The sequence below is a fragment of the Centropristis striata genome, chromosome 7 (assembly GCF_030273125.1).
Source record: "Centropristis striata isolate RG_2023a ecotype Rhode Island chromosome 7, C.striata_1.0, whole genome shotgun sequence".
NCBI lineage: Eukaryota > Metazoa > Chordata > Actinopteri > Perciformes > Serranidae > Centropristis > Centropristis striata.
The window spans coordinates 3,830,385-3,902,473 of NC_081523.1; the positions used below are offsets into that span (position 1 = coordinate 3,830,385).

At 35.9% G+C, this 72,089-nt stretch overlaps 1 protein-coding gene across 1 annotated transcript; it reads right to left on the bottom strand.

The window, feature by feature from the left end:
• Window positions 1-31,513: 31,513 nt before the first annotated feature.
• On the bottom strand, window positions 31,514-36,882 carry LOC131975301 (uncharacterized). The gene is made up of 9 exons (XM_059337932.1): window positions 36,681-36,882; window positions 35,810-35,956; window positions 35,184-35,383; window positions 34,965-35,101; window positions 34,510-34,603; window positions 33,883-34,227; window positions 33,562-33,748; window positions 33,261-33,382; window positions 31,514-32,678 (listed from the first exon to the last, which is right to left on the bottom strand). The coding sequence occupies exons 1-9, from the start codon at window positions 36,787-36,789 to the stop codon at window positions 32,349-32,351; spliced, it is 1,671 nt and encodes a 556-aa protein (XP_059193915.1). The 5' UTR covers window positions 36,790-36,882; the 3' UTR covers window positions 31,514-32,348.
• Between the last annotated feature and the right edge of the window lie 35,207 nt (window positions 36,883-72,089).

The window sequence follows — 72,089 nt, forward strand, 5'->3', positions numbered from 1 at the left end:
TTATAGAGTAGAATAAAATGTATATACTTGAGTTAAGTATTATTTCAGAAGTCATCCTTTTTACATCAGGATTTTCAGCCTGGCCTTCTAAAAATTACCTTCCAATTTCCTGCGGGAAACGTATTTTCTTCTAACTTTACAATCATCAATCAAACTTTTCAAATTAAATTCCGTGGATGTCCATTCATAGAGGAGGTTGGCATGGATTGGTGGGTCAAACAAACAGCAAAACTTTCCCAGAGACAGTGTTGACTTATCTACATAACAAACATACTGATTTAAGTCCAAACCATGATCTTTTTCTAAACCTAACCAAGTAATTTCGGTGCCTAAACGTAACCAAACTGCTGTAGATAACCCATGTTACTTTAAACTGGGACACAAAGCTTTTTAAGATGTATGTTTTTTTAGCAGTGACCTAAGTTTTATAAAGGGTTAAGTATAAATAGCAAGAAAGTCCTTGTTGGATGGATAGAAATACAGGACTTTAAAGCCAGGAGGCAGCTGCTTGTTGACTTGTGCGACTAAAAGACAACTTGTTTTGTTAACTTGTAAGTTAAGAAGTAATTTTAGCCCAAACCATGATCTTTTACTAAACCTAACCAATTAGTTTTGGTGCTTAAACTTGACCAAACTGTGTATTTCACAACTTTAACCACATTTAAACTGTAGTTTTGTTTCAAATCACAACTTTAACCATGTGTTTTAAAACTGTGAATCTGTAAGAAACATATTTGAAATTGCAGTTTACTTGCATGGGAACTGAGTTGGGTGTTTAGTTATTGAACTGGCTGTTTTAAAGCGCTGTATACCTGAAATATTTCACTCTTTATGGAAAAGACTTGAGCAAAGCACCTGATAAAGAAAAGCCTTTGGGCTGTTTCTGACCCAACCTCACACAGACCGTCTACCATCTCTCCGCTGCATTAAACAGTCGCCACAGTGCAGAATATTAACACTGAAACAGGATCTGTAGTTTCCTGTCCCGCACGGCGTTTAACAGGAGGTTTGATGTGGATTTACGCTGCAGAACTCATTATCAAGAACCAATGAGGCTTAAAATATTCTCACCTGTAAGGAAGAAAAGGTCCTACAGGTCTTTGTGACAACTTTGACTCTGAGTCATTTTCCTGCAGCACAAATAGTGTGTGTGTGTGTGTTCTTATATTTCCTACATAGTGAGGACCAGCACACGTTTTTAACCAACTGAGTGAGGACATTTTGCAAAGTGAGGACATTTCGGCCGGTCCTCACTTCTTTAAAGGCTTTTGTGAGATTTCACACTTTAATTTAGGGTTAAAGGTTACAGTTAGGTTCATGTTAGGGTTACCACGGTTACCTTAGGGTAAGGGGCTAGGGAACAAGGTTATTATAGTTCAAGAAAAGGAAACGAAATAACGACAACTAGAATTGAAAAAACATTTTCGTTAACTGAAATAAAATGATAACTAACTGAAACTGTGTTTTGTGGTGACAAAACAAACTAAAATTATAGTGAAAATGTCCTTCGTTTTCGTCTTTGTCAACTTTTTTCTTACGTAATGAGGATGGATGAGACAAAGGAAATAAAGGCAAAATTTACTGTGATCTCTTTTAATCTCCCACCCAACAAATACCCCATTACAAAAAAATATAACTACTAAAAACTAATACTAGCACACTCACTCTAAAAACTTATTAAAACTAACTGAATTTGAAAACAAATCACAATTTCACAACGAAATTAAAACTAAAACTAATGAAAAAGAAAATTAAAATTCACTGTTCCAATGAGGGCCCTCACAAGGATAGAAGTACAAGAATGTGTGTGTGTGTGTGTGTGTGTGTGTGTGTGTTCTTGTACTTCCTACATAGTGAGGACCAGAACGCGTTTTTAACCAACAGAGTGAGGACATTTTTGCAAAGTGAGGACATTTTGGCCAGTCCTCTCAAAAATGAGAGTTAAAAAAAAAATAATTAACTTAAACTGTATTGTATTGTAAAAACTAACTAAAACTAACTAAAATTATAGCGTTTCATCTTTGTCAACTTTTTGAAGATGCATAAGACAAAGGAAATAAAGGCAAAATTTACTGAGACCTCTTTTAATCTCCCACCCAACAAATAACCCATTACAAAAAACTAACACTAATAAAAACTCAACTAAAACTAAAGCATTTCAAAAAAATAAACACTAAACTTAAACTAGCAAACCCACTCTAAAAACTCATTAAAACAAAATTTCAATGAAAAATCCAAAACATAGGGAACTCACTATTACAATGAGGGCCCTCACATAGATAGAAGTACAAGTGTGTGTGTGTGTGTGTGTGTGTGTGTGTGTGTGTGTGTGTGTGTGTGTGTGTGTGACCCCTGTGAGAATAGACGACAGATGTCCGGAGATGAAAAGGAAAGAAGCGAACAAGGGAAAAGGAAATGACATAAAAACATTATTTGTGCACAAATACGCCAAGTAGAGGCCAGGGTAAGCTTTAAGTTTATGTCGACTGTCTGAAATAGTTTGAGTAAACTGCTCCACCTGTAGGAAATTTATCAAGAGAGTCTTTGGAGGACGGCAGGAGGTCTTTTAACATGTGCTACTCAGCTGCTCGCCTTAAAGAGGAAAACCTGCACACGTTACAATAATGGAAGGCAAGATTTACGCTCCCGCTCCGACAAAAAAGGAAAAGAAAAAACCCTCCGAGCCACATTTCCTACGGGGTGATTATTGCTCCAATTCAGGGGATGATGTAACAGTATATATCTGTGATACTAATGACTCTTGTGGGTTGCATGTGGAACAACTTCCCAAAGTCCTAAACCTCTCAGGTAGCAGAAACCTGCTGCTCTGCTTTGCTTGTCCTCCATCATAAGTAATATAAAGAACAAAACCTCGGCAGGAAAAATATCCACTTCCTCTGGGCCTGAGAGGGAAGTGTCGACAGCTGAAGTCCTCATGTGAACACACGCTTTCAATGCTTTTTAAAAAAAAAAAGAAAGAAAGAAAGAAAGCACCCTGTAGGCCCTCCGAAGGTAAAATATGTAGGTTTAAAAAAAAAGTGCTATTAGGTGACCGTGTGTTGATATGCTTAATAACTCATCGTCTTTTCTATTGCTTTAGAAAGGTTCTGAGTAAAAAGGAAAGCTTCGAAATGTGAAGCAGCGGAAGTTTAAAAAGATGTACAAAAGGGCAGTTTTCAGTGTATAACATGGGTGTCAAACTCGTGGCCCGCGGGCCGATTGTGGCCCTTGTGACGATATTTTGTGGCCCCCACCTTGATATGAAAGTTTAATGTGAGTTTTATATGAATGGCACTTTAACGTGTTGTAAAGAAGGTTCCTTTAATTACTTTTTTCGGTAATTTTGTGTCTTTTTTTCATAATTTTGTGTCTTTTTTTAGTAATTGTGTGTCTTTTTTTTTTTAACGATTTTGTGTTATGGTCATTTTGTGTCTTTTTTAGGTCATTTTGTGTCTTTTTTAGTCATTTTGTGTCTTTTTTCAGTAATTTTGTGTCTTTTTTGGTCATTTTGTGTCTTTTTTGGTCATTTTGTGTCTTTTTTTTAGTAATTTTGTGTCTTTATGGTCATTTTGTGTCTTTTTTGGGTCATTTTGTGTATTTTTTTGTGTCGTTTTGTGTCTTTTTTGGTCGTTTTGGTCATTTTGTGTCTTTTTTTGTCATTTTGTGTCCTTTTTTGGTCATTTCGTGTCTTTTTTAGTAATTTTGTGTCTTTTTTAAGTAATTTTGTGTCTTTTTTGGGTCATTTTGTGTCTTTTTTGGGTCATTTTGTGTCTTTTTGTGTCTTTTTTTGGTCGTTTTGGTCATTTTGTGTCTTTTTTTGTCATTTTGTGTCTTTTTTGGTCATTTTGTGTCTTTTTTTGTGTCTTTTTTTGGTCATTTTGTGTCTTTTTAAAATAATTCATTTTTTTTCTGTCATTTTCTTCCTTTTTTTATTATTTTGTCTTTTTTTAGTCATTTTGTGTCTTTTTTAAAGTAATTTATTTTTTTTTCTGTCATTTTGTGTCTTTTTTGGGTCATTTTGACACTGCCTCGAGCGGCCCCCAGGTAATTTGAGTTTGAGACCCCTGGTCTATAATGTTGCAGTTATTGATTGTTTTCATAATCAAGTGTTCTGGTGCTTTTTCCCCCTGATGATTAATCAGTGAATCAGATTCGAATGACCCCATAGGTTGTGGAGATGTGCAAAGAAAAAGGCAAATTAGTGTTTCTGTAAGCAGAGAGTGTCTAGTTTTTGTATTTTAAAATAAGAAATATCATAAACATAAATACCATATACGCCCAATGTAACATTTATGTTAAATGTTATGCATTTATGCCTTGTTGCAGCACCTCAGTCGACCACTGGGTGTTCACATTATGTGAATGCGTCCTGACAGTCAGCTGCTGTTGCATTGTACTGATGATTACCGTGCACTTATCTGCTATAAGAGGTCCATAATAAAACAAGGCTCCGAGGCAGCGTATTAGAAAGATTTTTACTGCTCGAATTACTCGAGTTCCTCAAGTTTTTCATTTCAGCCTTGACCGATTTCTTATCTTTGTCCGAATGCACCTGTTCCATTTATTGAAATGTTCCATGTTTCCATGCTACATGAGACTGGAAATGTTTAATATAATTGAGCAACGTGGCTCCGTTGGAGCAGTTTGAGGTTGAGAAGCTCTGATTTCCAAGCGTTACCTTATTACTGCTGCAGAGCCACAGGTGAGCTGGTGTCGGCTCCGCCGCCGCGTCCTGCTGCCGCCGCCGCACACTCACAACAGCTGCAGCTTTCATATCCCAACACTTGATATGAAAATGGAAATAATCTGATCTTGACCGCCGCCATCAGCAAAATCCCCTTCAGTGCAGTAAAGACTCGCAACCACAGCGATTTATCTGGATTAGGAATGAGCCGTAATGGTTTTATTATTATTAGTCTACAGTAGCTCATGTTGTGTTATGTTCTGGAAAAAAAAAAAAATCATAAATTATGCTTTGTCCTTGGGGACTTTATTGGTTGCTTTGCGGAAAAAATTAGTGGCAACCAAAGAAGTACTTAGATCAGGGGTCTCAAACTCAAATTACCTGGGGGCCGCTGGAGGCAGTATCAGAATGACACAAAATTACAAAAAAAAACCCAAAATGACAGAAAAAACTAAATTACTTAAAACAGACACAAAATGACCAAAAAAATACACAAAATGACAGAAAAAACTAAATTACTCAAAAAAGAAACAAAATTACCAAAAAAGACACAAAAATACAAAAAAAAGACACAAAATTACTAAAACAAAGACACTAAATTAAAAGTGAAAGTGAAATGCATCTCGATTGTTAATACAGATGCTCAGTGTGTAAACAGATTTGCTCTCTTGTAGCTGCTTGAGGTGGAGATAGTTTTATAATAATATTAATAATCTTTATTTGTAGAGCACTTTTCAAAACACCTGTTACAAAATGCTTTACAAAGACAAAAATACAAGATCCAGTTTAAGATTTTCACTCTTACCTACAGAGCAATGCACGATCTGGCACCGGCATATGTAACTGAACTACTTCACCCATATCCCTCTGCTCGCTCCCTGCGATCAAACACCTTAAATTTACTGTCTTTACCATGCATCCGCCTTAAGACTCGGGGTGATCGAGCCTTTGAATCAATAGCTCCCAAACTGTGGAACGCTCTACCTGCCCCCTTACGGTCCGCAGTATCTGTCAGATTAAGACATATCTGTTTAGACAGGCGTCTAGTTGACTATATGTACCTGGTCAACTAGACGTCCAGGCTTTAATTATGTTTTCTTGGTGTATTGTGTTTTTTATTATGTTTTTTTATACCCTTGTAAAGCACTTTTGGTGGTTTTCTTTTCCTGTGAAAAGCGCTTTATAAATAAAATGTACTTACTTACTTACCAAATATAATAATAACTAGGCCTGCAAGCAGGACTGAACGGGACCGAGCAGAGTGGAGCCGTCGGGGGAGGCGCCATCGGACGCGGCGCTGTGGGCTCAGTCCAGACCAAATTGCATGTCTCCTACTACTGTGCTCGGGGTAGGTGTAAAACATGTTACTTCCTGTTGCCAGCAGGGGGCGCTATGACTGTGTGTCAATACTGACATGTGGGTGTGTTCAGGACTGGACCCTAATCACGTGTGTGAAATTTGGGACAGATTGGACAATGTATGGTCAAGTTATACAGTTTTGTGTGTTATGGCGAGACGCCATATTTTGCCGCCATGCCACGCCCACATAGTGTGACCGTCGGTAAAGATTTATACAACTTTTGATCCCAAAGGCCTTGTGATGCTACTGACCAAGTTTGAAGTCAATTGGGTAAAATCTGTAGGAGGAGTTTGTTAAAGTATGCAACCTGGAAATGGACAAAAACAGTAGGAAACCCCATTTTCGATCCAAGATGGCCGACTTCCTGTAAATTTTTGGGTATGGGTTCTTGAGACTTTTTGGTGCGTCTTGCCATGATACATGTATGTACCAAATTTCGTGTCTCTATGACATTCCTGTGCGAGGGGCTGAATTTTCTTGACTTTCAAGGGGGCACTGTTGAGTCATTTTACCACGCCCATTCCCAGGACCACTAGAATATGTAAATTTCAGCAGAGATTTATGTATATTCCAAAAATGGTGAGTTTTTGAATATGATAAAGGCCCCAAAAAGGCGATTTTAATTCCGGAATAATAATAAACGGACCAATTACAATAGGGTCCTCGCACCGTTAGTACTCGGTCCCTAAAAATAATGTTAGAAAATGACCTCATTCTGTACAATTAAAAGACAGTTCAAGGGAAGTTGAAATTCAGGTAAAATCAGGAAAGGCTCTCCGATAAAAGTGTGTTTTAAGAAGAGATTTAAAAGAGATCACTGACTAACCCGACCTGATTTCCTCAGGCAGGTTGTTCCAGCCTCGGGGTCCTGACTGTAAACGCTCTGTCTCCCTTAGTTTTCAGCCCCTGGAACAGCCAGGAGACCTCTAGAGCAGTAGTTCTCAACCTTTTTGAGTCGCGACCCCCAATTTAACATGCATGTTGTCCGCGACCCCCGCTCACTGAACGGAATCTCACACGCACAGTTCAGATCACCCAAAAAAGAAACAAAATCACCAAAAAAAGGAAACAAAATGACCAAAAAAGACACAAAATGACCAAAAAAAGACACAAAATGACCCAAAAAAGAAACAAAATGACCAAAAAGACAGAAAATGACTAAAAAAAAGACAGAAAATGACCAAAAAAGGAAACAAAATGACCAAAAAAGACACAAATTGACCAAAAAATGATTAAAAAAAAGACACAAAATGACTAAAAAAGACAGAAATTGACAACAAAATGATCAAAAAAAGACACAAAAAAGACACAAAAGGACCAAATAACACACAAATTACAAAAAAAAATACATTAAGTGACCAAAAAGACTAAAACACATTAACACAGTGGAGACAGAGCTGACTTCCAAAATGATTTGGCGACCCCCAGAAATCATCTCGCGACCCCAATTGGGGTCCCGACCCCAAGGTTGAGAATAGCTGCTCTAGAGGATCTCAGAGTACAGACTGGTGTGTGAGGTGTTAAGAGGTCAGAGATGTAGCAGGGAGTGAGGCATTAAAAGTAATCAGTCAAATCTTAAAATCAATTCAAAAACATATTGGGAGCCAGTTTAAAGACGCTAAAACAGGAGTGATGTGATGTGTTTCCTTCTTCCACCTGCGTCTCAAAGCGACTGTAGTGTTTCCGTGTTGCGGACCGACAGGACCTGGAGCCACCTGAGCCGTGTGGCCGCTCTGTCCACAAGGATTGATGGGAAAGCCAGACAGCATGTGCAGTGTTTTACTGGGAGCTGCTCTTCTGTTTTCTCACTGGGAAAAAAAACCCCTCACATCCATGAAACACACGTTTTTGAGCTGCCCGGCCGAACAGGAAAGGGGGCTATATAGGCTATAGCATGACATGTGTAAGCAGATCTAGCTGCATTTGAAGTTTTAAAAGCTTCTGCCTGAAAGATTTAGTATGAAGAGAGGGGGGGACTGTATACGACACCCTTGCAGGACCCCTTATAAATTGGAATCAATTTTTCAAAGGAAATCATAAAAAGCTCTTTTCCTTTTCCCCCTCTTGCCTTTGCCATGCTGATGGCTCCATTTAAAGTGGGCCTATCCACATTCTTTCACCATTACTGCTAAGTATCCGCAGCGAGCTTCACCTTCGCTGACAGAGCTGAGGTTAGAGTCGGACTTTAATGGCCCAATTTGAGCCATTTCTGACATTACATCAGGAGATGTTGTGGTATTGTTTGGGGGGAAAAAAGAATAATACTGGGCCGGGGAGAACGACAAAGCCAGTCACTTCCTACAAATTGACCCGGCCGATGATGAGAAAAGCAAAGTAACGGCTCCTAAAAGCTCCCATATGTTTAAAGAGGATGGTTTCTAGTCTCGTCACGCTTCACTGGGAAGGCTTGTAACAAAAAAAGGGGCGAGGGATGGCGGACTCTCTCTCTCTCTTTCTCTCTCTCTCTCTCTCTCTCTCTTTCTCTCTCTGGAGGTTTTCGGTGACGCAAGTGGCTCCCGTTCGCTCTTCATCCCCGGTCATCACCGCTTTCATCAAGATCCACAAAGTTCGTCCAATAACGGCCCTAATAACGTTTATCGCTTCGGTTTATTGTTCCTTGTTGAGAAAATGTCCCAGGCTGCGTAAAACTCTCAGATGAAAGGGAGGTTTTGGAGCAGGGACGACCCCTTTAATGTGCTGAAGTTTCACTGGGTTCCTTCTTCAACGTGTAAAACACTCGTCCGTGGACGCTACATGCTACAGTTGTGACGTTCCCAACAACTGCTCAGGACAAACGTCCTCAAGAGGAGCAGCTGTACTGGATGAATGATGCACGAAAACAAACGTACAACGTTTGATAGTTTTTTTTACTTCTTTTGATTGGGAGAGGTGGACTCAAAAGTACTCAAATCCTACTTATCCTACTACAAATAAAAGTCCTCAATTCAAAATGTTTCTGAATAGATCAGGTCATTGAGTGCGTTGGCATATTGATGATGATTTTTATTATACCGCTGGCATAAAACTGGAAGGAAACGAACATCTGAGGGTGAAGAACAGGGTTCATTTACACAAAGACGTCAATGAGAGAATGTGAGAGATGCGATTTGGGAACTTCTATTGGCATGGACTCCAAAATCGTCAGACAAATTCAAAGAATGGCAAAAAAATTGGTTGTTTCTGACCAGATTACAAACCAGCTTCACTGCTCTACCCAGGTGCCGCCCCTCGCCAAATCCAAATGAGAAATTATTTCCAGTAAGAGAGAAGGCACTTTCATATTCTTCCATTATTAGTGAAAAACTGCACATGACTCCTAAAACAGGTCTGTACCACTTGTTAATTGTCTTTGTGTCTAAGAGAAAATCCAAAGTACGAGAAAATTGGTGAATGACTTCTTCTACATCAATCATACAAGAACAACAATATAGAACAAATCAAGAACAAATCTATCTGTACGAGTGGTTCTGGCTTTAGGTTCCAGTGTTCGGACCTGATCCTCCAGACATTATCCAGAGTTTATATGAGAAAACAGCTCTTTTGACATTTGATTTGGGTTTTTATCAGTAGCTGTTGTGGTCATTTGTATGTTGAATCAGTTCAGAAGTCGAGGTGTCTGACTTTCTGGCTTATTAGCTTCATTAACCCTCTGGAGTCCATCTATTTATTGAAAATACACATGTTTTATTCACAGTAATAACTTTATTTATATATGATATGTAGACAAGCTGAGAAAGCCAGTTAAAGTTCAATCATAGGAGCTTTCACAGTGTGACATTTATGTTTCTAGACCATTCTTAATGGTCTAAAATTAAAAAAAAATGGTACATTTCCATAGACACCTGTGTCTTTTGTTTGTATTTTGGGTTCCTGGCAGCTTTATACTTTGTTAATTAAAATAAAATGAAAAATCTGACTGATAGCCAAGTTTGTGTGGAGAAAAAGGAGCCATGCATGTGATGTAAGGACAGACTGAAAGATGCTAAACAGAGACAGAAATTAATGCAGAGGAAGTTGACAAATTTGAACCAAAATCTCCTGGACTTCAGAGGTTTAATTGGCAATTTTACTCATTACATAAAGTTTCTCCTTATTCCTTCTCAAGTAGGAGACTGAGGGTTGCAATTGTTATAATCATGCATCTTTTTTCTACTGTATTCAGAGCAGAAAGTGGCAGGCTGGTTTTGTTTTTATTTGTTTTCAAATTGCTGTTTGTCGGCTTAAGTCTCTGCAGCACGTCGTCTTTTTGACGTCTCAACATTTTCCCCAAAAAAGTCTTCTAACGATGTGCGACTTCTGCTGGCTTAACCCTCTATTTATTGAAAATACACGTGTTTTATTTACAGTAATGCTTTATTTATATATGATATGTAGACAAGCTGAGAAAGCCAGTTAAAGTTCAATCATAGGAGCTTTCACAGTGTGACATTTATGTTTCTAGACCATTTTTAAAATGTGAATTTTCTTTCTACAATGAAAACTATTACTATTTTTAATTAATAATTAATAATTAATAATTTACATGCAAATAGACTGGTTTGTAGTTGTATTATTTATTATTTTTTCTGCTGTTTTTGTGTGTATAAATGGTAGATTTATTTTGTATGTAGATTTGTTTGTATTTTGGGTTCCTGGCAGCTTTATACTTTGTGGCAGGCTGGTTTTTGTTTTTATTTGATTTCAAATTGCTGTTTGTCGGCTTGAGTCTCTGCAGCACGTCGTCTTTTTGACGTCTCAACATTTTCCCCCAAAAAAGTCTTCTAACGATGTGCGACTTCTGCTGTTTTAAGCACTCAGAAGAAAGTTAATCTTCGCCGCGCCGCTCCTCGTTTCCCTCCCGCCCTGGTTCCCACAGGGACGCACCAGTTAAATGAGGCAGACGATGAGCTTCACCTCCCTGTAAAGAGTGTTAGTGAGATGACTCGAGGGTGGTCTCTGGAGGGCCCGAGTCCTTGTAAAGACGAGGACCTCCCCATCTGTACGCCGCCCTCTCCGGCTCTGGAGGGGCCCGGATCTCTTTCAGCTTGATGACCCGCCCAGCTGGAGCTCCCAAACACTCGTTGTGTGAACATTAACTTCCATGGAAAGTCCAGAGAGAGAAGGATGTGTTCTCATTAAATCACGGCCTATCCTCAGATTCACTCAGGTGCTTTTAGATACAGAGAAACATTATCAGTCACACTGTAAAAAATGTTTGTAGAAATTACAGTAAAACACTGTCAAATTATATCAGAAATAGGGCGTGAAATTAAAAATGTAATATCACCATAGTAGACACTTTTAATTACCGTAAATCAAAGAATAGCACAAAACTTTTACTTTTTTCTGTCATAAACACAGTTTTGCTGTAAAAAATATCAGATTTTTCATTTAAAATGAATGGAGAAATACCATAACGTCACAAGGATATAACTACCCTAAAAATAATAGCAGACCAAAGGACCTAACAAAGGACCTAAAATGACCAAAAGAGTCACAAAACAACCAAAAAAGAGACATAAAACGACCAAAAGAGACACAAACCCATCAAAAAAGACACAAAATGACCAAAAGAGACACAAAACTATCTAAAAAGACACAAAATGACCAAAAGAGAGACAAAATCATCTAAAAAGACACAAAATGACCAAAAGAGACATGAAATTATCAAAAAAAGACACAAAATGACCAAAAAAATACGTAAAATTATCAAATGAGACACAAAATTACCAAAAAGAGACACAATAGGGATAAAATGGCAAGTGATTTTTCAGTCTAAATGACAGATTTTGCTGATATTTACATTTAAATTTACTGCTGCCGGTATTTTAACGTAAATTAAACAGATTTTTTTTTCTCTCATAAACTGGGAGAAACACACAGTTTTGCTGTAAAAATATAACATTTTTAAAGTAAAATGAATGGAGGAATACCATGATGTGTGAATGAATGACACAATTACCCCTAAAAATAACGGGAATATTCAGTCTAAATGACAGATTTTGCTGATATTTACATTTAAATTTACAGTACAAAACCCACTCACTGTATTTTTTACGGTAAAGTTCTGGCAACCACAGCTGCCGGTATTTTACCGTAAATTAAACAGAATATTTTTTACAGTGCAGTTTGAGTCTTGTTTGTGTCCACCTGATGAATTTAAGTCCAATATTCACTAGATGTGGGGGGAAAAAAATCGCAATACAGCAAAGTAGGGTTGTCAAAAGTATCGATACTCAAAAAAGTATCTATACTAAAACGTTGTATCCGGATACATTACTCATTTTCAAAAGTATCGAGAATCTGTATTTGCATTACCTCTTTTATTATAAATATTTAACCTGTGGTTCTGTTCATTTTTACATGTTGCATTTTTCTTGTTAATAAAAATATTTCTGTTAAATTTTGGGGTCTTTGTTTTTATCCTTGTGGTATCGAAAATGGTATCGAGTATCGAATATTTTCCTGAGTATCGGTATCGAGTTGAAAATTTTTGTATCGTGACAACCCTACAGCATAGTTAGCGATTTTTTGCATGGCAATATTATATCGGTTCATGTCTGCCAAGTATCGATAATAATCGTTCAGTGTTTTTCAGAGGCTTTCAGAGGCACTTTTAGGGATATGGGGATAATAAGATATAGGATAATGGAGATACTGGTATCATATGAAACTAGAAGATGTAAGGAATCTATAGGTATCATGTGCATTAGGATATTGTGTTGGGAAGTTGTCGAAATAAGGCTGCAAAGTTTGAATTTTTTTGAATGAAACATAAAAAAAAGCCTGATTAGTGAAGCTTAAAGTTTTTGAAAGTCTGATAAAACGCTGCAGTTGTTGTCGTCCATACATGTCTGATATCAGTTCAGTTTGACTGGATACTTTGTTGGTCAGTCTGTGGTTTTGACTCTCACTGTGGAGAAATAAAAAGACTGAAGTGAGATGAATACACTGAGAATTTGGACACTAAATGCAGTTAAATCACAATATAATGTATTGCAATACTCACCATATCGCAAAGTGCTTAAAATTGCAATAATATTGTATCGTGACCAAAGTATCGGGAAAAAATCGTATTGTGGGGCCTCTGCTGATTCCCATTTCTAATATTCGCTCTGGACTTTGTTATGGACTTTATAACTTTATATCACTGGTAGACTAACATTGGCGTAAAGTGACCCACTTTGTAGAGTAATGATTGACATTACAATCTACCAATCCTCATCCAATCATCCAAAAGGAGCCACCAGTCACGTCAAAGGTCTGGAGAAGGTGTTTGCTATTTCTCGTTTCCATGGTTTCATTCACCGCTATGTAGAGATTATAAAATCCACACAAAGTAAAGCATATAAAGATCATCACTCATATACAACAACTTACTTACTACTAATAAGCAATAATTCTGAGATTATTAAGGGAAAACTCTTAGTGAATGGCTTACTGGTTGTATAATAAGGTGACTCAAAATGACTCAAAATGAGAAGACAGAATACCCACAAAAAAAACCCCCACAGAAGACACAAAATGACCAAAAAAGACACAACAACAGACATAAAATTACCAAAAAAGACACAAAAAGACCAAAAAAGACATAAAATGACCAAAAAAGACACAAAATAACTAAAAAAAAAAAGACAACAGAAACAAAATGACCAAAAAAGACACAAAAAAGACACAAATGACCAAAAAAGACACAAATGACCAAAAAAGACACAAAATGACAAAAACAGACACAAAATGACAAAAAAAAAGACACAAAATGAGGAGACAGAATAACCAAAAAAAAAACCCCACAGAAGATAATCAATAAGCAATAATTCTGAAGTTATTGAGGAAAAACTCTTAGTTAATGTCTTACTGGTTGTATAATAAGGCCATGCAGAATAAGGCATTAATAACTACTTAATAATGACTCATTAAGAGCCAAAATTAAAAGCCAATATGTTACTTATTTACATGCTAATAAGCAACTAATTCATGTTGAATGTGTGTTCCCTAATATAAAGTGTTACCATAACTTAATTTGCATTGATGGACCCCTGGCACTCATTTTGCCCCCCATGTTTGAAAAAAAAAAACTAAACAAAATTCAGCCCTCAGTACCCTCTTTATGCCCATAATGTGGATCAAATGGGATGCAGAGCTCTCTCGGGGGCTTTTCCAGTAATGAAACCCTGACAAAGTGCCCTCTGGGGTGCCCTTCCAGTGAAGGAAACCAGATGAAATGAAGAAAACGTGATGCAGTGCCATGCAGACTGCACTACATGCGAGAAGGCTTTCTGCACATTGGTGCCCCGCTGTGTGCAGCTGGTTCCCTTTTGTTTAGTTGCCCCTGCCCCGCAGATAGCCTGAGTACGCCACTGAGTGTTTGTACACCACGTTTCATGCACAGCTGCAGCCCGAACTACTTACCAAAAGCTTAAACTGTAAGAAGAAAATAGCAAGTTCAATCATAGGAGCTTTCACAGTGTGCCATTTATATAAAGTTTCTCCCTCTTCCTTCTCAAGTAGGAGACTGAGGGTTGCATTTGTTTTAATCATGCATCTTTTTTCTACTGTATTCAGAGCAGAAAATTGCAGGCTGGTTTTGTTTTTATTTGATTTCAAATTGCTGTTTGTCGGATTGAGTCTCTGCAGTACGTCGTCTTTTTGACTTCTCAACATTTTCCAAAAAAAGTCTTATAACAATGTGCGACTTCTGCTGGCTTAACCCTCTATCTATTGAAAATACACATGTTTTATTTACAGTAATGCTTTATTTATATATGAATATATATGTAGACAAGCTGAGAAAGCCAGTTAAAGTTCAATCATAGGAGCTTTCACAGTGAGACATTTATGTTTCTAGACCATTTTTAAAATGTGAATTTTCTTTCTACAATGAAAACTATTACTGTTTTTAATTTACATGCAAATAGACTGTTTTGACACAAAATGACAAAAAAAGACACAAAATTACCAAAAAAAGACACAAAATTATTTTTAAAAAGACACAAAATGACCCCAAAAAGACACACAATCACCAAAAGACACAAAATTACTAAAAAAAGACACAAAATTACCAAAAAAAGACACAAAATTATTTTTAAAAAGACACAAAATGACCCAAAAAAGACACAAAATTACTAAAAAAGACACAAAATTATTTAAAAAAGACACAAAATTACTAAAAAAGACACAAAATTACAGTAAGTATTTACAGTAATAACTTTATTTATATCTGATATGTAGACAAGCTGAGAAAGCCAGTTAAAGTTCAATCATAGGAGCTGTCACAGTGTGACATTTATGTTTGTAGACCATTTTTAAAATGTGAATTTTCTTTCTACAATTAAAACTATTTCTATTTTTAATTAACATGCAAAATAGACTGTTTTATAGTTTTATTATTTATATTTTTTCTGCTGTTTTTGTGTATAAATGGTAAAAAAAAAAAAAAAGGTACATTTCCAAAGACACCTGTGTCTTTTGTTTGTATTTTGGGTTCCTGGCAGCTTTATACTGTGTGTTTGTACGCCACGTTTCATGCACAGCTGCAGCCCGAACTACTTAACAAAAGCTCAAACAATAAGAAGAAAATGCAATAATTCAAAAAACGGTTTGATCACCATTCAGGAAAACATTAACAACCGACTTAAAATAGCATATTTAAAGGAAAGTTACATCACAATGAAATCTAAATAGTTGTTTCCTTGCAGCTGTGATATAAAATCCACCGCTCTCCTTCTGAAGAATATCTGCTCCTTCCTCTCAGACTCGCATACTTTCCAGTGGGACTCCCCGAGGTGCCCAGCATGGTTCCACAGATCTGACCAGTATGAGCTAATGGTAACCAGACCTCCGTCTCTCTCTCTCTCTCTCTCTCTCTCTTTCTCTCTGTGTCACATCTGTCAGATCTGCTCATCCTTCAGTCTTTCCGTCTCAATTCGACCATCCATCTTTCTTCACCTCTCCACTACATTCACGGCTCTTAAAAGACGTAGATGTACTTCTTCTTTGTCTCCTACTCTGAGCCGTTTCTGGAGTTCACACGTCACCTGTCGCTCAAACGTTCGGCCGGTTTAAGTTATAAACAGCGGTGAAGATGATGGTAAATCTTGGCTGTGCTGTGAGATTTGTTTTGATTTGATTTTGATTGATATTTTGCAACCACGCTTGAATCAATTGGGACATAAAATGCCAAAAAGGAAAAGAGATCAAAGTGCATTTGCAAAACTCACTATGAAAAGCATTAAATTAACTTCTTTAGATGCATCTAAAGGTTTGTACAATTACACATAGAGAAACATAGGAAACACAGTTAAAAGTTGCATTTAAATGATTTCTTTAGTAGAATTTGATGTGATTTTTTTTATTTGATTCAAGTTTATTTCGAATATGAAAACAAAATAATAAAAAAAGAGTAAGACAAAACATTTAACATGAGATATAGAATACATATTCAAAAAGGAGTGAGAAGAAGTAAAACTTATAAACTCCCACCCCCTCTCGTTAAATATGACTAGTTAAGATCCTTGTCTAAACATGTCTTGTATTCCAAAAACATAAATATAATTTACCTATACACAGTAATTATACATACATACATACACATGTCCACATATGCATACATACATACATACGAAATCAAATCAAATCAAATCAAATAGTCTTTATTGTCATTATATAGTTCACTATACAACGAAATTGAAAGTGCCACTGCATATGGTGCATAGTTATGACAATCATAACACAAAACAACATGAGTAAACATTTAAAAAATACCGAGCTAAACAAGGACAAAAACAAGAGCAAGGACATGTGATGTAATAAATAAGTATAAAAATAAATAAATTGCTACTTAAAATGCTATAATTTATACATGAGGTAAATTGAGTGTTTTGCACATATCAATTGTATTGCACATGTCCGTTTTATTGCACCTTTTAATTAATTTATCCTGTGTGGGTGTTGAGAGTTCTGACAGCCCAGGGAAAGAAGCTGTTTTTCATCCTGCTAGTTCTGCATTTAAGGCTTCAACACACAATGACAACCACTATAAAAAAGATAAAATTAAATAAACACATAATCCTCATAACACTTGGTGCTACCCAACATCTCCCTCATCCCTGTACCTCTGAAAAATAGTGTCTTTGTACCTCATTTTAAACTGTTTCATGTTTGGACATTGCTTCAACTCCAAAAGAGAAAAAACAAAAGTTAAGGATGAGCTCTTGAATATATTTCCTTTTATAGTTGAAGGCTGGGACGAGTCAAATCATAAAAACAAACATATTCCCACCTTATCTACAGTTTTTATCCACTGCTGACAAAATACAAATACAGTAAATTGTGTTTGTGGCAGTTGAATCATGAGGAAAACTCAACAGAAACATGTTGTTGTAAAACATTTATTGACATTCTATAGGACACACGAAAGACTTCACTGTTAATATATAATAATACACAGTATCATTTTCATATAAATAATAAAAAAAATGTCATTTAGTTTGACAGCTTCGTGCGGCTCGTTTGTGAAATGTAGATTCAATCTCTCTGAAAGAGTTCGGTATCTTACATATTTCTTAATAATTATTCGACTAAGACAGCAGCTCAAGATACAGACACATAGATATAGAAGACAGAATAAGAATATAAAAAATAAGACGTATACATACATTCTATACACATTATGTACATATATTTATTTATTATTAATATATATTTTTGTGTTTGTTTCCTGAAAGTACTTTCCATTTTTACAGATATTGCACATTGGAGAAAATGTTAAATAAGTTGTTGCATGTAGTAAGATGAACATCAATGAATAAATATATTTAAATATATAAGTGGTATATGACATATCATATAGAAAAAATACAGAAGGCCTAAAATAGGTGTAATGTGTGTGATGTAAACAGAGATAATGAAGCTACATTTGTACCTTCAAAGGTACTTTACCAGTGACAAGCTGTTGCACCCTAAAAAGTCCAAATTCAGCGCATTATTTCTTAGAGTCTACTATCTGTAAATGTCCCTAAACACCCGTCTGCAGTAGTTTCTCCAGGTTCAGTGAACTGCTGAGACGATTGTCCCAGAAGAAATCGTTCCACAGTTGTAACCTGAGGTTTCCTGCTGAGCGTCGACGTTTTTAAACCTCCTCAAACATTTCACTCGTTTCTTTAAATCTGCACGAGGCGAACGAGGTAATCCGCCAAGAGACGACGTAAAAGAGAGAGAGAGAGAGGAAAACCTCGCTGGCCGACAAACATAAACCTGCAGCATAGAGTGATTTCAGTCCGACCTGCAGGGATTATCAAACCTCTGTGTTACTGTATACGGTCGTATCAGAGATATGCAGAGAGATATGAGCTTGTATGCAAAGTACGATGCAGGGATTCAAGTTTATGTGTTACGGTTATCAAGCTTTTTCTTTCTTTATTTCCGCCGGGTACCTCTCTGGTTGTGTAGAGTTTATCCCAGCATGCACTGGGCTGAAAGCAGCAAATCACCTTGTTTGTGTTGCAGGTTCATTACTTCAGGAGTTCTCAACCTTTTTGAGTCGCGACCCCCAATTTAATATGCATGTTGTCTCACTGAAGTCCTTTGCTATAAGTTCATTCTGACCTCCTGAGTGTGTAACAGTCAGCTTCAAGCCAGAGACTCATTGGAAAGTAATAACTTGATACTTTGGGATTTGTCAGAAAAGACACAAAATTACCCAAAAAAGAATCAAATTGACCACAAAATGATCAAAAAAAGACACAAAATGACAAAAAAATTACATTAAATTAAGCAAAAAAGGACTCAAATTGACAAAAAATGACCACATAAAGACACAAAATGACCAAAAAAGACACAAAATGACCAAAAAAGACACAAAATGGCCCAAAAGAGAAACAAAATGACCAAAAAAAGACACAAAATGACAAAAAAATTACACAAAATTAAGCAAAAAAGGACTCAAATTGACCATAAAATGACAAAAAATGACCACAAAAAGACACAAAATGATAAAAAAAAGACACAAAATGACAAAAAAATTACATAAAATTAAGCAATAAAGGACTCAAATTGACCATAAAATGACAAAAAATGACCACAAAAAGACACAAAATGGCCAAAAAAAGACATTAAATGACCAAAAAGACTAAATCACATTAACACATGAACACTTTAACACAGTGGAGACAGAGCTGACTTCCAAAATGATTTGGCGACCCCCAGAAATCATCTCGTGACTCCAATTGGGGTCGGGACCCCAAGGTTGAGAATAGCTACATTACTTTGTGCACATCAGTTTAGAGCAACTGTAAATAAAGAGCCATAATGGACAGTGTTGGGAACTTTTAAAACATATTCCACTGCAGATTACTACATGCATGGTTGCATAGATTACTCAAATCAAGTAGGGAAGTCTGAATACTTAAAATAATATTAATTTAAAGTTAATTTGTGTGGGTTTTGTACCGTTTTTCCATGCAGAAAACATGTCTTTTCTACCAAATGTATGCACAAATTGTTGCTCTGAAAAAGAAATTCATGGTAAATGCATTAGGGCTGGGCGATATGGACCAAATGTCATATCCCGATATATTTAGGCTGAATATCGATATACGATATAATCCTGATATTTTTTATCGCAAAGTGAGAGCAAATGTTCAGTCAAAGTCTAAGCTAAATATGACATGTCACAAGTAGTTTTATTGAAACTGTTTATTTAAGTGAACATAAATACTGTATAACAACAGGAGTAGCTTTTTTAGAAAATCAAAGCTCCATAAAGTGCACATTTAAGCAAGAATCACAGTGCAAATTTGAAATATATATCGATATATGCGATTTGGTCTAATTCCATATGACATTTAAAAAATATCGATATATCTTTTATATCGATATATCGCCCAGCCCTAATATGCATGCCCCATATGATTTTTAGAGCAAATAAAACTAAAATGAAACAAACTAGAAGGGCACACCAAGGATTTATCATTGCAAACACTTTCATATTTTAAATAATCACTTATTTATTGAAGCGATCACTTATTGATCACGGCCATAGTTGAATCCACACGGTATTTAAAATCAGAATGAAAAACTGAAATGAACTAAACATGAACTAATTGAAACTAAAATGACACAAAAACTGAGTGTAAGAATAAGATTTAAGTAACTCTGTCCCTGTGTAACGTCTTTGGCCTGCCAGCTTTCTTTTACCCACCATGCTCCTTTTCTGTGGTGTTGTGTATCGCTCACCCTCTGAGCCTGTGTGTGTGTGTGTGTGCGTTTGTTCTTGTACTTCCTACATAGTGAGGACCAGAACACGTTTTTAACCAACAGAGTGAGGACATTTTTGCAAAAGTGAGGACATTTCGGCCGGTCCCCACTTCTTTAAAGCCTTTTTTTTTTTGAAATTTCTGACTTTGTTTTAAGGGTTAAAGGTTACATGATAATGATAATTAACTGAAACTGTATTGTGTGGTGACAAAACTAACTAAAATTATAGTGAAAATGTCCTTCGTTTTCGTCTTTGTCAACTTTTTCATACATAATGAAGATGGATCAGACAAAGGAAATAAAGGCAAACTTTACTGTGACCTCTTTTAATCTCCCACCCAACAAATACCCCATTACAAAATCTAAAACTAACACTAAAACTAAAGCATTTCAAAAAATAAATACTAAACTAAAACTAGCAAACTCACTCTAAAAACTCATTAAAACTAACTGAATTTGAAAACAAAAATTCACAACCCAATTAAAACTAAAATTAATGAAAAATCCAAAACTATTGTAACCATGCAAGGGAATTCACTGTTCCAATGAGGGTCCTCACAAAGATAGAAGTACAAGAATGTGTGTGTGAAGCCTTCCTGCTGATGTGTTACTCTGCAGCTCACTTCAAGCTGCGTCCACCAGCTGCTGTGTAAACACGTCTGACCAGACGGCTGCAGGCCTGCAGCTCAGTGAATCACTGTGAGCTGCAGCAGCCTGCTGGGAGGCTGAAGGACCTGCTGCAGACGCACCGTGCTTCACTTCCTCCTGCAGAGGTTAAGGAGGTTAACAAAGAGAATGCATTTATAGAGAGGAAAACAAAGCGTCTTTTTACATGTGCAGCTGTTTACCTCAGCGTCCAATAAGCATAAAGATACCAGAGGATACGATACCATAAGATATGATTAATCTTTTCATCCCCAGAGGGGAAATTAAGGGTGGCAGCAGTGTAAAAATACCTGTAGTGTCTTAAAAACTAATTTCTGATTTTTTAAAAATAGTTTACTTTAATGCTTTATTTTTGGATAGGGACAGTTCACGTGACATTTAACTCTATGGAGTCTTATAGGGCTATTTTGTACATTTTTGAATCCTTTTCACCTCTTTTTTCGGTGTCTGTTGTTGTGTCTTTTTTGATAATTTTGTGTCTTTTTGTGTCCTTTTTTTTTGTCATGTTGTAACCTTTTTTGGTCATTTTGTATCTTTCTTTTGGTAATTTTTTGTCTTTTTTAGTCATTTTGTGTCTTTTTGGTCATTTTGTGTCTTTTTCTGTCTTTTTTTGGTCATTTTGTGTCTTTTTATGGTCATTTTGTGTCTTTTTTTTTTTTAGCCATTTTGTGTCTTTTTTTAGTAATTTTGTGTCTTTTTAGTCATTTTGTGTCTTTTGGTCATTTTATGTATTTTTTTAGTCATTTTTTTACTTTTTTAGAGATTCGCATTTTGACTGAATTAGACTCAAAATGACAAAGAAAATTGACAATTCTTTCTGTTTCAAGGCCAATAAACATAGTTAGAGAAAAGAAAAAAGGTATACACTAAGGCCAGGAATCATAGATTATAACAAAAATGAAATTTACACAAAAAAATGTATTAAAATAAAGTTATGGAAACAGAGAGAGCTGAGTTGAGTAGATTCAGTACCACATCTGCAGTCTGAGGAATAGCGACAGAGCTAATATTTTTAGCCCGGACAGGGCTGGGTACACGATTAAAAACTTGTCTTGAATTTGCCGACCGCTGAATAAAAACTGTAATAATAAAAAAATACAACAGCGATTGTTAAAATACTCAAAAAGGAACCGTGCCAGGAGCCGAGCAATTTGCATTGATGGACCACTGGCCCCCATTTTGCCCCCATGTTTGAAAAAACTAAACAAAATTCAGATGTGGATCACTTTTTTTTCTGTTTCAATGCCAATAAACACAGTTGGAGAAAAGAAAAAACAGTACCAGTGATACCAAAGGATACGATAGGATAAGATATGAGTCTTAGAAATAATAATTGAATAAAAATAATTAAATAGCAGGAGCAGGAGATTCACATTTTGACTGAATTAGAGAAGAAAATTGACAATTCTTTCTGTTTCAAGGCCAATAAACACAGTTACAGAAAAGAAAAAAGGTATATGCTAAGGCCAGGAATCATACAATATAACAAAAATGAAATTTACACAAAAAAATGTATTAAAACAAAGGAAATCTCTATGGAAATCTCCATGGAAACAGAGAGAGCTGTGTGGAGTAGATTCAGTACCACATCTGCAGTCTGAGGAATAGCGACAGAGCTAATATTTTTAGCCCGGGCAAAGCTGGCTACACGATTAAAAAACTTGTCTTGAATTTGCCGACCGCTGAATAAAAACTGTAAAACCATCTCGAGAACAATAAAAAAATACAACAGCGATTGTTAAAACACTCAGAAAGGAGCGTGCCAGGAGCCGGGCGGCGGAGCAAAATAGGCCCGGACGTGACCAAAACAAGATACATTTCCATCTGACACATGTGTCCCTTCAACCCGACATAAAAGAAAGGTGTAAGTCAATGTGCATGACCTTGCATAAACACTTGCCATAAAAGTTAACACAGAGGATTTGAAGTGCTGCAGCTCCTTGATGTGGGCTCGCTGATGACCTGCACAGATCTGCTCCTCTTGGCGGAGGCCAGCTGCTCCTCCAGGGCTCCTTCAAATCATCGGCCTCGGCAACTATGACGCAGCTATTTCCGTGCAGGCAGGTTACAGTTGGAGCAGGAATGCTCGCAAAGCCGTAAAAACCCCAGAAAACGGGATCTGGAATCTAGATCGGAGCATATAAAGCAGTGCATTAATCTCTGCTGGAGGTTTTCCTTTTAGTGCCGGTGGAGAGAGTGACGGTCGCCGATGACCTCGGCATCTGTCCGATGCCTCGCCGCTTAACGAGCTGCCTCGACCCCGCGCCTCCTCTCATTGGCTCGTTGGGTCGCAGTGAGGAGAGGAGGTCAGCGCTTTAATAAGCACTTTAGATCCTTAAGTAGAGGAACAATTCAGCAATGCTGAACACTTCATTGCAAGTTCCTACGTATAATCCTACTTCAGTAAAAGGTTCTTGTTCTGCAGGTTTCTAACAACTTTTTTATATTTGTTTGAGGTTTGGCTGGCTTTTTTATTTTATTTTACATCATCTCATCACTCCCATCTTCTTCAGCAATCATTTCCAACCTTTAAACTTTGGTGTTTTCATAATCTTGCAGTTTTAATGTGGAAACAAGTTCAATGCTAAATTGACCACTCTTTGTATTTCAAGGCCAATAACCACAGTTAGAGAAAATAAAAAGTGCTGTTCTAAGGTCAGGAATAGTACATTGTTAAAAAAAACCCGAAATTTACACCAGAATCTATACTAAAATTAAGTGCTTTAATAAGCACTTAGATCCTTAATTAGAGGAACAATTCAGCAATGCTAAACACTTCATTGCAAGTAGAGTCCTGTGTGTAGAAACCTACTTCAGTAAAAGAGACAATTTAAGGTTCTTATTCTGCAGGTTTCTGCCTTCTTTTTTATATTTGTTTGAGGTTTGACTGGCTTTTTAAAAAAAATACATCTGCAATCATTTCCAACCTTTAAACGTGTGTGGTGTGGTGATGATCTTGTAGTTTCAGGCCCTGTTTACACAAGGACGCTTGCAGGTAAAAACGACAAAATATTGTATTGGAAGTGCCTTTCGTTTAGACGGTGACGTTTTTTTTGGGCTTAAAGACGCAAAAATGTGAAACCACCCTCCAGAGTGTGAAACTGTAATCCGCTCCTCCGTAGCGTGTCGTCTACACTGACAAGACACAAAACTCTGATCTGATCTGCTCACGTCACGTATGTGTTTACGTCACATACATGCTCCAGGACAGGAAATAAACAAACGTGGGATTATTTCCATGCGTCGGACCTTCAAGCTGCTCTGGCAGCTCTAATAAACTTACAGGAGTCTTTCCACCAAATGTCCAGGATATGTAGAGATAGTATTAGTGAACAGAGAAGGATCTGGAATTACCTCCATCACATTCTGGATGCACCGATTGGTCGGAGGCGAGCCAGACGGCTGTGAACGAGACCTGGGAGATCTAGTGATGCATGCATCTTTCTGCATGCCCAAAGATGCTCTTATGGCTTTAAGTGATGCAGCCCTGCATGCATACAATCGAATTCCACACACTTTAGCATCACCATATGCAGCAGATTTCCTCCCGAAAACGCTCGTCTAAACGTGGAATAAAAAGTGAAGACGCGACGCCACTTTTGCGTCTTCTATTCAGACCATCATCATGTAAACGGAGCCTTAATGTGGAAACAACTTCCAATCCCTGAACATGGCAGCCTACATGTCGAAGTATCCTTGAGCAAGATACTGAACCCCAAATTGCTCCCGATGCTGCGTTCATCGGTGTGTGAATGAATTCCCAATGGTGGCAGGTGGCACCGTTTAGGGTAGCCTCTGCCACCAGCAAGAATGTGTGTGTGAACAGATGAATGAGCGCAGTGTAAAGAGCTTTGAGTGGTCGCAAAACGATTAGAAAAGTGATATATAAGTGCAGGACCATAAATCTCTACATAGCGGTGAACGAAACCATCAAAACGGAATCAAAACCTTCTCCAGACCTTTGACAAATACAAAGTAAAGCATATTAGGATCATAACTGATATACCACAATTTCCTTACTTACTACTAATAAGCAATAATTCTGAGTTTATTGAGGGAAAACTCTTAGTTAATGTCTTACTGGTTGTATAATAAGGCCATGCAGAATAAGGCATTAATAACTACTTAATAATGACTCATTAAGAGCCAATATGTTACTTATTTGCATGCTAATAAGCAAATAATTAATGTTGAATGTGTTCCTTAATATAAAGTTACCAAAATGATGACCTCAAACAGTCAAAAAGTACAATATTTCTCTCAGAGATGCAGCACACTAGGAGCATAAATTGGATATACTAAATTAAAGAACTGTCTGAAAATGGTACTTAAATGCAGAACTTGAGTAAATGTAGTGAGTTGCTGTGCAGCGTGGCGGGCGAGGCTGCAGGATGAAAGTCTATAAAGGATGTAGGGTGATGTGATCTACTGAACTAATCTTGTTCTCGGATACACAAGCCCTGAAGCTTTGAATAAATCAGAGGAGACTCCCCTCGGCCCTCCCCTCCCTTTCCCTCTAAACTCTTTTTTTTTTTTTTCTTCCTCCTCTCTTTTTATTCCAGGAACCCACATGTGCCCAATATATCACTTAGACTGTATCACCTTCTCCCTTTGTTTATCATCTCCTTGGATAACCATGTGGAATCCCCATCTCATCCCCTTTGCCTTGTCTCCAGGATTTCCAAACGTATTTTACAAGCCACCAGTTACTGAGCCTAATGGTTTGCAGCAGCAGAGCTGGTAGCGCACATGATATCTTGAATGTAACAATCAAAGAGGCATGCAAGATTTCGGTATTTCCGCTGGCTTACAGATGTGCTGCCGGCTTCCAGCTCCAGAAGCTGTAATCTAAGTTAAAGACATGGAGGGAGGAAAAAAAAAAGAAAAAAAAAAACTTCAAACAAGTGAAACATCTTATTGCCATGTGTTAGTATCACAGATAAACACGATAAGAGAGAGCGTGTACAGTGTATCTTTCACCTCCGCGGCCTTCGACTCCCTGCTGTTAAGTAAAGAAAACAGATTAGATGTAGGACAGTGATGTGTGGATAAACAATTTGTCAGCAATCAGAAAAGGATTCATGTGCTACACACGGTCCAGATGTTCACAGCAACAACGATCTGCAAGTTAAGCTTTCTTTGGCAGCTTTTTATCAAGATTTTTATCATAAAAATATGAAATCAATGTGACAATCGTAGTGAATCTGCAGTTTCCGTTGGCTTTATAGTGATTTCAGCTCATTGTTTTGCTGTCTGGCCAAAAACTTGACTGTTTTGAGCTCACTTTTACTGCTTTTATAGCTTAAAACCTGCTGTAAACAAGAGGAGAGCTGGCACAATGTTTCAGTCTTACTAGGGCTGCACGATTCTGGCCAAAATGATAATCACGATTATTTTAATCAATATTGTAATCACGATTATTCATCATGTTAGGGAAAACATCTGTATTTTTATTGCACTACTTTTAAACAAACAATAGGAACAGTTTTTAGTGTCTGGTGCTTGTTGTAAACAAACAGAGATTGCTAAGTGAACACCTCCTGCAGCAGCAGCACATACACACTGTACTGCTACAGAGCTAACTGTTAGCCTGTTAGCACAATTTGCAGACTGGACGCTAAGGGGTTAACATCCCCTCTGGCTCTGCAGCTGGGAGAGACTGCTGCAGGAGGACTGTGCCGATTCGACTCCTTCTTACTCTTCTTAACCCTTAATAGGGCACTCATTGAAATACTTGCAAATTCCAAATTTCAACCCTAGAGAATATTGGAGGATATTAAATACTGCCAGAATGTGTAAAAAAACATACGGACCTGGGGGAGGGGGGTGATATTTTGAGAAAAAAATGTATGAGATTAAAGTGGTGAATCTGCGAGAAAAAAGTTGCTTTTTTCCCACTTTTTTCTTGTAAATCTGTGACTTTTTTCGTGCAGATTTGCCACTTTAATCTAGTAAATTTGCAACTTTTTTCTCAAAATATGATTTTATTTATTACTCATTTATTACTCATTTTAGATAACCGCTGAAGTTTCCAAATATAGTTCTTCGCCTGCTAAAAGGTTAATGAGCCGCCGGCCCCCGCAGCTCGTTAAGAAGAGTAAGAACGAGTCTCCAAAAGTCTCCAATAACACCAGAAAAAGTCGCTGGATTTGTCTCCAGTCGCTTTCTTGAAAAATAGTCGCTAAGGGGGTCTGAAAAGTCGTTAAATATAGAAACAAAGTTGTTAAGTTGGCAACACTGCTTCGCCGGCTTTTACAAATGGCGTGTTGTTGTGGCGTGGAGTACTACGTCACATTCTGCTTAGCGCGCGCTCGTTTTTTATTTAGGCAGCTACATGAAACCTTAATTATGCGTTCGCCCCCTGGTGGTTGGTGGACTACTGGTGTAGAAAGTGATTGATTAGATATGCAGGAGTGACGCATTTGAAGATTATTTTTTTGGCATTTTTACATGCTTTATTGAAAGTGAGAGACAGATAGAAAGGGGGTGACAGAGGGGTGGACATGCGGTAAAGGGAGCTCAGGCCGGATTCGAACCCGGCTCCACCGCAGCGAGGACTGTAGCCTCTATACATGGGGCGCCTGTGTAAGCCACTACGCTACGGACCACCCCGAGAGACGCATTTTAAAATGGAAATATCGCCGACGATCAGGTTAATTTAATCGTGGTGGCCAAAATCGTGATCATGATTAAAATTTGATTAACTTAATTATTTGCATCCTCCCCAAGATGCTCTCCACTTCCACCAAATAGTTTAAGATAAAAATCTTAAACTCAATGCCCACTTACTTACTGTTTCTAAAGCGTCTAATGGAAGGAATAAGCTTGTTTTATTCTTGTTTTTTGCATTGTTTGTTCAGTGTCACTCTTTAAGAAAATGCAGATATAAAAAGGACACAAAAAGTACAAGAGTTTATTTGTTTTGTTCATCCCAAAAGATCAGTATTTTTAAATCCCAAATTTAATACTTAATTATGACAAAAGTGATACCCTCAGTGACTTCACAGTTGTAATGCTCTGTGAGGCCCCCTAGTGGCCGGGTGGTCATTAGTTCGCTGCCTCTGGTGCAGCATGTGTCTTTAATATTGAGCACACTGTCTGTATCCTCTCTCTGTGCTGATTTCTTTCACATGGTTCTGCAGAATCTGAACCATATACAAGACAGAAGTGACAGACGCTTTTCATTATTTTATTTAAGTCACAATGAAGTGAAAAATCAATAATGTATTATGCACAAATGGACATTATACACAGAACCTCTGGACCTTTTTTTGACCTGGAAATGGAAGATATTTAGTGCCGATTTCACAGTTTTTGCCCCTCCCACCAAATACAATGCCTCCAACCCTTAGAGTCCGGTTTTAAACGTCCAATCCAAACGCCCTGTTTCAACAGGAAATACACCAAATTAAGAGCACCACATGTTCTCAAAGTGCTGCTTTATTGTGACTTTGAAGATTTTGATCCTTGCATTTGAAGATGCGCTTCAGTTTCATTTTATGATCATCTTCTTTTCTGTTCTACATATATTGTGCTGCTGTTGTATCACTAGAGTTGTAGCTGAGTATTTTATTATTAGTGCCACGGCTGAGTGCCTCGAGCTTTGCTCGAGGCATCTCTTATTATTGCTCATGTTTATTATTATATATTATAGATTATTCTTCCATAAAAACTTTGGCTATGACGCACAGATGCACAAACAAAACACACCAACTGCCTCATTGGCTCCCATATTAAAAATGCAGGAAGATTTCTCCCAAAAAATGTAACAGTTTTTTAAAATCGCTCTAACAAAGCTATTTTTTCATCTTTCTTAAAAAAAAACATATGTAGATGTTCAGGAAGAACTCAGGACGCTCAAAGTGAAGTCGGATCAATGATAGGTATTATGGTTTTGCCAAAAATGCTTTCTGTTCGAGGCCAGAATTTTCAGTTTGTCGACCTCTGGCTGCTCACTGTGACGGAACTGTCTCCATCATCAGTTAATTTCAGTTGATTGCTCTGCTCTGATTGGTCGACTCCATCTGGCCACCTGGTTGCTTAGCTACCAAAGCCCCCCCCACCCTCCTCCAACACAGACATTTTAACTGAAAACAGTTAACTCTAACTGTCACAGACATAGGCATTTTTTCATAAAACATGAGACCTTATAACTTGACCATACATTGTCCAATCTGCCTCAAACTTGTCATGCATGATGATGGTTCATCACTGACCATTTCTACATAACAATATTTCATAAAGTCCCGCCCTTTTGGTTAGCCACGCCCCCTTTCATAGCTAATGAACCGTTTGTCCTACAGACTTGTATGAGGTGTCTGTGAACTCAGGACAGAGTCCCTGTTTAAGTGCTGATTTAAGCAATGAGAGTCACGGTCCAGAGGCAAGCACACAATCAAAATTTCTTTAGAAATTTTCTAGTTTTTATTTACATTCCACCACTGGATCACATGTTGCTCACCAAGATATTTGTGAAATCACAAAGTGTTTCCACGAGGGCAACAAACACCAGTGGTCAGATAATGATTAAAGTGGAGTTTGACTGTATTATTTAAACCACTTGTTTGGATATGAAACCAGAAATGTTCTGATTTTCCATCTCTCTGTCAAACTACATCAAGCCAGGAAGTGTCTCTGCAGAGCCTAACGGACATCTTTTGTCCATCACTGATAAGGAAAAATGTCTAAAAACGACAAAAAAAATATAAGATCCAGGTTGTTAAAGGAAAAAAAGAGGCTGGTGCAGAAGTAAAAGATGGCAGAGGAAGTCATCTCGGATCCAAGTGGAGGAATGGGTGTAGTAAAGATTCATCATTGGTGTCAGTAAATCACGGAGCTCAAAGGGAGCTGGATCTGAGCTTGGCCTGATCTCACATGCTCAGTGGAAACCTGAAGGGTCAGTTTGACTCTGTGCCAGTCCTGACAGATAAATATGCTTTGTGCTTCCAACGTCTCCTCTACATAAAGAGATCTCTCACCGCTCTATGAATCTTTAATGCTCTCCTCAAAAGCCTTAAGTAAGTTACATTCTGCCGGGTGGAAAACAGGTCTTCTTTAAGACCTCAGCTCAACTTTTCTGCTCTACGTAGAATTAACATCAACTAAAAGCGCTTTAGGGGATCAAATTAAAACCCAACAACAACAGAACGGGTTTAGAAAACACATTATAGAACAAGACCTCAAGACTGCATCAGTACTTACAAAGCTTTTATACTTTTAGCTGCTAAAAATCTATTTTTTGATTTGTAAAGCATCTTCAAAGACTTTTTTATTGCTTTTAAAGGAAAACAAGTACAGCAGCCCGATAAAAGTAAAAGGTACATTGCAATCCAATAAAAAATTTAATTTTTAAAAAATATATAAAAATAAATAATAATAATAATAATAATAATACATAAATAAATAAAAAAACATTGCAATCCAATAAAATAAAATAAAATAAAAATAAATAAATAATAAAAAATAAATAATAAAAATAAATAATAAAAAATAAATAAATAAATACATTTAAAAAATAAATAAAAATGAATAAAAAAATAAATAATAATAATGTTTTTTAAATGACCCAAAAAAGACAAAATGACCAAAAAGGACACAAAATTATGAAAAAGACACAAAATTATGAAAAAGACACAAAATTACTAAAAAAAGACACATGCTTTTTTTTAAAAGACACAAAATTATTTTGAAAAAGACACAGAATTATTTAAAAAAGACAAAATTATATAAAAAACACAAAATTGCCAAAAGAAGATACAATTATTAAAAAAAGACACACAATTATTAAAAAAAGACAAAATTATTTTTTTTAAAAAGACACAAAATTACAAAAAAAAAGACACAAATGACCAAAAAAGGGCCGCAAAATATCATCACGAGTTGTGAAAAAAAAAAAATAGTGAAAAAAAAGTGAGATAAAATTATACCAAGACGAAAATAAAACATTACTTTATAATATTGAGTCTTAAATACACAAATTGAGTTCTTAAACATTTTTAAAGTCAATCAATTTGAAAATGTTTATTCACTGAAAACAAAATATAAAAGCTGAAAGAAGACGACAACATTAAAGTTACTGCACTCTGTTTGTGCATTACTATTAGAACATTTAACAGCAAAACCAGAGTGCAGTAGCTACATTTTTGGGGTCAAAGGTCAAATAAACTTGTGATTTTTGAGCATAATAATAACATCATCAATACACGTAGAAATAAGTGTCATATCACTTATCTACCTATAACCCAATTGGCTGGCCAGTTAAAAAACCTTAAAAAAAAACAACTTTAAAGCAGTTTTTCTCAGTTTTACCCTTTGTGCAGTTAGACTTTGTAGGGCAGTATTGATGACTGACAAGCTATTTATTAGACACAAACAGTAAAACTAATTGAAACCAATGCGATGTATAGGAATAAAACCAACAAAATGAAATCAAAGATCAATAAAAACAGTCAAAGTTTAACCACAGAGTGATTTTTCCCTTCTCAGATGGTTTCATTTGCATACATTTAAAGATCCCCAGAGAGGTAAAACTACACAGCAAAAATCCCAGTGTACATTGTACTCTATAAGAGTACATTTAACTCCAGTTTCAGTGCTTATATAGGTCCAAGAGTTTGGTGTTCACTGAACTCCATCAAAAGTGTAAAACATATACTCCAAATAAAGAGTTACATTTGAACCCTCTGAGAGTACAATTTTACTCCGTCACTGGTACTTTTAGACACTACTTCAGTGCTTTGTGACACTTGCAGTGTAATCCTAAAGCTCCCAGAGAGTAAAATATATACTCTAGTTTAGTAATTTGTAGCACTTTGCAGAGCTGATTATTTAACACTCAGAGTGAGAATGTACTCTATGACTGGTGTACACCAAACACTTTTGAGGTGAATTGTTAACACTTAAAGAATTAGTAGTCCTCACAAAAGTTTCCTGAAATATAATATCTTTATTATTACAATACATCCCAACAAGTATCTTGTCTTGTTATGGAAGTTAACTCTTGTTACAAGGACATAAAACATCTTATGTTAGAAGCCATGGTGCAAAAAAAAAACCCTGTAAAATCAATTTTTGCAAAAATGATTGTCAAGATGAAAAACAGCGTGCAACCACTTAACACATTTCTTACACAAAAACATGCACAGGCACCACATATTGATCTTCTCTGTCAAAACCATACGTTGTCTGCAGATCAAATGGCTTAAACATGAGCAACTCATCAACTTTCAGCAGGGAAACATTTTCAGAAAATCCCTGAATCCAGTAAAAGTGCAAAACCTCTGACGGCATCCATTATGGTCACACAACAAATGAAACTTCTTGCCGGGAAAAAAGGCATGTGTAAGTTTGAGATGACGGAGCAACTGCTGGATGGTGACAAAAATAGACTGGCAAACAAAGCATTTATACATCACAACTTGAGTTGAGGAGCTTTGCCCTGAGGTCCTTGACTCTGGGAGTTTCGCGAGAAAGCCCCACATCGATATTGTAGACAGTGGTTTGCACAAATGTGTACAGGCTGTTTAAGGCCTGGTCATAGGAGATCCCAAACACATAATGCGTCTTGAACAGTTCATCAAAGGCTGAAAGGGAAGACCCGGCCTTGCAGGGAAGGAGCTCACCATCCATCGCAATGTAGTAATCATGGATGTTTTTTCTTGTGATGCCAACTGCCAGGATGTAGGGCTGCCTCCGCTGGGCTGGACCAGAGTGTTCTTGTAGGCTTCGGCCCGACTGCAAGATAACACAAAAGTGTTACTACACTATACATCTTTTTTTATAGCAAAGTCAGAAATCTGACAGCACAGTTGGAGGATTTCAAGAAAAAAAAAGAAAACGTATTTATGACTTGCTATAATATTATAAAAAATGTTTTTTTTTATGTATTGCTATTTATTTTTTTATAAATTTAGTTAATAAATGTGTTTGTATTTATTGCTATTTATGAAGTTATTATATAAAGATGTTTATATCTATTGCTATTGATACCATTATTATAAAAATGTGCTTATATTATATTTATTGCCATTTACATTTATAAATTATTTGTGGAAAAGTGTGTCTAAATAGAGGAATTATGGAAGAACAGATTAAGTCAACCCTCTTAACAATATTCTTAGATCCAGATATTTCCTGGCTGAGATTTACTTATGTTGAGTATGTTGTCGTGCTACCCCATCATGTGAAAATGCACTTGGGTAAGTTCCTCTGTATCAACAGAAATGATAATTGGTCAAAACATTTGTTTGATTTTGGAATGTGGATTCCACTCGTTGATATTGGATGCTTTCAAAATGGAAATCAGGATACACTGACCTTATGAAACTTCACTACGCGATCCACAGCTTCCCGGATACTGATCTTCACGGCTCCCTTCTTTCCACTTGGTGGCAGGAGGTAGACAAGCAGGAGAACTGAGGCCATGTCACTATCCCAACCTGAGAAGAGGGGATGAGAAACTCAACTTCAGTATGAGATGCACCTGACAAATCAATATCAACACTCATCAGGCTCTTGAAAAAAATACTATCAGCACAACCACATCACTGTCAACACAATAAGACAACATTTGAAATGGTGGGTGGAGATACACAGGGAATTCATTTATGTCACTTACCTGGGACCTCCTCATCTCCATCCTCATCAGGGTTCTCGTCTGCAGACTGAATGAGATAGTCAAGGTGCGGGGTTTTGCTGAGGTTTTTGGCTTGTTCAATTACTTTCGCCTTCAGGAGTGTTCCCCATTTCTCCAGGAATTTTGATGAAGTCTCTGCTCCAAACAACAGCTCAAAGTCTTGTAGAACCTAAAGGGGAGGAAGTGCAAGCAAGTGCATGTGTACTTGATGATGGTGGCAATGGAAGGAAGGTACCACTTTCATCTTTACAAAGCTGTTATTGATGGAAAAAAACATTATCAACCTAATTAATGTGAACTTACAAGGCCTTTTGTGTCAAGGAACCTTGGGAAAACTGTAACCACTGTGCTGCATCGCTCTGGATCATGGATCAACTTTTGTCTGTGCTGGAAGGTTGCTCTCATTTTCATGAAGATCTGTTCTTTATCTGTGCTGTGTTTCAGTAGAGATATGGCCTCGCAGCACTGGTCTCCCTCCAGCTGTTGCTCTTTAGTCACTTTCCTCTCCAACTCTGGTCCGCTGCTGTCTGAGGTTTGAGAGCTCCTTCTCCGAACTCCACTGCTACGGCCACTGCTGAGTTCTCGCTGTGTGTTTTTAAGCTTCCAGGCAATGTAGCCCTCGTTGCTATCTGCATCAAAGAAATGCTCCTAAAAACAAGTTTGAAAATAAATTAAGAAATTTGACACCTGGTGAAAGAAACTATAAGATGAAAATACATCAAAACATTATTCATTCATCAACAAAATTTAAAAACAAAATATTGAGCTTAACACAGTCCTGAATTTGCTGTCATTTTCAAGAATGTTAATTGCCCTCCTTACTGCCTGATCAAGAAAAACCTCTATGTCTATTGCTCCTATGAAAAAACAATATTTTTTATTATTATAATTTGAAAAGTTGGTAAACTTCTCGTTAAAATATATACTCACATAGCCCTTTTTCGAATAGGGATCTTTCAGAGCAGGGAACAGTGTTACAATCCCCAATGCATATTGTGTTCTTTTGTCCTTTGGCGGAGCACTTCTGTGGGGGTAAATGATAGGTTGCATTGACAGGGAAAAAAGCTGTATGACAATTTACAATGGGGACTCTGAGGTCAACTCAAATAAACTAGTAAACAATATATAAGTATATAAGTAGCATAGACTGACTAAATCTATAAGGCTGCGTGTGTCTTGCAGATGGGTAATGATTAATTTAGATTAGAATATCTGCATATATGAAATAACTTAGCCATGTGGCACAAGACCACAGTTTACTGGCCATGGTTGTACTGATAATCTCATTTGATTACAATCACCTGTTTTTTATAAACAACATGTCTGCAATCAAACACTATGAATATGCTCTTGACTGCATCGTGTACAAGGAGTATTTGACTTACCCATACTTTTCCAACATATCAGCAACAACAATGTTGACAAGTTCACGGCGTGTTCGATCCTTCATCTCTCCCTTAGTTGCATATTCTTTAAGTATTTTCTCCCCTCCAGGCTTTTGTTCCAGAACTCTCTTGACAAGCTTGAAAACAAGTAAAAATAAGACAAAACAAAAAACTGACACACATTTAGAACTTGGCAAAAGAATGTACAAAAAAACTCACCTCTTTGGCCTGTGAAGAGCTGTCATCAATATGCTGACTCTTTTGGGACTTTGGGATGTCATCATCAATGCATGGTCTTTTTGGAGACATCAGAAAGGTGTCATCAATGTGCTGTCTTTTTGGAGACATCAGAAAAGTATCACTCTCGGATGAGCGTGATGATAGTGACATGGTGTCCGTGCATGAAGATGCAGGAGAGTCTGAAAAGATGGAGCACATCATTTTCAAAAATATTAGTTAGGTATGGTTTCTTGAATTGACTGACAGTTTAAACTGTAAGAAAGTGATAAGGATTAGCTGCAGCCAAGCCATACCCCCCATCTGCAATTTTTCTGTGAATTTAGCATTCTGATCTATTAAAGAAGTGCTAACAATAGTGGTTGATAAGGCCACATTTTGAGCAATTCAGGCCATGGCAGACAGTCTAATAGTTGATAACTGAGTGCTCAGGTCAGTATTCTTATCAGTCGACATGTTTCATAGGTAAATGGATCAGTTCTGAAAACAATAAAAGGCAAATTCTGTCTAACTTAATCTAATCATTTTTGTATAGTTACGTCAATTTCAATGATCACATGATAATACTGTAACTTTGAAAAGTACAATTTCATCAAATGACCACTTACCAGTGACTGAAAGAGTGTCGACAATTGTCCACAGGATGTCTGTTTTTTCCTCCAGAATGTCACTGAATACCTCTTCATCGACCTCTGTTCCAGTGTCATCCAGCACATATATGTCTTTTTCATTGGGTATACTGAACTTAATTTTAGCTTTGAATACAGAGAAAAAAAATAAATGAAGTTTGGGGTGCATTATTGTTCATCTTACAGTGTTTCCCACAGACCAGGTAGCAATGTGTGGTGCTCCACATTCTTGTGGTGCTCCAAATTCTTTAAATATATCACTTTATTATCATTTTAAACCTTTTTAGGTGAGAAAGTAGCCGTTTAGATCCCCAGTGCGTCGTTAATTTGTCTAAATACCAGCTGTTTCCAATTTTGTTCGGACGAATTCGGCGCTACTCAAGCTAGCCGTCGTGAGCAACGCACTTCCGGTTACTTTCACAAAAATAAAACGCCCGTTGTCCTTTATAACGTTAGAAATTGTGCTTTTACTTTGAAAACAGGAAGCGAACCTACCCTCGATGTAGCTAGCTTGAAGCAGCCGCTTTGACTGCTCTCGTCCCGTTAACGGCATTTAAGGAAACCATTAAATAAGCCTTAACGTTACCGGAGAGTCTTGACAGCTCTGAGACCGGCCCGGTTCATTGTAAAACATTTATTTATTGATGTTAATGTGGTGTTTTCTGTGTGTTGGCTAACGTTACAGACGTTACAGTTTTTTTAATCCCCTCGAGAGGAAAAAAACAAAACAGAATAATTTTGTGGCGGTCGGTCTCTATTCTGTGGCGGTGCGCCACAGAATGGTCTATGTGTGGGAAACACTGCAATATACCTATCGTTTAGGCTACAAGAAGCAGACACATTAACTTACCCTCCTTGAGAAATTCTGAATGTGAGGCTCCATTTAGTTTGACGTATTTCTTCTTTCCTTTGTACTGTACTTTGAACAGCATTGCTGTAGAACTCCCACAACTGCACATAACACAAACATACAATTAGTGCGCAGTTACCCACTAGCAACGTAACTTCAGGCGGGAGTCGGGAGCTTTTAAGTAGCTTCGGTAAAGCTAGCCACCGGGAGAGACTAGCTTATTTTAAGATAGCTAACAAACGAATTCTGTGTTTTTCTTTGTCAAATAACCTGCTTAACCGTGATTAACATTACAAACACTATATCAATTCTGATAAATTAAACATTTGCAGTGCCGTTACAACCGATATAGCAAGTTAGCTAAACCACATTGAAACCGTGTTTGCCCCCTTAATGTATTACCGTTAAGGTTTTTAGATATTTACGGATTGAAACGTGAAAAAAATATTCCATGCATTGAAACGTGAAAAAAATATTCCATGCATTATTTATTCACTTCAGTTTCTTAGCCTACCTGCAGTCCCGCGGGGCTGTTGAAGACGTCGGTTAGTGTCGTGGCTGCCTGCACTCCTCAATGATGCGACTGGATTCAACCAATGAGAGGGCGTGGAGCGCTGATGATGAAATCGAAACCTAACTCTTGGTGCGGCCGGGAAAGACTCAATCAAGAAATAGACTCTCAGGGAGTCTATCATTGTAAAATAAACACTACAAAAACTCTACACCAACACTATGCATAGAAAGAACACCAGAGAGAGATTATGGTGCAACCTGCAAAGTGTACTTTGTGCCAGTTGACACCAAAGTGTTAAATATTCTACTCCCGTCATCAAAACTCTGGGATTTTAACACTTTGGCATTTGCTGTGTATGCAGCATTTCACAAGAAGAAACTCAAACTGGTGGATTTCTTTTGCAGTTTGGGAACAGATGAATTAAAACACAGGTGCAGCAGTAGAAACAATAAGCAACATGTGTTTTCATTATCAGTTATTCAAATCACTTTCTGATGAGTGTCAGTGGAAGTGGCAGATTTCCCACCGACAGTGAACACATCGGTTAGTTACTGGAGCTGTGAATCTTTTCTTTATTAAGAAAAAAGGTAGAAAATTGAGTTTTATTCTAATTTGGCTCTCTGGACTTCTGTACCTTTCTAAGTCTGATCTAAACAGTATTTTGTCTCCTGTTTATCACTTGAGAACAGGTGAAAAAAGTACTTTTTTATTGCTTTTTTTTATTGCTTTTAAAGGAAAACAAGTACAGCAGTCAGATAAAAGTAAAAGGTACATTGCAATAAAAATAAAATAAATAATTATAATAAAAAAATAATAATAAAAAAATAAAGAAATAAAGAAATAAATGAATGCATTTAAAAAAATAAAAATAAATAAATAAATAAATAAATAATAATAATACTTTTTAAAAAATGGGACCAGGAGGTGAAAAAAGTCTTTATGGCTTCTGTAATGTAGCGTCTTTTCTTAAGTCATTGCTCAACAGTCCATTCAGTGGCTTTCAGTTTTATTGAGTTTGGTTTGGAAACTGCTGTTAAAGTTTAGAAAATAAAATAGACGTGGATAGATTCAGCTACAAATGTCATGCTTTTGAACAAAAAAGTGCAATTTCCCCGTTCAAGAAGTTTTTCCTCATCGATGTGAGGGTCAAAGGACAGAGGTTGTCTTATGCAATACAGACTGTAAAGTTTTTCTCAGCAGAGTTTTGATTTTGTGAAATAAAAATAAAGTTAAGTTGAAGTTATGGTTTTTGAAACGGGTCTTAAAGTCATCAGGCTAAAGTGAAATGTCACGATGAACTGTGACCCACTGCAGAAAAAGGTCTAAAAACCAGATAAAAACACTAAATCTGAGGGAAATGGTCTTGCTGCATGGACAGATAATTTACCTTGACAAGATTTCTTAAATTAAGATTATTAAGAAAAAAGCATGTTGAACACTTAAAATAAGAAATTAACTCTTAAAACAAGATAAATTATGTAACACTTCTAAATCTAAAGTTGTTTTTTTATCTTGGTAAGAAACAAATAATCATCAGGTCACTCTGCTCGGGCCAGTTCATCGCTGCTTGTATACAAAAGACACGCAAAAATACACAAAAAATACAAGAAACACGCTGCTTGCAGCTTTAATTGATCTGGTTTTAAGAGTTAATTTCTTATTTTAAGGGTACAACATGCTTATATCTAGATTTTCTGGTTTTATTCTAGTTTTATGTGGATTTATTCTGGATTTATGTGGTTTTATTCTGGATTTATGTGGTTTTATTCTGGTTTTAACTGGTTTTATGTGTTTTTTTTTTGCTTTTAACTGGTTTCGTTCTGGATTTATGCAGGTTTTATTTGGTTTTATGTGGTTTTATTCTGGTTTTATGTGGTTTAATTATGGTTTTATCCTTGTTTTAAGAGTTAATTCCTCATTTAAAGTGTTCAACATGCTTATTTCTAGATTTAACAATCTGAATTTAAGAAATCTTGTCAAGTGAAATTATCTGAGATCATTTCCCTCAGGTTTAGTGTTTCTATCTGGTTTTTAGACACACCTTTTTTTTTCTTTTTCTTAACTTGTGTGTCCAAAAATAACAAACTAACATGGTATTTTAGATTCATATCGGAGGTGTTTTGTTGACGGATGCTCGGTGATGATCTGTTCGTTTGACACACGAGTCAAAATAAGCAGATAGCAGCACCAGAGGAGGTGACGAGGGAGTCAAAGAAGAGAGAAAGGAGGTCACACTGGCTCCCTGGCTCAACATGGAGTGCTAATGGAAGCAGGAAACGCATATTAATTTTAATACTTCACACGCAAATACTTCTGTACTCTCCCAGCGGCTTGTGTTACTCAACGCTCAGAAGACAAAAGCCGAGCTCTTCTCATGTTTCTGACCCCAGCAGACCCCGGACTCTGCTCTGGTCGAGTGTGCGGGGAGCTGAGAGTTAAGCTGTGATTGGTTAAAACAGCAGCGAGCTGCTCCCGGGGGAAGACTTCAGCTCTGACTTTATGGAGATGAAGTGATCCGGGTTCCTCTCGCGAGAGTCTGAGCCGTCACTGTGGATGTTTTGGGGGCAAACAGAGCGGCGGAGGGTGGGTGGGTCCCTGCACAGCGACCTGCCCGACCTGTGTGGGGACTTTCCATGAGATTTGGCTACTTTGAGACTTGTTTCCGTGAGGGAAGCATTCCTTGTTATGGTGGAAAAATTGACAAGCTGCGTGTTGGTATTTCAAACAGCATGTGTCACATTAGATGCTGAGTGTGGAGCCGGTTGCACGAGACCAGACAGTTGTTGGAGTGTGAAGGTTATTTTTCCTCTAAGCACCTTTTACCTGCACAACTAGAAAGAGGACATTTAGATATATTAAAAATGACTCGACTCAACCTTTTTGGGCAATAAATCTATGAGAATAAAAAAACTAGACTTTCTTTAGACATTTTATCTGTTTAAAAGCAAAACATTTTAAACAGAAAAACCATCCCACTGTTTTTTACAGGAAAAAAACAGCAGCTGTGGTTGCCAGAACTTTACCCTAATAAATACTGTGCAACTTTTTCTAATATTACGGTAAAAGGACATTAGCACTGTTGATTTCACATTTAAGATTGCCACTTTATTCCATATTTTACCATAAAAAATAAAAAGTGCCATATAATTGACAAGAAAATACTTCATAAATGCTGCATAAATTAAAGATTTTACCATTAAATATTACAGTATATTTGGACTGTGAAGGTTATTTTTCCTCTAAGCACCTTTTACCTGCACATCTAGAAAGAGGAGGGACATTTAAATATATTAAAAATGACTCGACTCAACCTTTTTGTTCAGTAAAGCTATGAGAATACAAAAACTAGACTTTTGTTGGACATTTAAACTGTTTAAAAGCAAAACATTTTAAACAGAAAAACCATCCCACTGTTTTTTACGGTTAAAAAACGGCAGCCAATATTACGGTAAAAGGATATTAGCACTGTTGATTGCCATTTTATTCCATATTTTACCATAAAAAAATAAAAAGTTTTTCCGTCAAAAGAAACGCAGCTGTGGTTTAAGCACCTTTTACCTGCACAACTAGAAAGAGGAGGGTCATTTAGATATATTAAACATGACTCGACTCAACCTTTTTGGTCAGTAAAGCTATGAGAATACAAAAACTAGATTAAACCTTCACACTGTAAAAAAAACCCAACCCTGTTTTTAAAAAAACAGCAGCTGTGGTTGCCAGAACTTTACCGTAATAAAAACGGTGAAAAAACTTTTCCTAATATTACGGTAAAATGATATCAGCACTGTTGATTTCACGTTTAAGATTGCCATTTTATTCCATATTTTACCATAAAAAATAAAACGTTTTTCTGTTCCGTTTGGACTGTGAAGGTTATTTTTCCTCCAAGCACCTTTTACCTGCACAACTAGAAAGAGGAGGGTCATTTCACTATAAAGTGCCTTTGGTGTCCTCATCAGAATTGCCCAGTCATCATGAAAATGGAGCAAAAATAATGAAACTCTGAGGTCTTATTACAAATGGCCAAACATTTACACACCTATCAGTACAATGAAAAGTCTCCTAAAATGTGTTTCCTTCATTTTATACTCTTTTTTTTTTTTTTTTCATTGGATGTACATGATTTTGCTGCATGTCCCACACACTGGTCCGCCTACTTCAGTGGTTAAAGGATACTAATTCAGAAAAACAATTACATGGTTATATTGTCCACAACAAGTTATTTTATAAAATGAGTAATTTTGATCACATATACTCTATTCTTATAATAATTTCAAACATGTTTCATGTGTCAAGAAGACAAGACAAGAAAATACTTCATAAACTGTGCATAAATGAAAGATTTTACCATTAAATATTACAGTATATTTGGACTGTGAAGGTTATTTTTCCTCTAAGCACCTTTTACCTGCACAACTAGAAAGAGGAGGGACATTTAGATATATTAAACATGACTCTACTCAACCTTTTTGTTCAGTAAAGCTATGAGAATACAAAAACTAGACTAAACCATCACACTGTAAAAAAAAACAACAACCCTGTTTTTAAAAAACAGCAGCTGTGGTTGCCAGAACTTTACTGTAATAAAAAGGGTGCAACTTTTCCTAATATTACGGTAAAATGATATTAGCACTGTTGATTTCACGTTTAGGATTGCCATTTTATTCCATATTTTACCATGAATAAAAAAGTTTTATAAAAAGGTTATTTTTGCTCAGAGCACCTTTTACCTGCACAACTAGAAAGAGGAGGGTCATTTAAATATATTAAACATGACTCGACTCAACCTTTTTGGTCAGTTAAGCTATGAGAATACAAAAAATAGACTTTTGTTGGACATTTAAACTGTTTAAAAGCAAAACATTTTAAACAGAAAAACCATCCCATTGTTGATTGCCATTTTATTCCATATTTTACCATAAAAAAAATAAAAAGTTTTTCCATCAAAAGAAACGCTGTTTTGCCATATAATTGACAAGAAAGTACTTCATAAATGGTGCATAAATTAAAGATTTTACCATTAAATATTACAGTATATTTGGACTGTGAAGGTTATTTTTGCTCAGAGCACCTTTTACCTGCACAACTACAAAGAGGAGGACACACAGATAAAATCACAAAGTGCTTCACAGAAAAAAGTGGAACATAAAATTATAAAATATTTACAATGCAAGCTGGTCATCCTGTCTAAATTGATGGTTTTAAGGTGATTTTTAACTGCTAGTAATGTTAGTTGGTAATGTAACGTTCTGTACAGCAAAGTACAATCCTGCAGGTTTTGTTATCAAGACATAAAAAACAGGCTAAAAATAGACTGAAAGGTGAGTCAAGGTTTAATAAAAGGCCCATTCAACACCATTGAACTGTGTCAGTGATGTGCAGCAACATGTTGGTCTTTCCTCCTCGTTGTGCATGACTTTTTCTCAGGAAATCATAAAAAAACGCTCATGAGACACACAACAAGAGAGGTGAACAATAAGTAAAGGAACACAAGTGTAAAACGTGTCTGTTTTTAAGTTTTTCTCAACTTTATTGATGTTGTTTTCACTCAAAATCAAAGAGAAAAACAAAATAGAAACCTCTAAAGCAGAAGCTTACACAACATAAGAGTTATATAACTGATATACTGGCTGCTGGTGCACTTTAGGGTTCATTTTAAGATTCCTTTATTTGTTTTTAAGTCTTTAAATACACATACACATGACATATTTTACCCAGTTTTCCCAGTATGATGTGAATTTCTCCAATTTGTGATTAACAATAATGCTGTTGTCCATGCTGTTGTAATATCCATCCATATATTTAAGGTTGGGCTCTCCTGTGATAAGCATTTCCTGGTAATACTCTTTTTACAGGCTTCCAGCGAGATACTTATTAAATGTTATCCTGCAATAATACTGTGTACAAAAAAAGCAGGACTACCGAAAATGGTATTTCGGTTAAAATATGCAAGTTTAATCAGGAACATGTACTAAAAGTTATAAAAGTCTTAGTACTAAGTGCAGAGAATGTCCCCTGTGACTATTAAATATTACATCATTACATTGTTGTAAATTAAATAATTAATTAATTAATGTAAAAGCATTTTTTTATTGTTGTAGTTGGTTGAGGTTAAGATCATTTTGGAACTTATTTCTTTACAATTTCATATAGCGATTATTTGCATTATGGATTAATATATGGATTTTATTTTGATTAATTGATTGATTTTTTTTTTTAAACAGAAAAATGTAAAAAAATAATAATTGTAATAAATAAGTAAATAATGCCAGAAGTGACACCTTCACAATATTTTGTCAGTCCAAACCTAAAAAATATTAAAAATCAATTAAGATGAGTAAAATAGACCAAAAAAAATGCAGGAAATACTTAAATTTGAAAAGCTGGAACTGCTGGAATGTCTTTTCCATTTTATAAATGTCCATCATAATATCCATCCATATATTTAAGGTTGGGCTCTCCTGTTATAATCATTTCCTGGTTATACTCTTTTTACAGCCACCAGCAAGATACTTATTAATTAAATGTTTATCTCTTTTCAGCCATTCCTGAAGTATGTATCCAAAAAACATAGTCTAACTCTCACACTGCAAAAAAGCCAACTTGTATTTTTTGGCCTAAAACAGTGATTTAAGTTGGTAAAACTTGGAAATATAAATTATTGACATTTAGGGCAATAATGTAAGTTAGCACAACAAAGGAAGCCAGTTGTCTGCTCAAAAACAAGTTGGTGAGTTGTTGTTACTTATATCTTTAAGTTGGGGTTCACAACAAGGGACAATAGTTCTGATAACTCTTATTTCTTTGTTGGGAAATTCGGTCATTAGCGAAAGCTAGCGGCTAACTGATGCTAGCGGCTAACTGATGCTAGCGGCGCTGCTTGTTACAGCTACAAGAGTAGCCATTAGCGTATCAATGCTAACTCAAAATTGTGGTCGCAACATTAGCTGACATTTCATAGCGGCGTTACAATCGTGCCAATTCAGCACATTGCAGAAGTTAGCAGAAGTAAGGATTAAAAGTTATTACAATGTAAAATTATAAGTTAAGTTAAGTAAGTACAACTTGCAGTTGATTTGACAAAAATCTGAATTCAGAGTTGAGCAAACTCAAAAACAAAACTTAAAATATTTAGTTTAATTGTCCAGCTTAAAATTTTACCGAAGTTTGTTGCCTTGAAATTTTGAGTTCACCCAACTTTTCTTTTTTTGCAGTGCAGGGGTATCTCACATTTGAAGATATCCTGTAGGGCGTATTGTGTATTTCTCTCCAGTAGTCCATCCGAGGCTCCTTTTTTATATTTAAAGTTGTAACGTGTGAATAAATCCAGCTTCAGTGTGAGGAAACTGGTTCTTTGACAGCAGTTAAACTGAAGTGAACACTGTGAGGCTGATTCACATTCAAACATCACTTAGTGGCTCCACTTTGCAGTAATTTGGACGTTTCAACACATGCTGAAATCATTCGTGTTGACTTCCAGAGCTGAATCAAAGAGACGCTGACAGTCCTCATATAACTTAATCCTGAGCAGGAGGAGGAAATAAAACCGCGCTGTGGTTTGAGAGCACTTGGTGCAGAGGAGTGACCCAACCTGGTCAAGTGTAACTGAGAAGGCCATGTCTGGTAACCCCAGGTGCTACAGAGGCGTTAAATGATGTGAGGAAATAAGCAAGAACAGGGGACTCTGTGTGTGTGTGTGTGTGTGTGTGTGTGTGTGTGTGTGTGTGTGTGTGTGTGTGTGTGTGTGTGTGTGTGTGTGTCAGGGTCGATCAGTGTCCCGCGGCAGCAGCAGCGACCAGCTGGAACCAGCGAGCAGCTCCGACTCACAATCTGTTTCACATGCAGCAGGTTCAGGATATAAACTGCAAAAGTCACAGTTTATATTATATATTAACCCTCTGGAGTCTCCAAAAGCACCAAAGCATGGCTTCTTCATCACAGCCAGACTAGAAAACAAAGCAGACCAAAAAAAGACACATAATGACTAAAAAAAGACACAAAATAACTGAAAAAGACACAAAAACAGACACAAAATGACCAAAAAGACACATAAAAGACACCAATAACCAAAAAAGACACAAAATGACTAAAAAAAAGACACAACATGAGGCGACATAACCAAAAAAAACCCCACAGAAGACATAAAAATGACAAAAAAGACACTAAATGACCAAAAAAAGACACAAAATAACTGAAAAAGACACAACAACTGACACAAAAAGACGAAAGACACACAAAAAACACCAATGACCAAAAGAGACATAAAAATGACAAAAAAGACACAAAATGACTAAAAAAAGACACAAAATGAGAAGACATAATAACCTAAAAAAACCCCACAGCAGACATAAAAATGACTAAAAAAGACACAACAGACACCAATGACCAAAAAAGACACAAAATGACAAAAAAAGACACAAAATAAATAAAAAAAGACACAAAATGACAAAAAAAGACACAACATGAGGAGACATATAACCAAAAAACCCCCACAGAAGACATAAAAATGACAAAAAAAGACACAAAATAACTGAAAAAGACACAACAACCGACACAAAAAGACTAAAAAATACACAAAAAACACCAATGACCAAAAAAGACATAAAAATGACAAAAAAGACACAAAATGACCAAAAAAAGACACAAAATAACTGAAAAAGACACAACAGACACAAAATGACCAAAAAGACACATAAAAGATACCAATGACCAAAAAAGACACAAACTGACTAAAAAAAGACACAAAAAGACACAAAATGACTAAAAAAGACACAAAATAACTGAAACAGACACAACAACAGACACAAAAAGAAGAAAAAGACACATAAAAGACACCAATGACCAAAAAAAGACATAAAAATGACAAAAAAGACACAAAATGACCAAAAAAGACACAAAATGAGAAGACATAATAACCAAAAAAACCCCCACAGAAGACATAAAAATGACAAAAAGGACACAAAATGACCAAAAAAACAAACAAAATAACTGAAAAAGACACAAAATGAAATAAATAAAATAAAATAATAAAATTACCTGTGAAGTAACTAAAGATGGACAAAATATCATAAACATCTTATGAACACCTGACTTGCACTTTATTATCAGGTGTTCTTGTTATTTTGTCCACCACCTGTGTGTGTGTGTGTGTGTGATGAAAGGATGTCAAACAAACTGAAACTTATTCTCTTCAAAAATCTGACATTTTTAAAGATTTAAAACATCAATACTGTTTTTTTTGTTGCCGTGGCTGCTCAGTGAGGTATCAGCTGACACCATTGTTTCATTTGATACTTGAACTCATGAAACAGATGAAATCATTGCTGGAAATGTGCCTCCTGAAGTCTTTACTCCGTGTTTTCACATGGTTTTCCCAGGCAGAGACGGACCTGAAAGAGCTCAGTTAATGGTGTTGTTAAAACTGAAAACAAGTGAACTGAATCTCCGAATGAAACGGCTTCGTTGTTTGGACGAGAATCAACAAGACCCTTTTAATAATTGTTCAGAGTTAAGTTACAGTACATCAGTCAGCCATGACGGTAACTGACTGTCGGATGGTGGAAGCAGGAAAGAAATACTTTTACTCACAGTGGTTAAAGTCTCACAGCGATATTCTGCATTTAAACTGTTCGGAGGGTGCCATCTTTTTTAGCTATTCCAAAACCTGCTTCAACAAAATATTAATTAATTAGCATACAGTTTACGTGATACACGATTTGTTGTCAACTTTAGTTTTAACATGAACCTTGGTCTCCTGGGTATATACATATTACATATATATGTATGTATATGATAGAGAACAATATGTATTTGCGAATTGTTCAGTATCAGGCAGAACTAAAATAATGTGTGGAGTCCCTCAAGGTTCTATTCTGGGACCGTTGCTGTTCTTCATATATATTAATGACCTTCCTGCTTTATCTTCCACCTTACTTTTCCAAAAACTCAAGATAATGACAATTTTTCAGATCAGTATATACCAAATATGCATTTTTATCTTTAAGTATATGTACAGTGCCTTGCAAAAGTATTCATACTCTATTTTTTATATGATAAAATGATAACGTACATTACAAAATAACTAAATATGACAAACCCTAGTAAGTTAATATATATAGAAAGAACAAAAATTGAACTATATTGATATATGCGATATGGTCTAATTCCATATCACCATTTAAAAATATGTCGATATATCTTTTATATCGATATATCGCCCAGCCGTAGCTTGCTGTACAACGCCGCATTCTAAAATATACCACCTTACTGTGCACAGTGGACAAAAAAGTCTGCAGTTTCCGTGGATTTATGTTGCAAAAACCACCGACCAAGGTTTAGGGCAAAAAACTTCTTGGTAAGGTGTTAAAAAAGACAGTTTAAACAGTAAATAAATGTACATAAATGCTGGAAGTGAAGTAGTTACACAGGTCATGTGACTATCGCAAGTTATGTAAAAAATTTGACTTATGTAACTTACGTAAACAATGTAACTTAAGTAAACAATGTAACTTAAGTTGAAAATAATTTACTTTTGTAACCAAATACAGGAATTGGCCCATTAAAACTTCACTTGGCTGTCAATCACTATGTCAGCAAGATGGCGGCAGACACATTACAGTAGATGTTGAAATACGGAGACATAGCTAATTTTCGCTGCCTGTACACACAACCTATATTGACGTTTTTGGCGGGAGAACAGGCTGGCTTGATATATGATTCTAAAAATGGATAAAATGTTCTGTATAGTATGACACAGTATGACTTATACTTGTGATTAGGGTTGCAAAGGGTCCGAAATTTCCAGTAAATTTCCAGAAACTTTCCATGGGAAGTTAAACTGGTAAATTTTGGAAATATTCCAAATCGGAAACTTTCCATGGGAATTATGGAAATTTATGGGAATTAATGGGAATGAACTGGAAATTTGGGGTAATTTAAACCAACTGTAACACATCCAAACATAAATGTAAACATTTAGTTTTGTCATAAGCACACATCCATGCATTAAAAAAAGATGACATTTCAACAGATTTATTTATAAGTAGAACTTTATCAAGTTCAATTCACTTTATCAACAATCCATTTTTTCATTGAACAACAAAAACATGAATGTTAAGTGTGATATAACTCAACCCCCCCTGAGCCCAGCCATTCAAAAATGGAGTAAAATGAAGCTGAATGTATTGATCCATGTCAAAGGTCTTTGTAGTAACTTGAGGAGAAACATCGTGAACATTTCCCACCAGGATCTGACACAAGTCATGACTTGGTAAAACACTTGATTCCCTCCCAGGTTTTAAATGATATCTCTGGTTTTCACTCGTTCAAACGTTTTCTCCTGTTTTAATTCCACCCACACAGTGACTGTGTTCCTGCAGACTGAGTAATGAGTTTGCAGATGGAGTGGAGTCTCCATAGGCAGCTATGAAACTTTGCTCCCTGGATCGACTTTAATGAAAACCTCGAGCTCCGTTTGATCCAATAAAGCTGCTCTCCGTATTACCGAACCCCCAGTAAAATATTCAGATTGGTAAAGATCGGCAAATTGCCTCAAAAAAGGGAGACGAGAAATTGGAACATGAGCCTCCTTTCTGCAAAAAATACAATATTAGACTTTTATGAGCCAATAGCATTTAATGACTTCCTAAGTGGTGAAACCATAGTAACAGATTAACTCAACATGAAGACACCTTTTATGGCCATTGATGTCATTTTGGAGAAACTAGTACCGCAAACTGGCAAAGGCTTTTACACGGGAGGATAAAACAGGAGTATGCACAGATCTTTTCATCCAGAGTCGTAGCATGTAAAGAATCCCTGAGTGGTTCCAAAGAGGTTTATTATTTATAAAGATGGAGATTATTCCCGCATTACCACTCCAGATATAGACTCCTAACAGTCAACTGGATCGACTTTATAAGCTTCACAAGGCTGTAAAATGTTACCATGGTGGTGTTTTTAGTGCTTCATGTAACCATTACACAGGAGAGGACTCGGAGTATTGTATATCTTTTATTTCTGAGAACTATCAAAACTGTTTTTCTGAACATGCTGTCAAGAGAATACGCAAAAACTTGGTCTTCCCCCCGCTGGCGGCGGTGCTTTACATCCTGCGTTTTGTGGTGACTCACATTGGGTCGTCTTGTCACTCATTGGATAGGCTTTCAAAAAAGGTTTATAGTATTGTGCATTTTATGATAAAAGCATCAAATTTGGTACACTTTTTTTTAATAAGTATATCTTTATTAGTAATTATGTTTCACAACTTATTCACATATATGGTACACTTTTTTTTAGTAATTTTTCTGTCCTTTTTAGTCATTTTTAGTGGTTTTGTGTCTTTTATCAGTCATTTTGTGTCTTTTTTTAGTAATTTTGTATCTTTGTTTTAGTCATTTTGTCTTTTTTAGTAATTTTGTGTCTTTGTTTTAGTCATTTTGTGTCTTTGTTTTAGTCATTTTGTGTCTTTGTTTTAGTCATTTTGTGTCTTTTTCAGTCATTTTGTGTCTTTTTTTAGTCTTTTTGTGTCTTAAGTCATTTTGTGTCTTTTTTTAGTCATGTTGTGTCTTTTTTCAGTCATTTTGTGTGTTTTTTTGTCATTTTGTGTCTTGTTTTAGTCATTTTATGACTTTGTAGTAATTTTGTGTCTTTTTTTAGTCATGTTGTGTCCCTTTTTGTGTCATTTTTTGTGTTTTTGTGTCTTTTATCAGTCATTTTGTGTCTTTGTTTTAGTCATTTTGTGTCTTTTTCAGTCATTTTGTGTTTTTTTTAGTCTTTTTGTGTCTTGTTTTAGTCATTTTGTGTCTTTTTTCAGTCATGTTGTGTCTTTTTTTTGTCATTTTGTCTCATTTTGTGTCTTTTTTAGTCACTTTGTGTCTTTTTTTAGTCATTTTGTGTCTTTTTTATTCATTTTGTGTCATTTTGTGTATTTTTTTGTCATTTTGTGTCATTTTGTGTCTTTTTTTTTATAATTTTGTGTCTTGATAGTCCCCTTTATTTAGCTCAGCCTCCTGACTATTAGTCACATTCCACTGCTGCCACACTGTGTGATTGACAGGTGCAGAAAAAACTCCCCAGCAATGAGACAAAATAAAAAAAGAGGCTCTCCACTTTAAAGCGGCGTGAGTGACCCTACTATCTGCAGACACATGAACCTTTTGCTGGATGTGTCAGAGAGAAAGTTTCCCTGCTGCAGATGGAAAAAACATAGGAAGCAATTAAAAGCTTTAAGATCGTCCGTCGCAAAGAGGCTTCTCGCCCCGACGCTCCGACACTTCAGGAGCAGGAGGACGCCTGCTAAACAGATTCTCCTCCTGCAGCTTCTGTTACACAGAGACCCCCCCCCCTCTGATCCCCCCACCCTGCTTAACGGATGGCTATTTATTTGCTTACACAGCTTTCCAATAATGAGCCCTGCAGCCTGTAAAGGTCAACAACACAACACCTGTCTCAGTCAGCACTAATTGGAACGACGGTTGTCACCATACTAACATTTTCAACTCGATTACCGATACTTAGGAAAATACTCGATAAATTCGAAAAAGCAGAAAATTGTAATGTTGTTATGTTAGGGCTCATTTTAACCCATAAGAACCCAGACCCAGTTATCCATAAAGGAAAGTTATGGGGGATATATCACAGACCAAGTGAACCACGCAGAACATATTTATGATGTGGGTTTTTTTTGGTCATTCTGTTTCTTTTTTTAGTAATTTTGTGGGTTTTTTGTGTCTTTTTTAAGTAATTTAGTTTTTTTCTGTCATGTTGTGTTCTTTTTTGGTCATTCTAGGTCTTTTTTAGTAATTTTGTGTTTTTTCAGTCATTTTGTGTCTTTTTTGGTCATTTTGTGTCTCTTTTTTTTTTAGTAATTTTGTGGGGTTTTTGTGTCTTTTTTAAGTAATTTAGTTTTTTTCTGTCATGTTGTGTTCTTTTTTGGTCATTCTGTGTCTTTTTTTAGTAATTTTGTGGGTTTTTTGTGTCTTTTTTAAGTAATTTAGTTTTTTTCTGTCATGTTGTGTCCTTTTTTGGTCATTCTGTTTCTTTTTTTTTTAGTAATTTTGTGGGGTTTTTGTGTCTTTTTTTAAGTAATTTAGTTTTTTTCCTGTCATGTTGTGTCCTTTTTTGGTCATTTTGTGTCTTTTTTAAGTAATTTAGTGTTTTTTCAGCCATTTTGTGTCTTTTTTGGTCATTTAGTGTCTCTTTTTTTTTTAGTAATTTTGTGTCTTGTTTGTCTTTTTTAAGTAATTTAGGTTTTTTCTGTCATTTTGTGTCCTTTTTTTTGTAATTTTGTGTCTTTTTTGGTCATTTTGTGTCTTTTTAAGTCATTTTGTCTGTCTTTTTTGTGTTTTTTTAAGTAATTTAGTGTTTTTTCAGTCATTTTGTGTCTTTTTTGGTCATTTTGTGTCTTTTTTAAGTAATTAAGTGTTTTTTCAGTCATTTTGTGTCTTTTTTGGTCATTTTGTGTCTCTTTTTTTTTAGTAATTTTGTGTCTTGTTTGTCTTTTTTTAAGTAATTTAGTTTTTTTCTGTCATTTTGTGTCCTTTTATTGTAATTTTGTGTCTTTTTTGGTCATTTTGTGTCTTTTTAAGTCATTTTGTCTGTCTTTTTTGTGTCTTCTTTAAGTAATTTCGTTTTTTTCTGTCATGTTGTGTCCTTTTTTGGTCATTTTGTGTCTTTTTTAAGTAATTTAGTGTTTTTTCAGTCATTTTGTGTCTTTTTTGGTCATTTTGTGTCTCTTTTTTTAGTAATTTTGTGTCTTGTTTGTCTTTTTTAAGTAATTTAGTTTTTTTCTGTCATTTTGTGTCCTTTTTTTTGTAATGTTGTGTCTTTGTTGGTCATTTTGTGTCTTTTTAAGTCATTTTGTCTGTCTTTTTTGTGTCTTTTTTAAGTAATTTAGATTTTTTGGTCATTTTGATACTGCCTCCAGCGGCCCCCAGGTAATTTGAGTTTGAGACCCCTGTTCTAGAATATTTAAAGTGTTTGTTACATGGGTGTCACCGTGGGTTCTTATGGGTTAACTACTCAATACACTGTTATGTGGTTTAATTTATAAATATGCATCATCGTTTTAAATTGATTTTATTTTTTTATGTTAAATCTCGACCCGAAAAGAAACTAAAAGTGGCTAAAAGTAGTGACGTAAAAAGTACAATATTTGCCTCAAAATGTCGTGGAGTAGAAGTATAAAGTTAAATATGTGGAAATACTCAAAAAATCACAAAAATTGTACTCGAGTACAGTACTTAGTAAATGTTTTTAGTAGGGTTGTCACCATACTAAAATGTTCAACTCAATACGGATACTCGTGAAAATATTCGATACCATTTTCGATACCACAAGGATAAAAACAAAGACCCCAAAATTTAACAGAAATATTTTTATTAACCCTTTATTGGGCAAAGAACTATATTTGGTAACTTCAGGTAATATTTCGAGAAAAAAATTGCAAATTTACTAGATTAAAGTGGCAAATCTACAAGAAAAAAATTCGCAGATTTAAGAGATTTAAAGTGGCAAATCTGTGCGAAAAAAGTCTCAGATTTACGAGAAAAAGCAACTTTTTTCTCCGAGATTCACCACTTTAAATCTCATAAATCTGCACATTTTTTTCTCTTAGATTTGCCACTTTAATCTCGTGAACTTTTTTCTCAAAATATTATTTTCGTATGTTTTTTTTTTTACACATTCTGGCTGTATGTAATATCCTCCAATATTCTCTAGGGTTGAAATTTGGAATTTGCAAGTATTTCAATGAGTGCCCTATTAAGGGTAAACAAGAAAAATCCAACATGTAAAAATGAACAGAACCACAGGTTAAATATTTATAATAAAAAACAGTTGTGCAAAAATAAACTACAACTATGATAACAAGCTTCAGGTCTGAGGTAGTGCACAAAATAAATAAATACAATAAACAATAACAATTAGAACAATATTTTGAGGTTGTATTTCAACAAATAATTTGATGATCTTTTAGTTGTTTTTCATGCAAAACATGACATTTCAGAGGGAAGTATTATAGTTTTTACTCCACTGCATTTATCTGAGGGCTGTAGTTACTTTTCAAATGTAATTTTTTGCACCCAAAACATATAAAAATGTAAAATTACAGCTCAAAGCAGTAGTCTGTTAATCAACTGATAGAAAATAAGTGATTATAAGCAACTAATTTGATGATCTTTTAGTTGTTTTTCATGCAAAACATGACATTTCAGACAAAAATGCAACATGTAATAATGAACAGAACCACAGGTTAAATATTTATAATAAAAAACAGTTGTGCAAAAAGAAACTGCAACTATGATAACAAGCTTCAGATACTCGATACTTTTGAAAATTAGTATTCTATCCGGATACAACGTTTTAGTATCGATACTTTTTTGAGTATCGATCATTTTGACAACCCTAATTGGTTACTTTCCCCGCCACATTTCTTCTTCTTCTGTTGCAGCATTCACACAACCTGTCTGTTTGGTGCAGTATTTATGGTGAGATGAGGTGGGCAGACCAGAGGGAACCCGACACCACATTTACTGCCAATTGCTGTGGAATGATGAAGTGGCCCATTTGGTTCAGATAGACTATTTGTCCAGGGCTGGCTTTGTTCTGAGAGCCTGCAGATCCATCATGTCCAGCAGCCAGCGGGACGTCCTCCGCTCACAGTGACACATACGAGGGGATTTATCAGCTCAGACCACCTGTAATCATACAACAACTACATCAGATCTGTGCTCATTTAACTGTTGATTTAGTTTATTCTTACTGTGGTCGGGGACGTCTTCTGGAAGAGACACAGCAGTACAACACACTGTAAAAAAATAGAAGAAGTTTTTTTTATGGTAAAAAACGGCAGCTGGGATTGCCAGAACATTACCGTGATAAATACGGTGCAACTTTTGTCATTTTATTCCATATTTTACCGTAAAATAAAAAGGTTTTCCATCAAAAGAAACGATTTTTTGCCATATAATTGACCAGAAAATACTTTATAAATGCCGCATAAATTAATGATTTAATGATGTCTTTCATAAAAATCTGATATCTTGATCTAAATACAGGAAAATTAATGTGAACTAAAATGGGGAAAAAATACAATCCACGTTTACATTGCAACATTATGGTATATAACAATTTTTACATAATTTGTCAAAACTTTAGAAAAAAATGTTTTAAGAATATGTTCAATTTTGACAAAATGTGTAAATGTAGAAATACTCAGAAATGGGTCAATGACGTGATCTAATCCAGTGTCAGTTGGTGTAACTAGGTACTTTTTTTCCCATAAAAATCTGATTATATACAGGAAAATAAATGTGGACTAAAATGAGAAAAAAAAATACAATCCACGTTTACTTTGCAACATTATGGTATATAACAAATTTTACATAATTTGTCAAAACTTCAAAAAAAATGTTTGTTTTAGAATATGTTCTGCTCAATATTGACGAAATGTGTAAATGTAGAAATACTTTAAAAAAAGTATGTTAATATGATGATTATTACATGTATAAGTCCACTTAATTCCACTCTAGGTGGATAAAGTATTTAATATTTATAATTCTTTTGTGGTCACACCATTTGACATCTTGCCTTGTACCAAAGAAAGGCTGTTTTTCCCATTAGTAGATATGTTCCACACTGAGTATTTTTTGTATTTTAATACTCTTCTATAAAGCAGCGAGCAGCAGCAGATGATGTTGTGCACCGAGCAGCGAAATGACGTCTAAATCAAGAGGAGTGCAGTTGTTTTAACTTCTGCCTGCTTCTGGTTTTTACTGCCAGACAGATCCTGGCTCTGGTCTTCCCTCTACCGAGGCCTACAATCCGCACCAAATGTTTCACATTACCCAGTGTGAAAACCCTCCTATTCCTCAGATTCTCTTTTACAAGTCCATACATCCGTGGAAACTTGATATTTCATATTTCATTCTGGTTTGTGGATGTCATTGCAAGTGGACGCCGGTTCACATGCAACCGCCCGACCGCTGCCTTTGATCAGCCTGACCACGACTAATTGTGGACGGAGAACAAATGAAAGAAATATCGGGAGATTTCATGGGAATTGCCACTATGGCCCGAGCTGCCCGGCGCTGCTATTAGCAGTTAAAATAGCCGGCGAGCACTTGGAGATTTAGCCTGTTTCCTCTTATGGTTACACAAAGATAATTGTGAAACACGGCTCCAGAAAACTCCCCCTCGCTGCTTCTCCGTTTGGACGTGTTTGTGGCTCCGAGGAGCTCCGGGATTCAACATTTTCACCATCACATAACTCCTCAGCACATGGAAACATAACATTTACACTGCCCTCCTTTAAAAAAGCTTTAACAGTGTGAGCACAAGTCATCCCGACTCTGAAGTGACCTATTTCATGCGTCCTCTTTGAGTCTGTAATAAATTGCATCTAGAAACATTATACTGCAAACCACAAAATCCCCATATGTACTTAAAAGGTATTCACAACAGAGAGCTGAATTGTTCTGGCAAACAAAATTCATTCCACGGACCAAATATCAAGGGGAAGATGTTAGAAGAAGAAGAAAGAAAAAAAAAAGAAATTTAAAGCAGCATAAATGTTCCAAATGTTTAAGAGTGGCCAGGGGATCCCGCGGGGCTCGTTCGGTTTCGCTCTTTGTTCCTCGGACAGGATGTAACTTTGCAAGCTGGTTTTCATTCAATCTCCAGCTCCAACAAACCAGCAGCTCACTCTCTCTTTAACAAGATCTTCTTAGCTTTTTTAGCTCAGATTTGCACACATGCCATTTTCACCACGTTCGTTACATTTTAGCATTTTACATTCTCCACAAAGAGGATATGTTGATATCTTTGTTTTGTTTGTGCCAGACATCAAATATTACAATGGAAACAAGCACCACATGATAATTCTACTCCTTAAAGAATTGTCAGTACACTGTACAAAAGGTTTGTAGAAATAACAGTAAAACACTGTCAAATACATCAGAAATAGGGCATAAAATGAAAAATTGTATTTCACTGTATTAGACGCTTTTAATTACCGTAAATCAAAGAATAGCACAAAACTTTTATAAAAGTCATAAAAGTCATAAAAGTCATAAACTGGAAGAAACACACAGGTTTTAGGTAAAATATAACATTTTCATGCAAAATTTGTGGAGAAATACCATGATGTATGAATTAATGACAGGAAAAACAGGATTATTCAGACTAAATCACAGTTTTTGCTGATTACATTTAAATTTAGAATAGAAAATGTGAATGTCCACTCACTGTAATTTTTACGGTGAAGTGCCGGTATTTTACCGTAAATTAAACAGATTCTTTTTTACAGTGTAGCACTTATTGATGCACTAATAGCTCTTTTTGCACTAGACCTTGATTGTTTTGCTTTTATTCTTCCTGTAACTTTGGATAAAAGCGTCTGCTAAATGACTAAATGTAAATGTAAATTTGCATGCAACAAATGTCTTAAAGAGAGAGGGGGGTAAAAAAAGAGGAGAAAAACAATTTCCACCCGCTGTGTTGGTGCACAAACATGTCAGAAAAGTTAAGGTATGTATCCGTCCAAGTAGCACGTTGACCTGTGAGCGTTTGTATAAAGGCGGCTGATTTTCCGGTGAGGAGGGCAGGTTAGCCACGGTCTCAGCAGCAGGTGACTGGAATGAGGTCATGATGTGGTCATGGGAGGGGGGACAGCAGGCCTGTGAGCGTGTGTGTGTGTGTGTGTGTGTGTGTGTGTGTGTTGAAACCTCTGAACAACTGCTGTGAGGGAGGTGAAGCACATCAGAGGCCGAGCTCTGCAGCTCAAGGTGTCGTTTCACACCGCCGAGCCCTTCTGCTGCTGTGGAATCCTCCGGATGACAGCAGCGGATTGATTTGCTTCTGCATGAAAGAGATGGAGTGCTACTACGAGCCCCAGGAGATAACGGGGTGGAGGACCGCAGCACACAGCGTGGAGAAAGACCCTCAGCCACCTGTGTTGCATTTAGACCACTTTATCTTGGGTCTCGCACAACATCTTGACTCTTTAATTCAGGGACATTTCCCTGCATTACCCCCACTGACATGACACGCTGATCCCTCGTCCTGCGTCCCAAATCAGGAGTTTAATCAGAGATCGTATATATATAAAAATAACAGACGTAGTCGCTGTGACGTCACATATGGTGGGTTGTGGACTCTGGTTTTGAAGCTCAAGTTTGGCCTTTTTTCCCCCGTGCTGGCTTGTTTTTTTTGCATCCAGTGCATGTGCAGAACAGAGTTTGGTTCTATTCTGTTGGTTTTTGACTCCTTTTCATTCTGCCTGTATAGACGACTTAAAAAGTGTTCACCATGACATGTTGGTATCTTGTCTTATCTTATCTTGTTTTCAGCACAACCTCACCTATATGACTTTTTTTTTCATGACTTTTTTGACTTACTGGATCAACATTTTGAACACAAAAACACAAAAAATAGAAAAAACACACAAAAAACCCATAAAAAAAAATAGCATTACAAAAAACACAAAAAACACATTAAAAATTCACAAAAAACACAAAAACAGAAAGAAATACACAAAAACACACAAAAATGACAAAAAAACACCTAAAAACACAAAAACGCACAAAAAACAAAAAAAACTCAAAAAATTACAAAAAACACATAAAAAACGCACAAAAATTGCAAAACAGAAATACACAAAAATTACAAAAAACCCACATAAAAACACAAAAACGCACAAAAAAGACAAAAAATTGCAAAAAAAAAAAAAAACACACAAAATTACAAAAATCACATAAAACACACAAAAAAACATTAAGTACAAGATTGCATAAAAAATGCATTGAAATGCTGAATGCACACTGCAAAATTACAAAAAAATGTCTGCAAAAACTTGTTACACTTGTTCGAGGTGGTTTTAACCTTTGCTGAAAAAGAGTTGACACACTAAATTGGACATGGAAACTTCTGGAAAAGCCAAAACTTTAGAGGGAAGTTGACAGCAGCAGGGCTCTCAAACATAAAAACAAACCATGCACTGTGCTGTACAACCTGTCAATCATAAGGTAGCCCCGTCCTAAAGCATACTCATACTTTATCTTCTGTTTTACTCTAAATTGGACTTGAAATTGCTAAATAAACAGTATTGTTTCGAAGAAGACTTAAAACTAGAGATTGAGATCATAAACTTATTACGGAGATTTTTACTGAGTTAATAAATCAAGTGAGAAATCGGCTCATTTTCCTATTGACTAATATACAATCAGACTTCTTTTTGCCACCAGTGGAGTCGCCCCCTGCTGGTCATTAGACAGAATGCAGGTTTCAAATCACTTCATTGGCTTCACTATTCAGATCAAACTGGAAGTTTCCTCATGGGTTTAAATGTATTAAATCTGCATTTAAACATACCAACTAATCACCAAGGCCTTTCATATTAGAACAAAACTCTAACTTAAACTTTAAGATATTTTGTTGGTGAATCAATAATTATTTCTGCCATTAGGGTGAGATTTTTCCACCCAGTGATGCTTGAAACAAGCTCATTTCTCCCATTTCCAAGCTCAGGACAGCCAGTCTTTTCCTGCAATTTTCCTATTCAATTTTATACAATCAGACTTCTTTTTGCCACCAGTGGAGTCGCCCCCTGCTGGCCGTTAGAAAGAATGCAGGTTTCAGGGCATTTCATTGGCTTCACTATTCAGATCTAGCTGAAAGTTTCATGTGTTGAAATGTTTTAAATCTGCATTTTTACATACCAACTAATCACCAAGACCTGTCACATTAGAAAAACCCCCCACTAACTTACACATTAAGTTTTTTTGTTGGTGAATTAATAATTATTTCTGCCATGAAGGTGAGATTTTTCCACCCAGTGATGCTTGAAACAAGCTGATTTCTCCCACCTCCAACCTCAGGACACCCGGTCTTTTCCCTCCCAAATTCAGAGGAAACAAAGTAGTTTGCAGCTCTCAGCGTCCCACTGAGCTGCTGGTGGCTGTTTAATGGAGCGTTCACATTCCCCTCGTAAAAGTGTCAATTTGGGAAAATATTGCATTACCTTATTATATTCCCAATGTATTGCACTTCAGTCATCTGTGAATATATATAACATTAAAAAAAATAAGCAGAGAGCAGCAGTTTGTTGGCATCCAAAGAACTACAGCTCCCATTTCATATTTCCAACATTTATTATGACTTATCATAAGACATGACACACACCATGACACACATAAAACACACAAAAAACACAAAAAAATTACAAAAAACACACACAAAAAACACAAAAAAATTACAAAAAACACACATAAAAAACACAAAAAAATGACAAATTACGCTAAAACAGAAAGAAATACACAAAAATGAACACAAAAAGGCACAAAAAATGCAAAAGAAGGACAAAAAACACATATAAAACATGGACATGGAAACTTCTGGAAAAGCCAAAACTTTAGAGGGAAGCTGACAACTCGTAAAAGTGTCAATTTGGGAAAATATATGTTATATTCCCAATGTATTGCACTTCAGTCATTGGTGAATATATAACATTATCTAGATCAAAGAATAAGCAGAGAGAATCAGTTTGTTTGCTAAAAATTAGACATTGTTGGCATCCAAAGAACTACAGCTCCCATTTAATATTTCCAACATTTATTATTACAATAGAAATAAGAAATTAACTCTTAAAACAAAGATAAATTAAAGCTGCAAGCAGCGATGAACTGGTCCGAGCAGAGTGAACTACAAATTATTTGTTTCTTACCAAGATAAAAAAACTTTAAATTTAGATGTGTTAGATCATTTATCTTCTTTTAAGAGTTAATTTCTTATTTTAAGTGTTCAACATGCTTATTTCTAGATTAAATAATCTTAATTTAAGAAATCTTGTCAAGGTAAATTATCTGTCCATGCAGCAAGATCATTTCCCTCAGATTTAGTGTTTTTATCTGGTTTTTAGACCTTTTTTGCAGTGCACTTATCATAAGACACGACACACACCAGGATCCATATTTATGGATCATGCAAAAGGTGAAATCTCTCTGAAAACGGACTAATTTCCATCTTATCTGGACTTTATCTCCAGTCGGTGTCTAAGTGTTGTCAGTGAACACACTTGTCTTTCATCTGCTGCCTGCAGCCTCTCTCTGTACAGCAGTTTCTGCATGTTTTCTGCAGAGAGAATGTCTTCAGTGAGGTATCACCTTCCACCCTTGTCCTTTCCTGTCCCGTTTGCTGTGTGGCGAGGGGCCACAGAGACACATAAATCTCCTGAACTACCTGTTTGATTGTCAGCCAAGAGGAGCGGGGGGCTGGGTCTCAATTTAGCTTGTAATGATGCCTAAACAAACTGAGTCTGCTCCAAGAGAAACAGAAGAGGGAGTGTAATTATCAGAAAGTCCTCAGCAGCTCAGAAATGCAGCCTGCTACCTGATCTGATCCATAGAGTGTGTGGAGAAAGATGAGTGAGTGTGAAATCTTCTGTTTGGCGTTCTCCGACTTCACATCCGACAAGATGAATGAGCTTGATGAGTTCTTCAGTTTCCTTCTTCGCATTTGGCCTTCACGCTTTCTTTCTTTCTTTCTTTCTTTCTTTCTTTCTTTCTTTCTTTCTCTTCCTCCACTTTAAGGGAGTCATGAGAAACCATCAAAGAATGACTTAGTGGCCCCCACCTTGATATGAAAGTTTAATATGAATTTTATATGAATGGCACTTTACCGTGTTGTGTGTGGAAGGTCCCTTTAATTACTTTTTTGGGTAATTTTGTGTCTTTTTTTTGTAATTTTGTGTCTTTTTTCTGGTCATTTTGTTTCTTATTTTTAAATAATTTTGTGTCTATTTTTTTTTTTTGCAATTTTGTGTCTTTTTTTTTTAGTAATTTTGTGTCCTTTTTTAAATAATTTTGTGTCTTTTCTAAATAATTTAGTGTCTTTTTTGGTAATTCTGTCTTTTTTTAGTAGTTTTGTGTCTTTTTTTGTAATTTTGTGTCTTTTGGTAATTTTGTGTCTTTTCTAGTAATTTTGTGTCTTTTTTTGGTAATTTTATGTCTTTTTTTAATAATTGTGTGTCTTTTAAATAATTTTGTGTCTTTTTTGGTAATTTTGTGTCTTTTTTGTGTCATTTTGTGTCTTTTTTAATCATTTTGTGTCTTTTTTTAGTAATTTTGTGTCTTTTTTAAATAATTTTGTGTCTTTTGTTGGTGATTTTGTGTCTTTCTTTTGGTAATTTTTTGCCTTTTTTTAATAATTTTGTGTCTTTTTAAAATAATTTTGTGTCTTTTTTAAAATAATTTTGTGCCTTTTTTGGTAATTCTGTGTCTTTCTTTTAGTAATTTTGTGTCTTTTTTGGTGATTTTGTGTCTTTTTTAGTAATTTTGTGTCTTTTTTTGGTGATTTTTTGTCTTTTGCTGCAAGAAATCTTCTCTGTTTGGCGTTCTCGGACTTCACATCCGACAAGATGAATGAGCTTGATGAGTTCTTCAGTTTCCATCTTCGCATTTGGCCTTCACGCTTTCTTTCTTTCTTTCTCTTCCTCCACTTTACGGGAGTCATGAGAAACCATCAAAGAATGACTTTGTTAGGATATTATGAGCTGATGTGAAGCAAAAAAAAAAAAAAAACAGAGAGGAGAGGAAAAAAAAGAAAACATTGGTAATGGATCATAAATTACCGTTTTTATGGAGCGATGCGATTTGATCTGGGTGTCAGAGAGCAGAGCCAGAGGGTTTCTTCAGACTGTTTGTGCTCCAGCTGATGTTAAAAGTGAGAATAAGGACAGCGAGACCCAAAACAATTAGTCTCCGTGGAGCGACGGGACGCATGGTGCCAGAGTTCTGCAGGAACGAGAAACTCAGATGTGCTCTCGGAGCAAATGTCAAATCAGATTGACTCATTTGTGGACGAGGTTCAAATGTGTTTGCGTCTCTGTCTGGGAAGAGCTCTCCACTCTATAAAAGACGTCCCTGGTGTCTCCCTCATATCTGCTGGTGTCCAACAGGAAACTGATTAGATGATTCACCACGAACTTAAAGAGGGAGAACAAGTCGCTCCCAGAGAGAGAAACTGTAGAACAAGAACAGGAATATCCAACTTGATGACGATACACAAGTGGATTTTTATTAAGAAACAGCAGATGAAAAAACATTTAGTCCTCAGGAAAGATTTGACAATAAAAAAGTATATATTTTTGTTTTTATCCAGCTTATTAAATGTGTTTTTTTTAGTGCTGTCAGTCGTATAAGAAAATAACTAATTAAACCTCTGAAGTCCAGGAGATTTTGGTTCAAATTTGTCAACTTCCTGTGCATTAATTTCTGTCTCTGTTTAGCATCTTTCAGTCTGTCCTTAAATCACATGCATGGCTCCTTTTTCTCCACACAAACTTGGCTATCAGTCAGATTTTTCAATTTATTTTAATTCACAAAGTATAAAGTTGCCAGGAACCCAAAATGCAAACAAAAGACACAGGTGTCTACGGAAATGTACCATTTTTTAATTTTTAATTTTTTTTTTACCATTTATACACACAAAAACAGCAGAAAAAATTATAAATAATAAAACTACAAAACAGTCTATTTGCATGTACATTAAAAATAGTAATAGTTTTCATTGTAGAAAGAAAATTCACATTTTTGAAAAATAAATGTCACACTGTGAAAGCTCCTATGATTGAACTTTAACTGGTTTTCTCAGCTTGTCTACATATCATATATAAATAAAGTTATTGCTGTAAATACTTACAGTAATTTTGTGTCTTTTTTAAATAATTTTGTGTCTTTTTTTTAAAATTTTGTGTCTTTTTGGTAATTTTGTGTCTTTTTTAGTAATTTTGTGTCTTTATTGAGTAATTTTGTGTCTTTTTTGGTGATTTTGTGTCTTTTTTGGTGATTTTGTGTATTTTTTTGATAATTTTGTCTTTTTAAAATAATTTGTGTCTTTTTTTAGTAATTTTGTCTTTTTTGTTGATTTTGTTTCTTTTTTGTAAGTTTGTGTCTTTTTTAAATCATTTTGTGTCTTTTTTAGTAATTTTGTGTCTTTTTTGGTAATTTTGTGTCTTTTTAAAAATAATTTTGTGTCTTTTTTTAGTAATTTTGTGTCTTTTTTGTTGATTTTGTTTCTTTTTTGTAAGTTTGTGTCTTTTTTAAATCATTTTGTGTCTTTTTTAGTAATTTTGTGTCTTTTTTGTGATGTGTCTTTTTTGTAATTTTGTGTCTTTTTAAAATGTCTTTTTTAATAAATTTGTGTCAAAACAGTCTATTTGCATGTTAATTAAAAACAGCAATAGTTTTCATTGTAGAAAGAAAATTCACATTTTAAAAATGGTCTAGAAACATAAATGTCACACTGTGAAAGCTCCTATGATTGAACTTTAACTGGCTTTCTCAGCTTGTCTACATATCATATATAAATAAAGTTATTACAGTAAATAAAACGTGTATTTTCAATAAATAGATGGACTCCAGAGGGTTAATCTTAGAACTGTAGCTTGTCATAATGGATATTTGTCTGTTCAGACTTGTGGGTCCATTCTGTTATTCAGATATTTAAAAATAATGGACAACACATTGCTGGCAAACCCCAAACCAATGTCAAAAAGACGTAAAATCCCAATAATTGGAATGTGATAGATGCAACACACAGTATGAAATGGCAGAAGATCACAGGAGAAAAAGCCATTAAAGCCAATTTCCCACTTTCGCAACATCAAACTGGCAAAACGTCCTGCGTCTTTTCTTGCCAGCACATTTTTATTCCGTGGAGTTTCAATCCACTGAAGAAGATTAATGTGTTAAAAACCTGACTTTGGAGACAACTCGGGCCAAAAATAACTTTTTTTTATTCTGTTATAATTCACAACTTATTTTTCTGTCTAAACGTTTGGTGTTGGCTAACAGGTGAAAACGTTACTGTAACTTAATCTAAGTTGAAATGGCAGAATATAAATTCCCCATAATGTGTGTTCACATTAGATCATCGGTCTCAAACTGGCGGCTCGCGGGCCAATTGTGGCCCTCGTGACGATATTTTGTGGCCCCCAACTTGATATGAAAGTTTAATGTGAGTTTTATATGAATGGCACTTTACCGTGTTGTGTGTGGAAGGTCCCTTTAATTACTTTATTTTTGCTAAAAAAAATTATTTTTGTAATTTTGTCTTTTTTAAATAATTTTGTGTATTTTAATAATTTTGTGTCTTTTTCAAATAATTTTATGTCTTTTTTGGTAATTCTGTGTCTTTTTTTGGGAATTTTGTGTATTTTTTCAATAATTTTGTCTTTTTTAGTAATTGTGTCTTTTTTTGGTGATTTTGTGTCTTTTTGTGTCATTTTCTGCCTTTTTAAAAATAATTTTGTGTCTTTTTTTGGTGATTTTGTGTCATTTTCTGCCTTTTTTAAAATAATTTTGTGTCTTTTTTACAAATTTTGTGTCTTTTTCGATAATTTTGTGTCTTTTTTAGTCATTTTGTGTATTTTTTAGTCATTTCGTGTCTTTTTTAAATAATTTTGTGTCTTTTTTTAATAATTTTTTGTCTTTTTCTAAAATAATTTTGTGTCTTTTTTGGTAATTTTGTGTCTTTTTTAAAAATAATTTTGTCTTTTTTGGTAATTTTGTGTCTTTTTAAAAATAATTTCGTGTCTTTTTTTTTTTACTAATTTTGTGTCTTTTTTGGTAATTTTGTGTCTTTTTCAAAATAATTTTGTCTTTTTGGTAATTTTGTGTCTTTTTTGAAAATATTTTTGTCTTTTTTAGTAATTATGTGTCTTTTTTTGTGATTTTGTGTCTTTTTTGGGTCATTTTGTGTCTTTTATAAATAATTTTGTCCTTTTTAGTAATTTTGTGACATTTTTTGGTGATTTTGTGTCTTTTTTGTGTCATTTTGTGTCTTTTAAAAATAATTGTGTCTTTATTAGTAATTTTATGTCTTTTTTCTGGTGATTTTGTGTCTTTTTTGTGTCATTTTGTGTCTTTTAAAAATAATTTTGTGTCTTCTTTAAAATAATTTTGTGTCTTTTTTTGGTCCTTTTAATACGGCCCCCAGGTAATTTGAGTTTGAGACCCCTGCTTTAGATAATCATTTTCTGGCTTGATGCTCATTCTTCAAAATGTTACGAGCGCATTGTAGCGAAAGCCTCCAGGAGGAGGGTATCGTTTCCCCCCGAAGTGAGGAACAAAACATCAGACGGCTCAAGAAGAGTCTCAGCAAGTGCAGCAGCCGCCACATACCACATTTTAACAAGTATCTTACCACACTCACGCTGTAACCAAGTCAAACCATATGGACAGGAGGAGGGGCGGGGCGGGGGGCGTCCCATCTCAGGATCCAGCCATAAGTCATGTTGAAATACCTCCGAGAACAACAACATGTGGACAATTACCATCCCGGAGGTGGAAAACAAAAACCAGACAGGCAGCTAACAGAGAGATAACAGCTTTTTACTTTATTGGAGTAACTGGAAACATCCTCTGGAAACAGAAGCAAAGAATTCATGTTAAAACCTCAAATAAAAAATATTCACATTCTGGCTATCTTTAAGTAGCTTAATAGTTGTTGAAATAATATTTTTTTTACTCTTCACTGGTGTTTTATGATGTTTACACCCTAATGGAAATATTCAAAATGTCTTGTGCATCATCACATCTGTTGTCTTTGGGAATATAGACATTTAATTCAGTGCACTGCAAAAAAGGTGTGTCTAAAAACCAGATAAAACACTAAATCTGAGGGAAATGATCTTGCTGCATGGACAGATAATTTCACTTGACAAGATTTTGTGAATTAAGATTATTATAAATCTAGAAATAAGCATGTTGAACACTTAAAATAAGAAGTTATCTCTCATAACAAGATAAATTATCTAACACTTCTAAATCTAAAGTTTTTCTTATCTTGGTAAGAAACTAATAATCATCAGGTCACTCTGCTCGGGCCAATTCATCACTGCTTGTAGCTTTAATTTATCTTCTTTGAGTGTCTGGTGCGTGTTGTAAACAAACAGAGATCTCTAAGTGAACACCTCCTGCAGCAGCAGCACATACACACTGTACTGCTACAGAGCTAACTGTTAGCCTGTTAGCACATACACACTGTACTGCTACAGAGCTAACTGTTAGCCTGTTAGCACATACACACTGTACTGCTACAGAGCTACCTGTTAGCCTGTTAGCACATACACACTGTACTGCTACAGAGCTAACTGTTAGCCTGTTAGCACATACACACTGTACTGCTACAGAGCTAACTGTTAGCCTGTTAGCACATACACACTGTACTGCTACAGAGCTACCTGTTAGCCTGTTAGCACATACACACTCTACTGCTACAGAGCTAACTGTTAGCCTGTTAGCACATACACACTCTACTGCTACAGAGCTAACTGTTAGCCTGTTAGCACATACACACTGTACTGCTACAGAGCTACCTGTTAGCCTGTTAGCACATACACACTGTACTGCTACAGAGCTAACTGTTAGCCTGTTAGCACATACACACTGTACTGCTACAGAGCTACCTGTTAGCCTGTTAGCACATACACACTGTACTGCTACAGAGCTAACTGTTAGCCTGTTAGCACATACACACTGTACTGCTACAGAGCTAACTGTTAGCCTGTTAGCACATACACACTGTACTGCTACAGAGCTAACTGTTAGCCTGTTAGCACATACACACTGTACTGCTACAGAGCTAACTGTTAGCCTGTTAGCACATACACACTGTACTGCTACAGAGCTAACTGTTAGCCTGTTAGCACATACACACTGTACTGCTACAGAGCTAACTGTTAGCGTGTTAGCACATACACACTGTACTGCTACAGAGCTAACTGTTAGCCTGTTAGCACATACACACTGTACTGCTACAGAGCTACCTGTTAGCCTGTTAGCACATACACACTGTACTGCTACAGAGCTAACTGTTAGCCTGTTAGCACATACACACTGTACTGCTACAGAGCTAACTGTTAGCCTGTTAGCACATACACACTGTACTGCTACAGAGCTAACTGTTAGCCTGTTAGCACATACACACTGTACTGCTGCAGAGCTAACTGTTAGCTGGCTCTGTAACTGCAGCTGGGAGAGACTGCTGCAGGAGGAATGTGCCTCGTCAACTCATTCTTACTCTTCTTAACGAGCCGCCGGCCCCCGCAGCTCGTTAAGAAGACCTGAAAAGTTGCTAATTATAGCAACAAAGTTGCTAAGTTGGCAACACTGCTTCGCTGGCTTTTACAAATGGTGTGTGTTGTTGTGGAGTCCAGTACTACGTCACATCCTGCCTAGGTTTCTATCCAATCAGCAACCAGGCTTTTTTCAGGGGAGAAAAAAGACCCTGCTCTTCTACAGGGACGAAAAAAGACCCGACAAAAAGGTCCGGACTGCTCGTATTCAAATCAGGGGCGTTTCGGTGAATGAGACCCTCCTCATTCCGGGTATTGCCCGGTAGTGGAAACATCCCTATTGAAGCTATGAGAATCTCTTCTGGCCGGATTTCGCCATATGCAAGTGAGAATTCTGCACCTGCACTTGCAGAGGGTCACAAACAAAAATTTTATATAGTTAAGCATTTTGCATTAGTGCCATTTTTTCGTGAATCAGAGGTAGATTCTTATTTTAATGCATTTGAAAGAATAGCTACTGCACTAGCCCGGCCTAGGGACATGTGGCCTCTCCTGCTTCAGTCAGTGTGTTTACATGCACAGTTTAATAGAGCTATGCTTAAAAATTGATATTGGCGTCTAATAGGACTTCTGTCCTTGTCCCAGTTTACATGCAACTCAGAAAATCTAATAACTGACGGGAACGTGTCCTCCTCCTCAACACTGGGTGGCGCATCTGGAGCAGGGGTGTCAAACTCTGGCCCGCGGGCCAAATTTGGCCCGCAGTGTAATTTTATTTGGCCCGCGAGGCAACACCAAATTATTATATTATTATTGTACTATAAAAGCTAATCCGCCGGTATTATAAGGCGCATGTACCGCTAATACTAGATTTATTATTGTTATTTTATTTTTAAATGTATTAACCTGTTGAAAAACTTTATTTTGATATTTAAATCAGAAGGATGCAAATAGAAAAGAGGCATACGATTTTTATTTAATAAATGAATGACATTGATGTGTTTTTTATTTGAAATTTGATTTTGCATGTCTGCACTATTTAGTTATATATTGTATGTTTATAAGCGTTGCTGGTTCCATATTTAATGTTAAAGCAAAACATGTTTGGTATATATTAAAAGGTTTATTTGTTCAATGTTGGCCCGCGATTTTATTCAAGTTTTAAATTTTGGCCCATTGTGTATTTGAGTTTGACACCCCTGGTCTGGAGCATGTGGACATACGTTGTCTTGTCATACATGTTGACGAAAATCCTATTCCATCACATTATCTGGCGTCCTAATCAGAGTTGGAGAACTCCGACATTAGTCGGACTAACACGTTTACGTGCACTTCAGTTGTCCAGTTATAGTCAGATTAAGGCAATAATTCGTTTTTTTCAAGTGTCATTGTAAAAGTACTGATTCTAAATTGATTGGTAAAGCACAGGAGGTGTTGGCATCTCTTTCATTAGAAGATAGTTTACAGTATGATGTGGTTAAGGCGTCTGTTTTACGTGCCTATGAGCTTGTTATTGTCTCCTGGCCCGGTTTGGTCAAGTGGACGTAACAAACTATATAAGCATCACTTGTTTAGAATCTATTTTCCATATTTAAGTCATATTTATTTTCACTTGGAGTGCCATTAATACCCTACACAGCATTGCATCTTAAAGGAACAAACGCTACCAGAAATCTCTAGTTTAAACTGTTAAAATGTGACTTTAAATGCCTCAAAATGCTACAGAGGAGAAAAAAAACGGTTCTCATGTTGCTTATGAAGATAAAGAATTAGTTTTGTGTGACAGCGAGCAGCTCGGTGAAAAATGGCGCCTCTGCTGACAGCTCCAGTTAAAAGTATCTGTGGCAGCGAGTAAAAAATGACCTCGCTTTCAAATTACCCAAACATTCCTCCTACAGAGACATGCAAAACCTTTTAGTTCTACACAGCATGCACACATAACGCTCAGCCACCTGGCCCTGCTACGTTTCTCTCTTTTTTCTTTTTTTTATGTGGGAATTTCAGACTAATTCAGCCAGGAATGTCAGATGTGTTCTCAAGATGATGCACCTGATACTAAAAAGCACTTCACAAGAGCTTCAGGACAAGACGGATCGCTCCCCCGAGGCCGCTGCTCCTCTTTCCATCCGAGAAGCTACAATCTTTTTTTTTTTTTTTCCTTTTCCACCAACAGAGACGCCTGCTGGTGCTGCAGCCTCTCGTCATGTCATTTAGATTTCAGAGATGTTTCTGGTAAGAGGAGACTGAGGATCATGTTAGCAGTGGATTTATTCAAGTACGATACTCCAGTATTTCCATTTTATTTGACTTTATCTACGACATTTAGAGGCAGATATCTACGGTGGCCCTGAAGTGCAAATCACAACGGCAAATCAGAAAACACAACAACAAATCAAAAAACACTGTTGTTGTGTTTTTATATTACTATACTTACTTACTACTTACTTACTACTATTACTATACTTTTTTGAGTATTGATACTTTTGACAACCCTAGTAACATGCAACAAAGGGCTAGGACTCAGCTCCAAAAAACACAGATTTCTAAATTAAATTGTCAGTGTCTTAAACCTCTGACACAAAGATATCCTAGAATTTTAGGATATTTCAGGAGAAAGTCATATTATTGTGCACTGCAAAAAAAGGTGTTTAGTCTAAAAACAAGATAAAAACAGTAAATCTGAGGGAAATGATCTTGCTGCATGGACAGATAATTTACCTTGACAAGATTTTTTTAAAATAGTTGAACGCTTAAAATAAGAAAGTACCTCTTAAAACAAGATACATTATCTAACACTTGTAAATTTAAAGGTCTTTTTAATCTTAAACAAATAATCATCAGGTCATCTGCTCGGGCCAGTTCATCGCAGCTTGCAGCTTTAATTCATCCATTCATTTGGTCATTTTGTTACCAAAAGATGTAAAAAGACACAAAATGACCCAAAAAAAGACACAAAAAAGACACAAAAAAGACACAAAAAGACACAAAAAGACCAAAAAAGACACAAAAAGATTTAAAAAGATTACAAAAAAAGACACAAAATGTAGTAAAATGACCAAGTTAATTTCTTGTTTTAAGTGTTCAACATGCTTATTTCTAGATTTAACTTAATTTAAGAAATCTTGTCAAGGTAAATTATCTGTCCATGCAGCAAGATCATTTCCCTCAGATTTACTGTTTTTATCTTTTTAGACACACCTATTTTGCGGTATAGATTTACTAAAGACTTTCAGTTTCTAGTCTGGGACCGGGGACATCTTTTGGTGTAACTCAGCGTAAAGGATCTAAATATTTTTTCCACCACTGACACGAACAAAGAAACCTTTTTGTGCTGACTTTATTTCTCTTTTTGATGGTGAAGATGATGGGCTGAGACACCAGCAGGCCCGAGCCCAGCGGGGGGCTCCCTATACAGTAAAGACGGGGGGAGGAGGAGTTTTTTGGCAGCGACTTCAGAGACGACGGGACACCTCGGGATCAGGCCGATTAGGGCTTGCGTGCCCGTGTCCAGGTTTATGACGGCTTTTCACTGGAACATAACCTCTTTGTTGGCCGGAGGGCTGAGGCAGGTGTTTTCTCCCCCTCCTCTTCATCAGCAGCTCCTGTAACTCAATGAGGCCCACAGATAGAAACATATACACACAGGAGGACCAGATTTAAACCATCACCTCTGTTTACAGAAGGAAAAACACTTCATATATTCACGTGTGAGAGCTACACTGCCCTATAAAGTCTAACTGCAGTAACTACGTTTGGGTCGAAATTGAGTTATAACTAAAAAATGAACTCCTTGATGTCTGTTTTATCTTGTGACAAAGTTTTAGATTTCAATTTTGCTTTATTTCAGAGAAATAATTATATAAAAACCACAAAATTCAACTCAAAATCAAGCAGGAATTGCACTTACCAGAGTCTGCTGTGGATATATATACTAATTTAAACATAAAAATTATGAAATCATAAGTTTATTTGAAAGGGAAATTATTATCTAGATAGTGATGAAGTAAAAAAGTGAGATAAAACGATATTAAGACTAAAATATAACATTTCTTTATAATATTAAGTCTAAAATACACAAATCTTTGAATAGCGTTGTTAAACACTTTTAAATACTCTGATAACAAAATAAATTTGAAAATGTTTATTCACTGAAAACTAAATATAAAAGCTGAAAGAAGACAACAACATTGTTGTTACTGCACTCTGTTTCTGCATCATTTACATTTACAGCAGTGCAGGAGCTACGTTTTTGGGGTCAAAGGTCAAATAAATTATCATGATTTTTGAGCATAAAAATGACATCATCAATACATGTAGAAATAAGTGTCATATCACTTATCTACATACAACCTATTTGGCTGGCCAGTTAAAACATGTTAAAATACTTTAAAACCGTTTTTCTCAGTTTTACCTTTTGTGTAGTTACTGCAGTTAGACTGAACTGACTTTAGATTATTAATAAAAATAAATAAACACACTAAAAAATGATGATGAGGTTTTATAAATGAAGCTACCTTGCAGCACATACAGCCCAATAATATCCTGTAATATAATATTATTTGGAAATAAGCCATAATGAGTACAGGTGCATCTCAATACATTAGAATATGATGGAAAAGTTTCAATTTTTGAAACTTCAATTTTTGCCCCAGCCAAAAATGATTTATTATATGGAAAATAACTACATTTTTTTTGTGTTTTTTTCTTTGAAAAATAGTAACAACATGCAATCAAACTGGCATTTAAAGGGTTAAAATCCTAAAAATGATTGAATGTTTGGTCATTTTGAGCAGGGCAGAAGTTGTTTAAGAGGTTTATGCAG

Coding starts and splice junctions, on each gene's coding strand:
- LOC131975301 (XM_059337932.1), bottom strand. CDS start 36,789: ATGTGCAGTTGTGGGAGTTCTACAGCAATGCTGTTCAAAGTACAGTAC. Junction 34,604..34,964: donor GATATGTTGGAAAAGTATGG/GTAAGTCAAATA, acceptor TTACCCCCACAG/AAGTGCTCCGCCAAAGGACA. Junction 33,383..33,561: donor TGGAGATGAGGAGGTCCCAG/GTAAGTGACATA, acceptor CCCTCTTCTCAG/GTTGGGATAGTGACATGGCC.